The sequence below is a fragment of the Lolium perenne genome, chromosome 5, assembly GCF_019359855.2.
Source record: "Lolium perenne isolate Kyuss_39 chromosome 5, Kyuss_2.0, whole genome shotgun sequence".
NCBI lineage: Eukaryota > Viridiplantae > Streptophyta > Magnoliopsida > Poales > Poaceae > Lolium > Lolium perenne.
In genome coordinates this window covers 140,899,481-140,971,569 of record NC_067248.2, presented here as the reverse complement: position 1 = coordinate 140,971,569, position 72,089 = coordinate 140,899,481, and the positions used below count along the sequence as shown (strand labels likewise).

The 72,089-nt window shown below is 44.5% G+C and overlaps 4 protein-coding genes across 4 annotated transcripts; 2 read left to right on the top strand and 2 right to left on the bottom strand.

The window, feature by feature from the left end:
- Positions 1-38,202: 38,202 nt before the first annotated feature.
- On the top strand, positions 38,203-40,812 carry LOC139831616 (uncharacterized). Its single transcript, XM_071820918.1, has 2 exons — positions 38,203-38,764; positions 40,781-40,812. Exons 1-2 carry the CDS (start codon positions 38,203-38,205, stop codon positions 40,810-40,812), a joined length of 594 nt encoding a protein of 197 aa, XP_071677019.1.
- A 187-nt stretch (positions 40,813-40,999) lies between these two features.
- On the bottom strand, positions 41,000-41,844 carry LOC127304840 (zinc finger A20 and AN1 domain-containing stress-associated protein 7-like). Its single transcript, XM_051335414.2, has one exon. The coding sequence runs from the start codon at positions 41,662-41,664 to the stop codon at positions 41,164-41,166; it is 501 nt and encodes a 166-aa protein (XP_051191374.1). The 5' UTR covers positions 41,665-41,844; the 3' UTR covers positions 41,000-41,163.
- Positions 41,845-45,340: 3,496 nt separating this feature from the next.
- On the bottom strand, positions 45,341-46,033 carry LOC127304839 (zinc finger A20 and AN1 domain-containing stress-associated protein 7-like). The gene has a single exon (XM_051335413.2). The coding sequence runs from the start codon at positions 45,838-45,840 to the stop codon at positions 45,346-45,348; it is 495 nt and encodes a 164-aa protein (XP_051191373.1). The 5' UTR covers positions 45,841-46,033; the 3' UTR covers positions 45,341-45,345.
- Positions 46,034-53,817: 7,784 nt separating this feature from the next.
- Positions 53,818-54,279, top strand: LOC127304838 (RING-H2 finger protein ATL16-like). Its single transcript, XM_051335412.1, has one exon. The coding sequence runs from the start codon at positions 53,818-53,820 to the stop codon at positions 54,277-54,279; it is 462 nt and encodes a 153-aa protein (XP_051191372.1).
- Positions 54,280-72,089: the final 17,810 nt, after the last annotated feature.

Here is a 72,089-nt window from a genome sequence, read left to right as displayed (position 1 = left end):
AAAAATTCAGAAAAATTCAAAAAAAAATGAAAAACCAAAGCACATATATAGCCTTCTTATGTCATATAGTAAGCATTCAAGTTGATAAACAAGGTCTAGACATATTCAAAGCAGAAATATCATGTATCATATCTACCCCTAACCCTAAACTCTGTCTTATGAAGTCAAACATATGAAGAGAACTGGGGTTTTGGGTTTCAAACATAAAATTTTCAAGTACCTTCATTTTAGAGTGAGTAAGGAAGGATTCATGCTTACCGTTTCATTTTCATGTTTTAAACTTGTTTAAACCTAGGATTTGACCAAGATTTAAATAGGCATAAAAAATTCGAAAGAAATCAAAAAATGAAAGACCAAAGCACATATATATAGCCTTCTTATATCATATAGTAAAAAATTCAAGTTGATAAACAAGGTCTAGACATATTCAAACAAGAAAAATCATGTATCTACACCTAACCATAAACTCCGTCTTAAGTGGTTTTGGGTTTCAAACATGGAAATTTCACAAACCTCCCAAAAGCTTCATTTTACAGTGACTAAGGAGGATCCATGCTTACCTTTTGGCTTAAACGTTTGAAACCAAAAACCACTTCTCTTCATGCATGCTTGACTTCATAAGACAGAGTTTAGCTAGGGTACGTTAGGGGGTGTAGATACATGATTTTCCTGGTTTGAATATGTCTAGACCTTGTTTATCAACTTAATTGATTGCTTACTATATGACATAAGAAGACTACGTGCCTTGGTTTTCATTTTTTTGTTTTTTTTTGAATTTTATGCTCATATATTTGAATCTTGGTCAAATCGTAGGTTTGACCAAGTTTTAAACAAGTTTAAAACATGAAAATGAAAAGGGAAGCATGTATCCTTCTAGTCACTCTAAAATGAAGCTTTTGGAATGTTCTTGAAATTTCCATGTTTGAAACCCAAAATGACTTCTCCTTCATGCTAGACTTCATAAGATCAACACGGGGTAGATACATGATTTGTCTGGTTTGGATATACCTAGACCTCGTTTAACTTGAATGCATACGATATGACATAAGAAGACGTACTATACGTGGTTTTGTTTTTCATTATTCTGATTTTTTTGAATTTTGTGCCCACCCATTTGTATCTTGATCAAATCCTAGGCTTGATAATGATTTAAACAAGATTAAAATATGAAAATGCAAAGGTAAGCATGGATCCTTCTTAATTAGTCACTCTAAAATGAAGCTTTTGGGAGCAAAACCACTTCTCTTCATATGCTTGACTTCATAAGACGGAGTTTAGGGGTTAGGGGGTATAGATACATGATTTGTCTAGTTTGAATATGTCTAGACCTTGTTTATCAACTTAATTGGCTTACTATATGACATAAGAAAACTATTTGCTTTGGTTTTTCTTTTCCTGATTTTTTTCAATTTTGATGCCCATTTGAATCTTTGTCAAATCCTAGGTTTGACCGAGATAATTTAAACAAGCTTAAAACATGAATATGAAAAGGGAAGCATGTATCCTTCTTTGTCACTCTAAAATGAAGTTTTTGGGAGGTTTTTCAAATTTCCATGTTTGAAACCCAAAACCACTTCTCTTCATATGCTTGACTTGATAAGACAGAGTTCAGGGGTTAGGGGGTATAGATACATGATTTGTCTAGTTTGAATATGTCTAGACCTTGTTTATCAACTTAATTGGCTTACTATATGACATAAGAAAACTATTTGCTTTGGTTTTTCTTTTTCCTGATTTTTTTCAATTTTGATGCCCATTTGAATCTTTGTCAAATCCTAGGTTTGACCGAGATAATTTAAACAAGCTTAAAACATGAATATGAAAAGGGAAGCATGTATCCTTCTTAGTCACTCTAAAATGTAGTTTTTGGGAGGTTTTTGAAATTTCCATGTTTGAAACCCAAAACCACATCTCTTCATGCTTGACTTAATTTATAAGACATAGTTTAGGGGTTAGGGGGTAGATACATGATTTGTATGGTTTGATATTTCTAGACCTTGTTTATCAACTTTAATGCTTACTATATGACATAAGATGACTATGTGATTTGGTTTTTCATTTTTCTGTTTTTTATTTTATTTTTCTGCCCATTTGAATCTTGGTAAAATCCTAGGTTTGACCAAGATTTAGACAAGTTTAACACGTAAATGAGTTAACTTGAATTTCCTACCCTTGAATCCATAGGAAACTTTGTTCTAATGCACTATTATAATCAATCGAGTTTTTACACCAACAGGTCTGTCACTTACGTGTGGTGCCCACGCTTGAGGTCCCACACTTCAGTGAGCACAAGTCACGTGCAATAGGTACGCAAACTCCCAGCCATCTTCTTTGTCAAGAGAAGACGCATCAGGATGCGTATTGGAAGTCTGTGGGTCCTTCTGGATCCTTCCGTTGTCCCTCTCACACAAAAAAACAAATCTCTCTCTTTCTCGGCCTCGCTCGACTCACTCGCTCGCTCGCACCTCCTGCTCACTGACAAACCCTGCACAAAAGTCAACATCATCACCCGAAAAAGGGGAGACACCATAATGCTCTCCCTTCTTCTCTCCTTCCGAGTGATCCCTCTTCCTCCGAGTTTCACTCGACGGGCAAACACCCATGTGCTGCATAGTGGAGTAATAAAAAGGTAGTACTCGTAGAAAAATCGATATACGAATCTGTAATTAAATAGGTTAAACTAGGGTTTTGCCCAGTTCTACAGATCAAGGGTTCAAAAAAATTCAACTACGGGGTTCGAACAACACGATTCTAATCCAAGAATTTTTTTGACCTAGGTCACCCAAATGGCCTCAAACTATAGGGTTAGCATCTAGTGCAGTATGTGTGAAAATGTATGCACTATGTGTGCTATAACTTGTATGTCTTTCATATTTGAACCAAATTTGAATAAGTTTGAAATATTTGAAAAGGGGCTTTTGGCTTAAACGTTTGAAACCAAAAACCACTTCTCTTCATGCATGCTTGACTTCATAAGACAGAGTTTAGCTAGGGTTAGGGGGTAGATGCATGATTTTCCTGGTTTGAATATGTCTAGACCTTGTTTATCAACTTAATTGAATGCTTACTATATGACATAAGAATACTATGTGCCTTGTTTTTTATTTTTTTATTTTTTTAAAATTTTATGCCCATTTGAATCTTGGTCAAATCCTAGGTTTGAACATGGTTTAAACAAGTTTAAATCATGAATATGAAAAATTAAGCATCTATATATCCTTCTTAGTCACTCCAAAATGTAGCTCGATCTTGGGAGGGTTTTCGAAATTTCCATGTTTGAAACCAAAAACCACATCTCTTCATGCATGCTTGACTTCATAAGACAGAATTTAGGGTTAGGGGTAGATATATACATTATTTTCTGGTTTGAATATGTCTAAACCTTGTTTATCAACTTGAATGCTTACTATATATATATGACATAATAATGTTATGTCCTTTGGTTTTTCATTCTTTTGATTTTTTATGAATTTCCATGCCCATTTGAATCTTTTGGTCAAATCCTAGAGGTTTGACCAAGATTTAAACAAGTTTAAAACATGAAAATGAAAAGGGAAGCTTGTATATCCTTCTTAGTCACTCTAAAATGAAATTTTTGGGAGGTTTTAGAAATTTCCATGTTTGAAACCCAAAACCACTTCTCTTCATGCTAGACTTCATAAGACAATTTAATTAGGGGTTAGGGGGTAGATACATGATTTGTCTGGTTTGAATATGTCCAAACCTTGCTTGTTTATCAACTTGAATGCTTACTATATGACATAAGAATGCTTACCATATGTTTGAATTTTAAAAGCATATAGTCTTCTTATGTCATATAGTAAGCATTCAAAAGTTTTTCTTTGAGAGAGTAGCATGCATTCAAAAGTTGATAAATAAGATTTGGACATATTCAAACCAGACAAATCATGTATCTACACCCCCTAACCCTAAACTCTGTCTTATGAAGTCAAGCATGAAGAGAAGTGCTTTTGGGTTTCAAACATGGAAATTTCACAAACCTCCCAAAAGCTTCATTTTACAGTGACTAAGAAGGATCCAGGCTTACCTTTTCATTTTCATGTTTTAAACTTGTTTAAATCTTGGTCAAACCTAGGATTTGACCAAGATTTAAATGGGCATAAAAAATCAGAAAAAAACAGAAAAAATGAAAAACCAAAGAACATAGCCTTCTTATGTCATATAGTAAGCATTCAAGTTGATAAACAAGGTCTAGACATATTCAAACCAGAAAAAGCATGTATCTACCCCTAACCCTAAACTCTGTCTTACGAAGTCAAGCATGAAGAGAAGTGGTTTTGGGTTTCAAACATGGAAATTTCAAAAACCTCGCGAAAGCTTCATTTTAGAGTGACTAAGAAGGATCCATGCTTACCTATTCATTTTCATGTTTTAAACTTGTTTAAACCTTGATAAAAGCCAGGATTTTACCTATTTAATCATAGATTCATAGGTCGATTTTTTTCTTTTTTATTATTACTATGCAGCACATGTGTGTTTGCCCGTCCAGTGAAACTCGGAGGAAGAGGGATCACACGGAAGGAGAAGAAGGGATAGCAGTCACGGGGCCCCTCTTATTATTTATGGTGTATATCTTTTTCTGGTGATGTTGACTGTTGTGCAGCGTTTGTCAGTGCGCAGGAGGTGCGAGGCTGCGAGCGAGCGAGTCGAGCGAGGCCGAGAATGAGAGAGATGTTTTTTTCTTTTTCTTTTCCGTGAGAGGGACAACAGAAGGATCCAGAGACGACTTCCACTACGCATCCTGGTGCGCGTCTTCTCTTGACAAAGAAGATGGCTGGGAGTTTGCGTACCTACTATAGTACTACTACACAAGAAACATATACATGTCAAACTTTTCAATCATGACCCACATGCATTTTATGTATATATTCACAACTTTTAATGCATGCATGAAAACTCAGCAAAATATGTGCATTTTGGGTTGTCGCACATAAATGTGCTTTTACTTGTCTGCCACCAATCCAATTTTCATGTGAGGGGGAAACATGACACACGATGGACATTTCCAATGTTTCACGAATTAATTATCTCAATTTGCATCCATATATATATGCGCCTGGTTACTGAAAGATCGAACCAAAGGTGAACTTGAAACATTTTCATTTTCATGTTTTAAACTTGTTTAAATCTTGGTCAACCCTTGGATTTGACCAAGATTCATAAAAAATTCAAAAACATAGTCTTCTTATGTCATACAGTCAACATTCAAGTTGATAAAACAAGATCTAAACATATTAAAAGAAGAATCATGTATCTACCCCCTAACCCTAAACTCTGTCTTTTGAAGTCAAACATGAAGATACGTGGTTTTGGGTTCACAAGATGGAAATTTCAAAAACCTCCGAAAAGCTTAATTTTGGAGTGACTAAGAAGGATACATGCTTACTTTTTCATTTTCATGTTTTAAACTTGTTTAAAGCTTGGTCAAACCTAGCTAGCTAGGATTTGACCAAGATTCAAGTGCGCATAAAAAATTCGAAAAAACCCCCAAAAATGAAAAACCATAACACATAGTCTTCTTGCGTCACATATATTGTAAGCATTCAAGTGTTGATAAACAATATCTAGACATATCAAACAAGAAAAATCATGTATCTATACCCCTAACCCTAAATTTGTCTTATGAAGTCAAGCATGAAGAGAAGTGGTTTGGGTTTTCAAACATGGAAATTTCGAAAACCGCCCAAAAGCTTCATTTCGGACTGACTAAGAAGGATCCATGCTTACCTTTTCATTTTCATGTTTTAAACTTGTTTAAATTCTTGTTCAAACCTAGGATTTGACCAAAATTCAAATGGCCATAAAAACAATCGAAAAAATAAAAAATGAAAAACCAAAGCACATAGTCTTCTTATGTCACATAGTAAGCCATTCAACTTGATAACAAGGTCTAGACCTATTCAAACCAGAAAAATCATGTATCTACCCCTAACCCTAAACTCATCTGTCTTATGAAGTCAAGCATGAAGAGAAGTGGTTTTGGGTTTCAAACATAGACATTTCAAAAGCCTCCCAAAAGCTTCATTTTGGAGTGACTAAGAAGGATCCATGCTTAATTTTTCATTTTAATGTTTTAAACTTGTTTAAATCTTGGTTAAACCTATGATTTGACCAAAATTTGATTCGGCATAAAAATTCAAAACAAATCAAATAAATGAAAAACCAATGCACATAGTACATTGATACGTCTCCGACGTATCGATAATTTCTTATGTTCCATGCCACATTATTGATGTTATCTACATGTTTTATGCACACTTTATGTCATATTCGTGCATTTTCTGGAACTAACCTATTAACAAGATGCCAAAGTGCCAGTTGCTGTTTTCTGCTGTTTTTGGTTTCAGAAATCCTAGTAAGGAAATATTCTCGGAATTGGACGAAATCAAAGCCCAGGGGCCTATTTTTCCACGAAGCTTCCAGAAGTCCGAAGACGAAACGAAGAGGGGCCACGGGGTGGCCAAACCCTAGGGCGGCGCGGCCCCACCCCCGGCCGCGCGGCCGTGGTTTGGGCTCCCGTGCCGCCTCTTGACCTACCCTTCCGCCTACTTAAAGCCTCCGTGACGAAACCCCCGCATCGAGAGCCACGATACGGAAAACCTTCCGTGAGACGCCGCCAACGCCGATCCCATCTCGGGGATCCAGAGATCGCCTCCGGCACCTGCTGGAGAGGGAATCATCTCCCCGGAGGACTCTACGCCGCCATGGTCACCTCCGGTGTGATGAGTGAGTAGTCTACCCCTGGACTATGGGTCCATAGCAGTAGCTAGATGGTTGTCTTCTCCCCATTGTGCTATCATTGTCGGATCTTGTGAGCTGCCTAACATGATCAAGATCATCTATCTGTAATTCTATATGTTGCGTTTGTTGGGATCCGATGAATAGAGAATACTTGTTTTGTTGATTATCAAAGTTATATCTATGTGTTGTTTATGATCTTGCATGCTTTCCGTTACTAGTAGATGCTCTGGCCAAGTAGATGCTTGTAACTCCAAGAGGGAGTACTTATGCTCGATAGTGGGTTCATGCCTGCATTGACACAGGACGATGTGAAAGTTCTAAGGTTGTGTTGTGCTGTTGCCACTAGGGATAAAACATTGATGCTATGTCTAAGGATGTAGTTGTTGATTACATTACGCACCATACTTAATGCAATTGTCTGTTGCTTTGCAACTTAATACCGGAGGGTTCGGATGAAAACCTCAAGGTGGACTTTTAAGGCATAGATGCAGTTGGATGGCGGTCTATGTACTTTGTCGTAATGCCCAATTAAATCTCACTATACTCATCATGATATGTATGTGCATGGTCATGCTCTCTTTATTTGTCAATTGCCCAACTGTAATTTGTTCACCCAACATGCTGTTTATCTTATGGGAGAGACACCTCTAGTGAACTGTGGACCCCGGTCCAATTCTCTTTACTGAAATACAATCTACTGCAATACTGTTCTACTGTTTTCTGCAAACAATCATCTTCCACACAATACGGTTAATCCTTTGTTACAGCAAGCCGGTGAGATTGACAACCTCACTGTTTCGTTGGGGCAAAGTACTTTGGTTGTGTTGTGCAGGTTCCACGTTGGCGCCGGAATCCCTGGTGTTGCGCCGCACTACATCCCGCCGCCATCAACCTTCAACGTGCTTCTTGACTCCTACTGGTTCGATAAACCTTGGTTTCTTACTGAGGGAAACTTGCTGCTGTACGCATCACACCTTCCACTTGGGGTTCCCAACGAGCGTGTGCTTTACGCGTCATGAAGCTAAATTTCTGGCGCCGTTGCCGGGGAGATCAAGACACGCTGCAAGGGGAGTCTCCACTTCTCAATCTCTTTACTTTGTTTTTGTCTTGCTTAGTTTTATTTACTACTTTGTTTGCTGCACTAAATCAAAATACAAAAAAATTAGTTGCTAGTTTTACTTTACTTGCTATCTTGTTTGCTATATCCAAAAACACAAAAAAAATTTGTTTACTTGCATTTACTTTACTTATTTCATCATGTTTCCTTTTAATTTTACCACAAAAGACATACCGGTAGGACATGGGTCTATAGTTGGGAGAAATAATATAGAAGAATTTTTCAATCATGTTAGTACCATTGAAAATTTTGAAGATAGACACTTGGTAGACCTTGCGCCTACTTATGAAATTGCTGCTGCGCATTTAGTTCGCCTGTTGGAAACTAAATTTGTTAATCTTAATCCTATAATCCAACACATGTTTCTCACACTTGGTGATATGGAAGAAGGGGAAAACAAAGATTTTGTTTTAGAAACCCTTCTTAGAGAATTTGGTGGTCTAGCAAGAGAAGCTAGAAAGGTCTTTGCTAAATTTAATATGCTTGGTTCTCATACTAATTTTGTTAGTCTCCTTGAAAAGATGGACATGGATAGAATAAGATACACTAATAATATTGATGATGGTGGGGAGATCAAAGCACCAATACCATGTAAACTCTTAGCTATGAATGATGCACTAGAAAATAACTATGCTTGGCTTGTTCCTGAAAATTTGTTTGATGAGAGTAGCACGCCTAAGACTAATGAAAAGGGAGATGCTAAAACTTATGTATCTAATATATTATGCCTGGTTGAGAAAACTCCGCACCCCGCTGAGAATGCACCACCCTTCGATAATACTTGATACACACTTTCTGCGCCTAGCTGAAAGGCGTTAAAGAAAAGCGCTTATGGGAGACAACCCATGTTTTTACCTACAGTACTTTGTTTTTATTTTGTGTCTTGGAAGTTGTTTACTACTGTAGCAACCTCTCCTTATCTTAGTTTTGTGTTTTGTTGTGCCAAGTTAAGCCGTTGATAGAAAAGTAAGTACTAGATTTGGATTACTGCGCAGTTCCAGATTTCTTTGCTGTCACGAATCTGGGTCCACCTCCCTGTAGGTAGCTCAGAAAATTAAGCCAATTTACGTGCATGATTCTCAGATATGTACGCAACTTTCATTCAATTTGAGCATTTTCATTTGAGCAAGTCTGGTGCCATTTTAAAATTCGTCAATACGAACTGTTCTGTTTTGACAGATTCTGCCTTTTATTTCGCATTGCCTCTTTTGCTATGTTGGATGAATTTCTTTGATCCACTAATGTCCAGTAGCATTATGCAATGTCCAGAAGTGTTAAGAATGATTGTGTCACCTCTGAATATGTTAATTTTTATTGTGCACTAACCCTCTAATGAGTTGTTTCGAGTTTGGTGTGGAGGAAGTTTTCAAGGATCAAGAGAGGAGTATGATGCAACATGATCAAGGAGAGTGAAAGCTCTAAGCTTGGGGATGCCCCGGTGGTTCACCCCTGCATATATTAAGAAGACTCAAGCTGTTTAAGCTTGGGGATGCCCAAGGCATCCCCTTCTTCATCGACAACATTATCGAGGTTCCTCCCCCTGAAACTATATTTTTATTCCATCACATCTTATGTGCTTTTTCTTGGAGCGTCGGTTTGTTTTTGTTTTTGTTTTGTTTGAATAAAATGGATCCTAGCATTCACTTTATGGGAGAGAGACACGCTCCGCTGTAGCATATGGACAAGTATGTCCTTGGTTTCTACTCATAGTATTCATGGCGAAGTTTCTCCTTCGTTAAATTGTTATATGGTTGGAATTGGAAAATGATACATGTAGTAATTGCTATAAATGTCTTGGGTAATGTGATACTTGACAATTGTTGTGCTCATGATTAAGCTCTTGCAACATATGCTTTGCACCCATTAATGAAGAAATACATAGAGCATGCTAAAATTTGGTTTGCATATTTGGTATCTCTAAGGTCTAGATAATTTCTAGTATTGAGTTTGAACAACAAGGAAGACGGTGTAGAGTCTTATAATGTTTTCAATATGTCTTTTATGTGAGTTTTGCTGCACCGGTTCATCCTTGTGTTTGTTTCAAATAAGCCTTGCTAGCCTAAACCTTGTATCGAGAGGGAATACTTCTCATGCATCCAAAATACTTGAGCCAACCACTATGCCATTTGTGTCCACCATACCTACCTACTACATGGTATTTTCCGCCATTCCAAAGTAAATTGCTTGAGTGCTACCTTTAAAATTCCATCATTCACCTTTGCAATATATAGCTCATGGGACAAATAGCTTAAAAACTATTGTGGTATTGAATATGTAATTATGCACTTTATCTCTTATTAAGTTGCTTGTTGTGCGATAACCATGTTCACTGGGGACGCCATCAACTATTCATTGTTGAATTTCATGTGAGTTGCTATGCATGTCCGTCTTTTCTGAAGTAAGAGAGATCTACCACCTTATGGTTAAGCATGCATAATGTTAGAGAAGAACATTGGGCCGCTAACTAAAGCCATGATCCATGGTGGAAGTTTCAGTTTTGGACATATATCCTCAATCTCAAATGAGAAAATTATTAATTGTTGTTACATGCTTATGCATAAAAGAGGAGTCCATTATCTGTTGTCTATGTTGTCCCGGTATAGATGTCTAAGTTGAAGAATAATCAATAGCGAGAAATCCAATGCGAGCTTTCTCCTTAGACCTTTGTACAGGCGGCATAGAGGTACCCCTTTGTGACACTTGGTAAAAACATGTGCATTGTGATGATCCGGTAGTCCAAGCTAATTAGGACAAGGTGCGGGCACTATTAGTACACTATGCATGAGGCTTGCAACTTATAAGATATAATTTACATGATGCATATGCTTTATTACTACCGTTGACAAAATTGTTTCATGTTTTCAAAATCAAAGCTCTAGCACAAATATAGCAATCGATGCTTTTCCTCTATGGAGGACCATTCTTTTACTTTCAATGTTGAGTCAGTTCACCTATTTCTCTCCACCTCAAGAAGCAAACACTTGTGTGAACTGTGCATTGATTCCTACATACTTGCTTATTGCACTTATTATATTACTCTATGTTGACAATATCCATGAGATATACATGTTACAAGTTGAAAGCAACCGCTGAAACTTAATCTTCTTTTGTGTTGCTTCAATGCTTTTACTTTGAATTATTGCTTTATGAGTTAACCCTTATGCAAGACTTTATTGATGCTTGTCTTGAAGTGCTATTCATGAAAAGTCTTTGCTATATGATTCACTTGTTTACTCATGTCATATACATTGTTTTGATCGCTGCATTCACTACATATGCTTTTCAAATAGTATGATCAAGATTATGATGGCATGTCACTCCGTAAATTATCTCGTGTTATCGCTTTTACCTTCGGGACGAGCAGAACTAAGCTTGGGGATGCTGATACGTCTCCGACGTATCGATAATTTCTTATGTTCCATGCCACATTATTGATGTTATCTACATGTTTTATGCACACTTTATGTCATATTCGTGCATTTTCTGGAACTAACCTATTAACAAGATGCCGAAGTGCCGATTCTGTTTTCTGCTGTTTTTGGTTTCGTAAATCCTAGTAAGGAAATATTCTCGGAATTGGACGAAATCAAAGCCCAGGGGCCTATTTTTCCACGAAGCTTCCGTGAAGTCCGAAGACGAAACGAAGAGGGGCCACGGGGTGGCCAAACCCTAGGCGGCGCGGCCCCACCCCTGGCCGCGCCGGCACGTGGTTTGGGCCCCGTGCCGCCTCTTGACCTACCCTTCCGCCTACTTAAAGCCTCCGTGACGAAACCCCCTGCACCGAGAGCCACGATACGGAAAACCTTCCGGAGAGATGCCGCCAACGCCGATCCCATCTCGGGGGATCCAGAGATCGCCTCCGGCACCCTGCCGGGAGAGGGGAATCATCTCCCGGAGGACTCTACGCCGCCATGGTCGCCTCCGGTGTGATGAGTGAGTAGTCTACCCCTGGACTATGGGTCCATAGCAGTAGCTAGATGGTTGTCTTCTCCCCATTGTGCTATCATTGTCGGATCTTGTGAGCTGCCTAACATGATCAAGATCATCTATCTGTAATTCTATATGTTGCGTTTGTTGGGATCCGATGAATAGAGAATACTTGTTATGTTGATTATCAAAGTTATATCTACGTGTTGTTTATGATCTTGCATGCTTTCCGTTACTAGTAGATGCTCTGGCCAAGTAGATGCTTGTAACTCCAAGAGGGAGTACTTATGCTCGATAGTGGGTTCATGCCTGCATTGACACACCGGGACAGTGAGAAAGTTCTAAGGTTGTGTTGTGCTGTTGCCACTAGGGATAAAACATTGATGCTATGTCTAAGGATGTAGTTGTTGATTACATTACGCACCATACTTAATGCAATTGTCTGTTGCTTTGCAACTTAATACTGGAGGGGGTTCGGATGATAACCTGAAGGTGGACTTTTTAGGCATAGATGCAGTTGGATGGCGGTCTATGTACTTTGTCGTAATGCCCAATTAAATCTCACTATACTCATCATGATATGTATGTGCATGGTCATGCTCTCTTTATTTGTCAATTGCCCAACTGTAATTTGTTCACCCAACATGCTGTTTATCTTATGGGAGAGACCTCTAGTGAACTGTGGACCCCGGTCCAATTCTCTTTACTGAAATACAATCTACTGCAATACTGTTCTACTGTTTTCTGCAAACAATCATCTTCCACACAATACGGTTAATCCTTTGTTACAGCAAGCCGGTGAGATTGACAACCTCACTGTTTCGTTGGGGCAAAGTACTTTGGTTGTGTTGTGCAGGTTCCACGTTGGCGCCGGAATCCCTGGTGTTGCGCCGCACTACATCCCGCCGCCATCAACCTTCAACGTGCTTCTTGACTCCTACTGGTTCGATAAACCTTGGTTTCTTACTGAGGGAAACTTGCTGCTGTACGCATCACACCTTCCACTTGGGGTTCCCAACGAGCGTGTGCTTTACGCATCATCATACATCTTCTTATGTCATATACTAAGCATTCAAGTTGATAAGCCAGGTCTAGACATATTCAAACTAGAAAAATCATGTATCTACCGCTAACCCTAAACTCGATTTGTCTTATGAAGTCAATCATGAAGAGGTGTTTTGGGTTTCAGACATGGAAATTTCAAAAACCTTCCAAAAGCTTCATTTTGAAGTTACTAATTAAGAAGGATCACTACAAGAAAAGTTTGGCAACTTTTCTTGTAGTGGATCCAGGCTTAATTTTTCATTTTCATGTTTTAAATTTTGGTCAAACCTAGGATTTGACCAAGATACAAATGGGCATAAAAATTCAGGGTAGCATCATACCCCCCTCCTTCCTGCGTAGAAAAAGTGTTAGGCGAGTAGTAGAATGGCATGACCAACAAGTTTCAAGTAAAAATTTTAATATGACCAAAATATACCAATTGATAGATGTGTTAACTTGGCTTCATGGGTGTGTGACCTAAGATTGAGCCATGGTACATTTTGCCAACAAAGTAGCAATTGAGTTGGCTTTCTACCTTAGTAGGCGTGCATTGGAAGGATACATTATGCCGGCAAAGTTTTCAAACGTTCAAACTTTTCCGGTTTCTCATACAGTATTTGGCTCCTTGAGAAGCATTGATGTGATCATATAAGGTTATGCAAAACTTCGCCTTTCCCGTACTTACCCGAGCACTCGACACCCCTCGTCCCATGGCGACTCCTCCAGCCATAGCCCCGTGCACCCAGGCTCCACGACTCAGCCTCGGAGGGGTGTGCGCTAAAAGCTCGCAAATGTCTGTGTGCCATTGGTGTGCGATGAAGCAGGCGGCTCTGTGTCTTGCTGTGGCTAGACTCCTGGCGCCCTTTGATCTAGGAGAGGGAGAGGAGGGAGGGGGTCCCATGAAGCGGCGGTGGCCAGTGTATCGGCGGCAGCCCAGCAAAGCAGCGGCAAAGTGGGCTGGTCGGAGCATAGGCATGCGCCGGGGGCGAACCTCGCCGGGTGAGGATGCTTCCATTGTGAAGAAGCAATTGCCATCCAGGGCTTCGGGTTCGCCAACAAACTCAGCGCCTCGGTCCATGGCGTTGCCGTCGTGGGGACGTCGGGGGCGGCGGCGACGTGCTGCAGCCCCAGTCTTTAGTGGGGACCAAAGTGCGACCGACCACATCACGGCGTCGGCAGCATTGGGGATGCCGATGGGCATCCAATGCCACACACAGATTTGGGAGGTTCTGGCCGGGCCGAGTTCCAAACTTCCATCATCGGAGCCGAGGGCTTGGTACTTCAAATTCCGAATCAGGCAATCCTTCGACCCCAATCAGCTTCTACCTGTGGTCCAAATCCGAGATATCTTGGCGGCAGCTATGCTGGTTAAGCTTAGCCGGACAGCGGCAATCGACGATCTGCAAAACCTAGATGCCTTCCGAGGATTTGCAGCAGCCGTCAATGCACTCGTGGAGGCATCGCATGCTGGTAGCAGCGGCGAATGCGGGTATGTTGTTTTACTCCCTTTGTATGCTTTTGTCATAAAAATCAATTTGCTAATTCTCATTCGATTGAAAATTAGACCCATTCACCATCAACTCTCAAACAGTGGACACTAGTAATATGTAGAACTAGAAATTACACAAGATTTCTGTACTCCTAGTACTATTACTTCGACGCTACATGTTGTTTACACGAGGAAATTGCACAAACTACCCCTTATTGCTGCCTTCGTTGCGTAAAACACTTTTTTAAACTGTAATTTTTTTCCGCACAAACCACCAACTATCGTGTTCTGTTGCAGGGAGGTTCAAATTTAGGATTGAGCTATTTAAGAGCAAATCAGATGATCGGGGACCACCAACTACAATAGTTTTAATTGCAAATAGAATCGATTTTGCAAAATTATGAAACGCACATAACGTTTGAATTACTACAATTTTTTTGAAGGTTTGATATTTTCATCATTTTTGTGTGAATCTTACACCAAGTAACACAACTTTCAGACGGAATACAAAATATTTTCAAACTTCCTAGATTTGATAGCTCAAATATTTTTAATTACTAGTTTTTCAGTATTTTAAAAAGTCGAAACACTATATTTTGGCTGAATGTTAGAAAATATATTTCATGATTATCCCATATTAGTTAAGAAGTACATAAACTAGTAGTAGTAATAAAGAACAGAGGGAGTTTATGGAGATACATCCATTAAGGGCATGTTAGTGTGTGTTGGTGTATTACTTATGCCTTCTTTGGTTAATACACTTCTCAAGTGATCCCCGCAAACCCTCTATTCTTGCCTAGAATACAAAAACACCCATCAAAGTATTAGTGCATTTTTTGGATGAGTATTCGAGAGGATTGGGTGAACACCAAGGATTTGCATAGGAAATTGGTACAATTGAATCCTTGGCTGTTTGATTTGTAGGATTGTTTCCGATAGGAATTTTTCCTAAGGATTTCTTTGCACAGATTCCATAGAAAATTAAACATCTACTCATGCCTCTTTTTAAGAATGCTTTACTTTTCCTATGGTGGAATCAAACAAAGTTTGGATTCTATGAATTCCTATAGGATTGGAGTGGACATGACATTGCAATCCTACATTTCCCTATTCCTACATCTTTCGGTAGGCATTTGCCTAGAATAAATAACCATGTGTATTACGGAGTAGCAATAAAATATAGGTTTATTTCTCTAAAGCATCTTGCAATCGTACTAGTACATGGCTTAAGAGACAATATTTTTACCATTTTTTTGCGAGAAGACAATATTATTACCATAGTTACTAAGTACATTTTATTGGATGATGAAGTGATAGCCCTCATCAATGCATTGTGAATTATTAGGGCATGGGTCGCACGTGATTTACGAGTACACCGCACGATCGAGAGCCGCCGTCCCTCTTTGCTTTCTACCGATGCGGCGGAGCTCCTCCCCACAACCACGAATAATCGAAAGCCACAACTGCTGGGAAAAGTCTTGCGCGAGAAAATCTACAACCGTGGTTGAGTACATGTGTTTCTTAAGATACGAGTGCTCCAATACATTTTTTTCTTTCCTTTTACTAATTTACTTTGAAAATCCCGCACGTCCACTTATTTGTGGACGGAGGGAGTATCACGCCAAGAGGAAGTAGGACAATAGTGGGCGCTTATAGCCCGCCTACGTGGTACTTTTGCCAGCTGTTGGCTCTTCTATTGTTCTTGCTCTAAAGAAACCCCGATTGTGAAAGGCCAAGGCGTACTTCTTTTGGTCACGCAAAATTCAAAATACTGCCATGGACATTGAATTGACATGACAACACATAGCTTGGGATGTCCAAATTTGCACGTTAGACCAGTTGACTTGTTCTTCACCTTTTCGTAGGGAACAAGTGACTTTTTATTATGGGTCTATACACTTTCCAAGAAACAGGAGGAGATGCTGTAGAGTGTAGAGGAGCGAAGTCAAGCGCCCGCCCCACCTGCCCTATTTCGGTTCACCTCCATCGTCTACCTCCGCCCCCGCCCGCACCAATCGACCACCTTCCATAGCACGCGCCCGAAGCCGCCGCCATGCAGCTTTAGAATCAATTCCACCGCCCAGTTTGAGAGCCTCCGTTCTTCATCTTCCCCGCCACCGCCGCCATCGAACCCAAATTAAACTCCAATCAGTTGAACCCAAACCTCATAGACCCACCCCCTGCCCTGCGATGGCGGCATCGAACAAGGAAAATGATGACTCTGAACAGTCTTTTCCGAAGGTCCCCTTGCAGAACTCGTAACAAGATGCGACCTCATCACCGCCGCGAGCCTCGTCGGTTCGTCCAAACTATTTTTCGACTCTGCAAATGATAGTGCAACTCTATCTTTTTCTCTCCCGTTTGGCCTACCATGTGTTCTTCATTCTCACCCGATGAAGGTAGCACGGGATTGCAAGCTGACGCCACTGGACAGGTTCTCCTCCGACGCCGTGATGCCGCATTGCAGGTAAGCGGTGGGTAGGTGCCAATGGAGATTGGGTTGCCATGGTTGACACTCGGCTTTCCCGCTTGCAAATGGAAACTTGTCAACGTCTACACTGCCGTGAAATTCCTCTCCTGTGCCGTTTGAAACCACCCACATTCCAAATATATACCACCACAACCTTCGTGCTATTATATTTCACAAGATATATATTTGCCAAGTTCCCACAGTTGCTGGGGGTACAAAAATTTCTCTCTTGTTGCTGTTTTTGACATCGAGTTGCCCTCCTTTGCGGCGAAGATTCGGATGGACAGTTCTTACAGAGCCCAAGTCCCACATCTTTTACAATTACAGCGATGCAATTCTCCACAATGGGCTTGTGTTTGCCACAACTCATCTGGCACCTTTGTTCACGCATGGAATCCTCAGCAAGCTGGTAATTTTCCTCCGGACGTAGTGTATGATGAGCTTCATTATTGATGGTCAGTAAAGATAATTTTAATGCACAAACTTATTAATTTTCGAACCCGACTGATCTGACTTGGAGGCTTGGGGCATATTTGCTTCGGATGAAATTTCATTGGTATTTAGACTTTTTATTCGAGATGATTACCATAGAAAAATTTGAGGATTGTATAATTAGGAGTTTAATTCTCAGATTGAATTAGGTTGGATTTTGACCTCTACTTGAACTTCTTGAAATGAATCCTTTGGTTTCCCATGTGATGTACTCAAATACACCAATATGCGGTATTATTGAATGTAAATGCCATTATATCATCCCTTCAATCCTAATGCTTTTCCCAATTCTTACGTTTTCAGATTTGTGCAAACCAAACATACCCTTCTTAACAGTAATTTCGTTTTCAAGCAGTCCTCCGCTGATCGTAGAGCCACCGCCCATTGTGTTTGAATGGCGGTGTGCACTTGATGATGCTCTTGGCCATGATCACGAGGTCGATTATGGCATGTGGTGGTTAGCAAGATCTATAGATGGTTCTAGACTTCTTCTGATCCATACACCTTTGGGCATTGCCGATGAAAGGGAATATTCTGTAAAGTTTGCCATATCGCTTCGATCGTCGTGTTCATCATGGTCGCACTGTTGGCAACTATGCTTCTGGGTTTGGTTGCCTGGTGTTCACGAAGGACACTAGTAAGTTAAATGAAGGTATTCCATGGGAAAAGATTGATGACTTTGGAGAATATTCTCTTTTCCTTGGAGTGAACTATCCGATTATGCTGCCATTAGGCGGTGCAGATGTTGTCCCAGGATGTCCTGGATTTGAGAAGAAATTGTGTGTACACCTTGCCGAATGAAGCATGGCTTCGCAATTCGCAGCTGCACTGAAATATGCCGATTCGGTCCTGAATCGTGAAGATTGCGCTCGTTGGTTTCCAAACCAACGCCTTGGAGAAAACATGCAAAACAAAAAAAGATAGGTACCGGTAAAGACACCGCTTTGGTTCATCCCAAACTTCGCCAACGCCCCGGATTGGAACAAGTGTGATGTTTAATTCTGAAACAGGGCCTGCAGCCATTGTAGCTACTGATAGTATGTAATTTCATAGCTAATGAACGAGGCAATTGTGGTCTACTAATTACAACTGTTTTGTAAAGAGGTGGTCTATAAGTATACCCCTCTCTTCATTGATGCATTTATGGTCTACATGATGGTACTCTTAAATATATTGGTGTGGCTCCTCAACACATAATGTGGGGGTATTATTGTGTTAAAGTTGAAGGCTTGATCAACTATAGGTTCACTTCTCTAGTTACATTACTAGGTACTCCGGTTGGCTATGTTGTGATGAACACATTGTGTTCTGTTGTTCGGTGAAGACAAAAGTAGAACTATGGTATGCTTATGTTTAAGAGCAAGCGAGGGTTTAGCTTGAGATGTTAAAATTCAGATTTGAACTATTTTTTGATATGGAAATTTGAAATATATATGGTACTGTATATGATTATGTATAACAACAAGCGACGAAAGGGCTGATGCTCCTATTCCTTGTCGGCGGGAGGACTATGTGTGCGGCGACTTGAGCCAAATTAGAAGGCCATAGCTATGTTGATTGGTCCTTGAAGTTGGAGGGGCTAGGATTTCGGATGAGCGGAGTGGGGGAAGTTGTTGCTCATGGAACAAAAGTCCTTAAAATAGTAATGTTACTAGTATATAGGAGTACAAGGTATATGCCCCAAGTATTTTAGTACTATAATAAGTATATCGGGTTCATCAAAAAGAATTATCTCGGGTTCACAACCACGTGGGGTCAAGGTGAGGGAAAGTTGGTCAATACCTCTTACCGCTATATCCCCGCCCCAAGTTCTAATGCGCAAGTGCTGTTATTTTTTTAAAGGGAAATAGTGGTTCCTCTCCCCCGGAAACATGCCCCGCATCTCCACCTCCTAGTATCGTAGTACTACTACTGCATCTTCTCCAAAAAAAAACCTCTTCTGTCTCTTTCTCCCGTTCACCCCTCTCTCCCTTGCATTAGATTACCAGACTCCAATGAAGCAGAAGCGTAAGGTTGAGGAGATTCCTGATTGCTACCACCAGTCCATGGGGTGGGGCAACCTCCACTACCCACTGGTGGAGAACATAGCCGAGCGGGCGGATATCCTCAGCACTGGTCGCCTCGCTCGAGGCATGATCGGCATGCGGCATGCCATCCGCGGAGCGCATAAGGTTCCGTTCGGTTTACCGAGCCTGCTCCACTGCGACCCCGAGACATGGCCAAACGACCGCGACAATACTGTAAGAGTATTTATTTATTTACTCATCTCGTTTCAGCTTGTGTTTTTTCAATCAACTTTTCTTATTGCCAAACATCATGCATGAATTTAGACTCAACATCATCACCTGATTTGGGAGTACTGTAAGGTTTGCTGCCTTCACTATGCACATGTACTCTTCGGAATTGCTTTATTTATACATTACATCTGTGCTTCAGTTCTGCACAATCCGCTCTTCATTCTGTCGAATACCTTGCATGCATAGACAATTTTGAAACAAATCCTATTTGCAGGGCATTCACGCGTTGCTGATGCCATTAGACAAGCCGACAGTTCCAGCATTTATCCATACCAAGGAGGAACTGGATGGACATGGACCCATGCACTGGTGGGTTGTAACGGCGATCGGGTGGCATTTGTCTAGCAGGACGGGCACTTGACGATCCGCAACATATACATATCAGATACTATTATACCTCTTCCATCTCTGCAAGATGCAGGAATTTCTTTGGGCCCTACTAGTGAATGGTGGCATGGCAGCCCACCATTCCTGTTCAATTACAAAATAGATAAAAGTTTGGAACTGCTCAAAGTACGGATCGTCAAGAGGCCGTACAAAGATGATCTAGCAGGGCCATGGCATTACGAGGTAATCGTTGTATTTGACGAATTGATCGCTATCCTACAAGCGCCCCTAGAAAAGGAGTGGAATATCCTGAGAAACCCTGAATTCTTTGATAGAAACAGCTATGTCGATGCCATGGGCATTCCTGGATATGGTACAAGTTCACACCTACATACGTGTATAATGAGCTACATATCCGTATGGAGATGTTCTGGTTTGGGAACCATATACCTGTGGTGAGTCTTTGTTTTATGTCTTAACTAGTAAATGGCATGCTGCACATGTTGGACCAATTACGATTTGCAATACTGATGTATAAAAGTTGCGTTCTAAATGTTGTTCAAACTTTCAATACAACTAATAATTTGGTTATACCATCAAAATAAGTGTGAGCATACAGTTTATAAATATGAACAAAAATTTGGAACCTTTCTTAATCACTATCAAGTGGGACGTGTGATATCGGTGTGAGACTGCTTGATTTTTCTTCATAATGGAAACATGACGGTTCTAGAAACAGTGGACACTGGTGTGGTATTTTTTTCACGCGAATACCTCTAATCCCAACCGTTAGATTTTGGACACCAACTGTTGGAATTGCTGCTACATGTCTTGTTAAAAACTGGTGCCTTATAGTAGTAGAAAATAGAAGATAGAAGAGAAGAGATAATTTTCAGTGTAGTTCCTACTTGCTGCATTGTGGTTGATCTTTGTGCATTGCAGGGACACATGCAGCCCCGCGTCTCATTGACGCCCCTGTCATTGAAGATGAAGAAGCAGAAGTGGCTGCAATTTTCGCTCAAATCGAGGGAGATGCTGTCATGGAAGATGATGAAGCAAATGTGGCTCAAGGCGATGGAGGTGCCGATGAAGATAATGATGCTGATGAAGAAGAATTAGAAGAAGAAGAATTAGAAGAAGACGAATTCGATGATGAAGAATTAGATGATGATGGTGATAATCATAATTATGAAGATGAAGATGTATTTCTTGGATTTTCTGACCAGCGCACTTGGTTCCTGGCACCAATGAGAGCAGAGTCCATTACTGGTGAATCTGATCTCGCGTGGATTCAGGTTAAAGGTTATCGGCCCATCCTCGGTCCTTCAATATTACATATGGGTAACAAGCTGAGGTCTTATCCTTTGGTACGGTGCTACGTTTTCTTGAGATCTGCCCATACCTTGGACCCTGTAGAAGAGGCAAGGTGGGAAAGATTGAACAATTTGAAGGGGCGTTGGACTCAATCACCCAATTTTCATGCTACCCCCGCCAATCGACGCAGAGGCTGCAGAACCAGATTTCCAATTGTTCAAACCTGACTGTGTCTTTGCTACCCACAATCGCGCCCGTGATACATGGATACGTCCAAGGCCAAATTGGTGCAGAATGCACGTCAATGGAGGTCCTGCCATAGGCTCAAGATTGCAGTACAAAAAAGAGAAGATTGAACATAGAGCCGAAGCACCCATGTGGTTCGTCCCAACACTTCCACCAGTTTTTCCTTGAGAAATAAGAGACAGATGGTGACTTTATTTTATAGAGAAAACATAGTGTTCGCGAACTTAACCTCATGAACATTCGCTGTTCGGTTTTTGCTGAAATCAAAATTTTGTAGAGATGAAGATCTTTGTTTGAATCCCGTGCTGAACATATTTTTCACAAATTAGCTATCCGTATTGTGATGAATACATGCTGGTTTGTTGTTTGGTGCAGTAGCAGACATGAAGATCTTTGTCCTGAATACCACAATGGACATCTTTTTTTTCTTCAAAAATTAGCTAAGCTCACGCTATTAGGCGCAAATGCCTATTAAGAGATTTGGTGCTCTTGGGCACCAGTGCTCCTGCTATTTTAGAAAAAATAAAAAATATATTTATTTGTTCAAAAAATTAGAAAAAAAATCATGGAGTAGCTAATGAATTGTCCCATAAACGTGCAAAATTTCAGTTTCAAATACAAAAAATTCTGGGCTACACAAAAGTAACAAATGTGTGGATCTGGGTATGCATATTTCAAATCTCCAAATTTCAACAGATTTTGTCTTTTTTGTGTAGTCTACAATATAAAGAATGTCATATTAAAATTTTACACGCTTGTAGGTTACTTTATTTATTATGTCTACATTCATTTTCAGATTTTTTTGAAACAAATATGTATGATATTTGATTTTTTTTAAAACAGCAGGAGCACTGGTGCCCATTAGCCAAAGACACTTTTCGCAAATGCCTTCAATAAAGGAACGGATGGTGACCTTATTTTATAGAGAAACCATAGTGTTTGTGAACTTAAAGTCATGAACACACGCTGTTCGGTTTTTTGTGAAATCAAAATTTAGCAGAGATGAAGATCTTTGTTTGAATCCCGTGATGAACACATTTTTCCTAAATTAGCTACCAGTATTGTGATGAATACATGCCGGTCTGTTTTTCGGTGGAGTAGCAGACATGCAGGGGATCGAAAGAAACGGCAAAGTAGCCAGAAATCAGGGGTCAAATATAAATTCGAGAAAGGAAACGTTTATTCAACAGTCAGGCTGACATGTGGGACGTATCTTGCAGCCGCGGCCTCAACATTTATCATTCAGAGAGGATGACATGTGGGACCCACGAACCAGCATCGTTCTCGACGTTTCTCAAAGGGGGCAGGAGATCGAAAGAAAAAGGCAAGTAGCTCGAAATCAGGTGTCCAAAAAATAAGGTTTATCGCACAAAGAGGCTGACATATTGTACCCAGTTTGCAGCAGCGTCATCAACGTTTCAAAGGCGGTGGAGTTCGAAAGAAAAAGGCAAATAGCCAGAAATTAGGGGTCAAAAATAAATCCAGCAAAGGAAACTTTTATCGTACAAAGAGGCTGACATGTGGGACCCAGCCAGCAGCGTCCTCAACGTTTCTAAGGTGGCACGCAATGGAAAAAAGGCAAATAGCCAGAAATTAGGGGTCAAAAATAAATGCAACAATAGAAACTATTATTGTTCATAGAGGCTGACATGTTGGACCCATGAGCCAGCAGGGCCCTCAACGTTTCAAAGGCGTCACGGGATCAAAAGAAAAGAACCAAGTAGTCATTAATTAGGTGTCAAAAATAAATCCAAGAAAGTAAATGTTTTACTTTTCATAGAGGCTGTCATATGGGACCCATGAGCCAGCAGCGTCCTCAACGTTTCTAAGGCGGCTGGGGATCGAAAAAAAGCGAAGTAGCCATTAATTAGGGGTCAACAATAAATCCAAGAAAAGAAATGTTTATTGTTCTTAGAGGCTGACATGTGGGAGCTATGCGCCAAAGCGGCAGTCCTCATCGTTTCAAAGGCGGTCGGGGATACAAAGAAAAAGGCAAATAGCCATAAATCCGGGGTAAAAAAAAATCCACCAAACCAAATATTATTGTTCATAGAGGCTGGCATGTGGGACCCATGAGCCAGCAGCGTCCACAATTTCAAAGGTGGCACAGATCGAAAGAAAAAGGCAAGTGACCAAAAATCAGGTGGTAAAAAATCCAAGAAAAAAACTTTATTGTACATAGAGGATGACATGCGGGTCCCATGAGCCAACAACTTACTCGTCGTTTCAGAGGGCCGAGGCGGCATGAGATCGAAAGAAAAAGGAAAGTGACCAAATATCAGGAGCAAAAAATAATCCATGAAAAGAAACTTTCATTATACATAGAGGATGACATAGGGTCCCATGTTGTAGCAGCGGTCTGAACGTTTCAAAGACGGCATGAGATCGAAAGAAAAAGGCAAGTGGCCAAATATCAGGAGCCAAAAATAATCCAAGAAAAGAAACTTTTATTGTACCTTTGAGAGTCGGCATGAGATTGAAAGAAAAAGGCAAGTGACCAAATATCAGGAGCCAAAAACCTAGAAAAGAAACTTTTATTGTACATAGAGTATGACATGCGGGTCCCATGACGCTGCAGCATCCTCAACGTTTCCAAGGCGGCAGGGGATCAAATGAAAAGGAAATAGCCAAAAAGCGAGAGGGTGAAAAAATCGAAGAAAAGAAACTTTTATTGTTCATAGTGGATGACATGTGGGACCCATGAGGCAGCAGCATCCTCAACGTTTCCAAGCAGCAGGCGAAAGAAAGAAAAAGGAAATAGCCAAAAATCAGAGCGTGAAAAATAATCCAAGAAAAGAAACTTTTATTTTACATAGAGGATGACATGTGGGTCCCATTTTGCAGCAGCGGTCTCAACGTTTCAAATGCGGCTTGAGATCAAAAGAAAACGAAAGTAGCCCGAAATTAGGGGGAATAAAACTCCAAGAAAAGAAAGTTTTTTGTACATAGAGGATGACATACGGGTCCCAAGGCGGCAGGGGAACAAAAGAAAAAGGAAATAGCCAAAAATCAGAGGGTGAAAAAAAAATCCAAGAAAAAAGAAACTTTTAGAGTTCATAGTTCATAGAGGATGACATGCGGGTCCCATGAGGCAGCAGCGTCCTCAACGTTTCCAAGGCGGCACACTGGACCAAAAGAAAAAGGATGTACCTACTGGGCCTTTTGATCAAAAAATAATCCAAGATAAGGAAGATATAAATTGGGGCTGCACGCCATCCTGGGCCTTCTAACCTGCTGGACGTCTTTTGACTCGTACAATTTCAGCCCACTCCAAAACAAGAAAGTCCTATGCTTCGCAAAAACAAAACAAAAACAAGGAGATTCATATTAGTTCGTTTATGTAAAAATAAAGATTTAATTTATCCGTTTGCAATAGCTCAGAGCGAAATACACTTTTTATTGTCTGCAAAATAATCAAGATATCACATGTTTCTTGTACGGGGAGGCTGACATCGGGACCCATGAGCCAGCAGCGTCGTCAAAGTTTTAAAGGCGGCAGGGGATCGAAAGAAAAAATAAATCAAAAATCAGTTGGTAAAAAAACGAAGAAAAGAAACATTTATCGTTCTGAGAGGATGACATGCGGGACCCATGTGGCAGCAGCATCCTCAACGTTTCCAAGGCAGCACGGGATCCAAAAAAGGCAAAATAGCCAGAAATTAGGGGTCAAAATAACTCCAAGAAAAGAAAGGTTTATCGTCCATAGAGGCTGACATGTGGGACCCATTAGCGAGCAGATTCTTCAACGTTCAAAGGCGGCAGGGGATCAAAAGAAAAAGGAAGTAGCCAGAAATTAGGTGTAAAAAATAACTCCAACAATAGAAACTTTTATTGTTCATAGAGGATGACATGCGGGACCCATGAGCCAGCAGCTTCCTCAACGTTTCAAAGGCGGCATGGGATCGAAAGAAAAAGGCAAGTGACCAAATATCAGGAGCCAAAAAAAATCCAAGAAAAGAAAGTTTTATAGTACATAGAGGATGACATGCGGGTCCCATTTTGCAGCAGCTGTATCACCGTTTGAGAGGCGGCAGGGGATCGAAAGAAAAAGGCAAGTGACCAAATATGAGGTGCCAAAAATAATCAAAGAAAAGAAAGTTTTCAACGTTTCAAAGGCGGCAGGGGATCAAAAGAAAAAGGAAGTAGCCAGAAATTAGGGGTCAAAAATAACTCCAAGAAAGGAAACTTTTATTGTTCATAGAGGATGACATGCGGGACCCAAGCGCCAGCAGCTTCCTCAACGTTTCAAAGGCGGCATGAGATCGAAAGAAAAAGGCAGGTGACCAAATATCAGGACCCGAAAATAATCCAAGAAAAGAAATTTATTGTACATAGAGGATGACATGTGGGACCCATTTTGCACAGGACCAAAAGAAAAATGAAGTAGCTAGAAATCAGGGGTGAAAAAAATCCAAGAAAAGAAAGATTTCAATTGGGCTGCATCTGGACATCTGGGCCTTCGAACTATCCTGCTGGGCCTTTTGACTCGTACAATTTCAGCCCACTCCAAAACAGGAAAGTTCGGTTTTTTCTCAAAAAAAAAACAGGAAAGTCCTATGCTTCGCAAAAACAAAAAACAAGGACACTCAACATATAAGTTTGTTTATGTAAAAATGAAGATTTAATTTATCCGTTTGCAATAGCTCAGAGCAAAATACATTGTTTATTGTCTGGAAAATAATCAAGATATCACATGTTTCTTGTACGGGGAGGCTGACATCGGGGACCCATGAGCCAGCAGCGTCGTCAACGTTTCAAAGGCGGCAGGCGATCGAAAATAAAATAAAAAACTAAAAATCAGTTGGTAAAAAAATCCAAGAAAATAAAACATTTATCGTCCTGAGAGGATGACATGCGGGACCCATGAAGCAGCAGCATCATAACGTTTCCAAGGCGGCAGGGGATCAAAAGAAAAAAAAAGAAATAGCCAAAAATTAATTAGGGGTAAAAAATAAATCCACCAAAGGAAACTTTTATTGTTCATAGAGGATGACATGTGGAACCGACCTGCCAACAGCGTCCTCATCGTTTCAAAGGGGGCAGGGGATCAAAAGAAAAAGGCAAATAGCCAGAAATTAGGGGTCAAAAATAACTCCAAGAAAGGAAACTTTTATTGTTCGTAGAGGATGACATGGGGGACCCATGAGCCAGCAGCTTACTCAACGTTTCAAAGGCGGCATGAGATCGAAAGAAAAAAACGCAAGTGACCAAATATGAGGTGCCAAAAATAATCCAAGATTTATTGTACATAGAGGATGACATGCGGGTCCCATTTTGCAGCAGCGGTCTCAATGTTTGAAATGCGGCTTGAGATCAAAAGAAAAAGAAAGTAGCTAGAAATTAGGGGGTCAAAAAAAAATCCAAGAAAAGAAAGTTGATGGACATAGAGGTTGACATGCGGGTCCCATGTGCCAGCAGCTTACTCAACGTTTCAAAGGGGTCAGGGGATCAAAAGTAAAAGGCAAATAGCCAAAAATCAGAGGGTGAAAAAAAATCCAAGAAAATAAACTTTTATAGCACATAGAGGATGACATGCGGGTCCCATGAGCCAGCAGGTTCCTCAACGTTTCAAACGTGGCATGATATCGAAAGAAAAAGGCAAGTGACGAAATATCAGGAGCCAAAAATAATTCAAGAAAAGAAACTTGATTGTACATAGAGGATGACATGCGGGTCCCATGTGTAAGCAGCTTACTCAACGTTTCCAAGGCGGCAGGGCATCAAAAGAAAAAAGGAAATAGACAAAAATCAGAGAGTGAAAAAAAACCATAGAAAATAAACTTTTATAGCACATAGAGGATGACATGCGGGTCCCATGGGCCACGGGTTCCTCAAAGTTTCAAACGTGGCATGAGATCGAAAGAAAAAAACGCAAGTGACCAAATATCAGGAGCCAAAAATAATCCAAGAAAAGAAAGTTTTATAGTACATAGAGGATGACATGCGGGTCCCATTTAGCACCAGGTTCCTCAACGTTTCAAACGTGGCATGAGATCGAAAGAAAAAGGCAAGTGACCAAATATCAGGAGCCAAAAATAATTCAAGAAAAGAAACTTGATTGTACATAGAGGATGACATGCGGGTCCCAATTAGCAGCAGCGGTATCACCGTTTGAGAGGCTGCACGGGATCGAAAGAAAAAGGCAAGTGACCAAATATCAGGAGCAAAAAATAATCCAAGAAAAGAAATTTTATTGTACGTAGAGGATGACATGCGGGTCCCATTTTGCAGCAGCGGTCTCAACGTTTCCAAGGCGGCACAGAACCAAAAGAAAAATGAAGTAGCCAGAAATCAGGGGGTGAAAAAAATCCAAGAAGAAAGATTTCAATTGGGCTGCATCTGGACATCTGGGCTTTCGAACTATCCTGCTTGGCCTTTTGACTCGTACAATTTCAGCCCACTCCAAAACAGGAAAGTTCAGAATTTTCTAAAAAAACAGGAAAGTCCTATGCTTCGCAAAGACAAAAAAACAAGGAGATTCAACATATAAGTTTGTTTATGTAAAAATAAATATTTAATTATCCGTTTGAAATAGTTCGTAGCGCAATACATTGTTTATTGTACGCAAAATAATCAAGATATCATATGTTTCTTGTACGGGGAGGCTGACATCGAGGACCCATGAGCCAACAGCGTCGTCAACGTTTTAAAGGCGGCAGGGGATGGAAAGAAAAAATAAACCAAAAATCTGTTGGTAAAAAATCCAAGAAAAGAAACATTTTCGCTCTGAGAGGATGACATGCGGGACCCATGAGGCAGCAGCATCCTCAGCGTTTATTGTTCATAGAGGTTGACATGTGGGACCCGTGAGCCAGCGGCGTCCTCAACGTTTTAAAGGCTGCAGGTGATTGAAATAAAAAATAAGCCAAAAATCGTTTGGTCAACAAAATCCAAGAAAATAAACATTTACCGTTCTGAGAGGATGACATGCGGGACCCATGAGGCAGCAGCATCCTCAACGATTCCAAGGCGGCAGGGGAAATATCCAGAAATTAATTAGGGGTTCAAAATAAATCCATCAAAGGAAACATTTATTGTTCATAGAGGATGACATGTGGGACCGACCTGTCAACAGCGTCCTCATCGTTTCAGAGGGGGCAGGAGATCAAAAGAAAAAAGGCAAATAGCCAGAAATTAGGGGTAAAAAATAACTCCAAGAAAGGAAACTTTTATTGTTCGTAGAGGATGACATGCGGGACCCATGAGCCAGCAGCTTACTCAACGTTTCAAAGGCGGCATGAGATCGAAAGAAAAAGGCAAGTGACAAAATATCAGGAGCAAAAGATAATCCAAGAAAAGAAACTTTATTGTACATAGAGGATGACATGTGGGTCCCATTTTGCAGCAGCGGTCTCAATGTTTGTAATGCGGCTTGAGATCAAAAGAAAAAGAAAGTAGCTAGTAATTAGGGGGTGAAAAAAAACTCCAAGAAAAGAAAGTTGATTGCTCATAGAGGATGACATGCGGGTCCCACTTAGCTGCAGCGGTCTCACTGTTTGAGAGGCGGCAGGGGATCGAAAGAAAAAGGCAAGTGAACGAATATGAGGTGCCAAAAATAATCCAAGAAAAGAAAGTTTTATAGTACATAGAGGATGACATGCGGGTCCCATTTAGCAGCCGCGGTATCAACGTTTCAAATGCGGCTTGAGATCAAAAGAAAAAGAAAGTTGATTGTACATAGAGGATGACATGTGGGTCCCATGAGTCAGCAGCTTACCCAACGTTTCCAAGGCGGCAGGGGATCAAAAGAAAAAGGAAATAGCCAAAAATCAGAGGGTGAAAAAAAATAAAGAAAATAAACTTTTATAGCACATAGAGGATGACATGTGGGTCCCATGAGCCAGCAGGTTCCTCAACGTTTCAAACATGGCATGAGATCGAAAGAAAAAGGCAAGTGACCAAATATGAGGAGCCAAAAATAATTCAAGAAAAGAAAGTTTTATAGTACATAGTGTTATCACCGGAATTTGACCGAGCCAGAGGTGGGCCGCGATCAAGATGAAATTGAAGAATATACATGGAAGAATTACGTGAATCGGCCTGTTATGCTGAGTTTGGGCTAGTCTGCCTTTGTATCTGTAACATATTAGGATACGTGTCGGTTAGTTGGAATTTTACTCGTGCACGGTTAGGTGCACGTCTAAGTTAGAAAGTCCCCTGGACTATAAATATGTATCTAGGGTTTATGGAATAAACAACAACCAACGTTCAACCAACAAATCAATCTCGGCGCATCGCCAACTCCTTCGTCTCGAGGGTTTCTACCGGTAAGCAACATGCTGCCTAGATCGCATCTTGCGATCTAGGCAGCACAAGCTCCACGTTGTTCATGCGTTGCTCGTACTGAAGCCTTGTTGATGGCGAGCAGCGTAGTTATCATAGATGTGTTAGGGTTAGCATAGTTCTTCGCGTAACATGCTATCGTAGTGCAACCCTTGCATGTCTAGCCGCCCTCACACCTATCTTAGGTGTGGGGGCGGCACCCCGCTTGATCATTATTTAGTAGATCTGATCCGTTACGATTGCTCCTTGTTCTACAAGGATTAGTTTAATATCTGCAATAGTTAGGCCTTACAAAGGGGTGGAGGATCCAGCGGCACGTAGGGTGTCGTTCGCTGGCCCTAAACAGGATGTTCCGGGGATCAACCTTGTGTTGGTTTTTAGGCCTTGTTTAGGATCGGCTTACGATCACCGTGCGTGGCCGCGAGGCCCAACCGTGAGTAGGATGATCCGATTATGCGGTGAAAACCCTAAATCATCGTAGATCTCATTAGCTTTATCTTGATCAAGCAGGACCACCATATATTCGTGTACCTCGTACGAATCATGGGTGGATCGGCTCCCTGAGCCGATTCACAGGATAACCTGAGAGCCGATCGAGGCTCGTATTTAATGTTTACGTGTATGCCATGCAGGAAACTAAGCGAGGCATCTCCATCACCTTCCTGACCAGGTATAGGTCAGGTGGCACGCCCTTGCATCAGCATCGGACGTGTGACCAGAAGGCTTTGCGGGCCGTCGCTCGGAGGGACCTCAGCCAGCCGCAGCTCTAGGTTGTTCCTGGCTCTACGGTGTTGCCCGTCGCTGCCCGCCGATGGGTTTCTGACGACAACACATTCTGGCACGCCCGGTGGGACAAGCTTCTACATCAACCACATCGCCATCTACATCTGAGATGGCGGACGGCACGCCAGTCACGTACGAGGATCTGACGGACGAGCTCAAGAAGAAGTATGACGAGATCAAAGTCATCCTCGAAGCCGACCTCATCGGCTCTTTCCACGTAACCCGTTCACATGGCATCGTGGAAGGGGTTCTCGCCTAATGGTGCACTAGATGGGATAGACCTCTCTGCCCCGTCGGAAGAACGCACCCAGGTCCCTGCGGCAGAGATCAACTACTTGGTGGCTCACTCGCTACACCGCCACTCGAGAACCTGGTCAACACGTTGGAGCGTGTCGCTCTTCGCGTGATCCAGGAGATCATGAGGCACCGGTACTCGCCGTCGGGACCAGCTCTCGGGATGCATCAAGGAGAGTTGCCACTCAGTCCCGTCCACCGCTGCCATATGCGTTGGCAGCACCAGAAGTGCGGCTACACCGGCATTCGTCGTCTACAAGATCGGTGGTGACCCTAGTGACTACCGGTTCTTGCCCGAGGCGCCTAAGGAGATCCCTCACGGGTACACGTGCACGTATGTGCCAGATTGTGGCAACCGGGCACTCACAAACCAGGCCACGACATCGTGGACTTCGGGAAAACAGAGGGACGTCGGCGACAGAGCTTGAGAAGCGTACGTGGCTAACTAAGTACGCCACCCCGACGAACCTCCAGAGCTCAGCTCCTGCAGTTGGCTCGTAGCTGGAAAAGCAAACATGGCTGGCTAAGTACGCCACCCCGGCGAATCTTCAGAATTCAACTCCTGCAGCCAAGACAGCGGATCAGATCGGTACCATACTCGAGAGACCAGTTCGGCATGGTGCCGAAAAGAAGGGCCATCGGCTATTCCAAGCCGTACCCGACGACTACGAGATGATCCCGCTACCACCTAAATATCGGCTCCCGACTTCTCCAAATTCAGTGGATCGATGGTTCCAGCACCAACGAGCACGTGGGCCGATATATCGCGCAACGACGACCGGCTTCGATGTCGGATCAACTACGCGTGAGGCTCTTCTCACAGTCCCTCACGGGATCGGCTTTTGGATGGTACACCTCTTTGCCACCGGACTCCATCCGGACTTGGAAGCGGTTGGAAGAGCAGTTCCATATGCAGGTACCATTCGAAGGCTTCCGAGTCTGGCATTGCCGATCTAGCACAACTACGTCAGAAGCGCGGAGAAACTGTGACAGAATACATCCAGCGCTTCAGGAATCTTAGGAACCGATGTTATTCGGTTCGTATAACTGAAAAAGAAGCAGTCGAGTTGGCAGTAGCAGGCCTTGCAACACAGCTCAAGGACATGGCCTCCCAAGCAGACTACCCCTCACTGGCGCACATGGTTCAGAAACTATCGGCATATGAACAGCGCCACCCGGACCTGTACCAAGACAAGTTCAAGCGTGCAGTAGTCCTGGTCGATGCAGAGGAAGACGAAGTTCCTGCGGGAGACCAAGAGGTAGCAGTGGCTGAATGGACTCGGGGAGGAACCCCCGTATCCTGCAAATGGGTAAAGCCACCAGGCCCGCCCAGGGGATTTGATTTTGACGTGACCAAGACTGAGCAAATCTTCGACCTCCTGCTCAAGGAGAAGCAGTTGACGATTCCTGAAGGTCTCAAATTCCCCACGGTGCAAGAGCTGAACGGAAAGCCATACTGCAAATGGCATAACTCGCTCTCCCATGCCACCAACGACTGCAGGGTATGGCGTCAGCACATCCAAGCGGCGATAGAAAAATGGCGTCTAATTTTCAACCAGTACACTATGAAGGTCGACACCCAGCCCTTCCCCGCCGTTAACATGGTAGAATGCACTTACCCTGAAGGTTGCCAGCCAGGATCCTTGTTCAGCATCAACATGGTAGGACCTGGGCACCACTCTGGCAAAGATGGAGACGAGGGCAGCTGCTCTCGTAGCAAAGACACAGAGGAGGCTGCTCCATGCGATCGGCTCCGTCATGATGGCAAGCGCTACGTCACAGAGGGAGAAGTGAAGAACATGAGATATCAAAGACCCCTCTCTGATCACCTCCTCAACAAGTATGTGAGTCAGTATGACCAACGCCGACGATCCAGCGATGATGATGAGAGAGATCGTCCGGCTAGAGAAGCCAGAAGACATCGTCGGCACGATCGCGATGAGGAGGAGCACGAGCGCCGTGCCACGGAAAAATCAAGGGAGCAAGATGACAACGACAGGCACTGGGACTGCCCCTTCTTCAGACACTGCTGGGATTCAAGAATGAGCCGATTGCCCACAATCGGCAATTGCCCAGAATGCAACCAGAAAAAGAAGGAGGCAGCCAACGTGTCTGTGTTCAAGCGCCTAGGGCCTCTCCCGCCACGAAGCAAACGTGCTGAGTCCCCTCGGTGGGCAGATCTCGAGGATTCAGAAGACGAGGGACAAGAAGAGGAAGAAGACAGGTACCACCGTCCAAGGTGGTGCCCTGATGGACTCAGCCGTTCACAAAAGCGCAGGGTTCAGCGATTGCGCGGCCTGGAGGAAGCCGAAAGGTTATACTTGCATACGTTAAGGAAGGCACGACCTGATCTGGCTGCGAAAGTTCAGCGAACCCTGGACGAAGAGGGTCGTCCACGGAAAATGGAGTGGCGCCCCAAACAAAGGAAAGCCGATGATGACACATCGGCTGGCACAAACATGGTGTTCATCCTCCCTTCGGAGTTCAGTGCTCCAGGATTAGACGAGGCACCTGTTGCACAACTTGACTGCGGCCCGAGGCCGGTTATCTTTGAGAAGCCACGAGAAAGAAGCTACAGACATCTGAAGGCCTTGTATTTGCGAGGTTATATCGATGGGAGGCCTGTAAATAAGATGCTGGTGGACACCGGAGCGGCAGTCAACATCATGCCATACTCTATGCTATGTCGGCTGGGACGCTCTAGCTCAGATCTAATCAAGACCAACGTGACATTGAGCGATTTCAACGGCCAAGCGTCTGACGCACAAGGTGTTCTGAACGTGGATCTGACCGTAGGAAGGAAAACTATCCCTACAACGTTCTTCATCGTCGATAGCACGAGCACTTATGCTGTTCTGCTAGGAAGAGATTGGATCCACGCCAACTGCTGCATTCCCTCCACGATGCACCAATGCATAATACAGTGGGATGGAGATGAGGTAGAAGTCGTCCAGGCCGATGATTCAGCCGAAATTTCAACGGCTGGCATGAACGCATGGGAAGCAGCAGGCCAAGAACCCCTCTCAGGTATCAATTTGGACGACTGCGAGCGCATCGACGTGACGAAGGGAAGGGTTAAGCTGGTTTTATCCACTGGCCTGACCATGTAGCTGAGGCAAAGCAATAAGCAAACGGGGCGAGGCTGATCCTTGTGATCGGCCCCAAAAATTATGAAGGAGCATTACAGAACCTTCAGTCAACACTTCAATAGATATGGAGGCCGATTCCAGCGATCGGCCAAAATTATCCTCACCACATGTTCTGCTTGTGTTCGTCCTTGATCCTATCAGGAGCCGACGTGCGAATTATAGAGCCGATATCTGCCATTCCCTGACAGATTCGGCTCGGGGGGCACCTAAACACGATGAACATGGGAACAGGTGCAGGAGGACATGTGTGCAGCGAAATATTGGGGCCGATAGGAGAAAATCGGCCAGTAAAAAAAAATTTTTTTTTGGACAGCCGATGCAAGGGCCGTCGACTCTAGTGGAATTATGCGAGGTTTACCGAATCTCCACCAAATCCAGGCCAACTGTGGTGCCTTCTGCTTCTTCGCAGGAGTAAAACAATGGAAATTTCTTCAGCTGCTTCGAGCCGATCCGGGTTCCTGAACCTTCTTGTCGAGGATTTCCAATCTTTGGTGCTAGTTCAGCCGTGTTGACAGAAGGGGTTGTCGGATTTCTAAGGAGGAAAGGTGATCGGTTTTGGTACGTCCTCTCTGACATTCTCGCCTCGAGTAAGGCTCGGGGGGCAGCAGGCCTGGTGGATACTCTGTTTAAGAGCCGATTGGGGTACCATCGGCTGGTCTTTCATCGCCACCTTCTTCACAAATGATGAGTATTAAAGAAGACCATTAGGTTTGGTTGGAAGAATTCAAAGGCTTCCCTGAAGATTCTACATTATCCACCAGATTTCAAAATCATCAGTTGAAGGATGGAAGGGTGATTTTTAAAGGACCGATGCGTTGCTATCGGCTCATTACGCATTGGCAAAGGGGACAAATCGGCAAGATCAGTATAAGAAGAAATCGGCTAAATTAAACTCAAAGGAAATCGGCAAGATCAAATTGGGGAAAGTTCTTCATTGATAGATTTCTTACATAAAGAGCTGATTGCTCTCAAAAGGAAGTACTAGGGGATACATTGCCCCATCTACTACTACTGGTCCTATACTAGAGGTCCTATCTACGGGCCGTCGCTGCCCTCGTCGTCGCCGTCGTCGCCGCTGTCGGCGCTGCTCCCGGTGGGCTCGTCGTCGCTCCAGTGGCCGCCGACCGGGCCCTCATTGTCCTCGTCTTCTTCATCAGCGTCGCCGTCGTCGCTGTCGAAGTCGCTGAGGTTCCCCGGCCAGGGGCAGAACCGCTTGGCCGGCGGCTCGTCGGAGGAGGTGTCGTCCTCCTCCTCCTCCTCTTCTTCCTCCTCCACCTCCTCGGGAGAGGTGAAGTCGCAGGAGAAGCGGTCGTCGTCGCTCTCCTCCTCCGTTTCCCCGCTGGCGAGGAAGCGGAGGTCGCTCTCCCCGTCGGTCAGGGACTTGTCGTCCTCTGACCAGATGGAGAAGTCATGGCTAGACTCCTCCCCGGCCTCAATGGCGCGGCGGATGTTGGCTGCGTGGACCTCCGCCGGATTCGGTTCCGGCGTCGGCTCGCGGGAAGAAGAGGACTGGGTGGAAAGATCCGATGAGGCAGAGGAGGAAGAAGACATGGTGGCACAGGAGGGCTTTTGGAGTGCTAATGCGAAGAAGATGCGGAAATAAACTGTGCGGAGCGGTTAAATAAAAGGGGATATAGTGGAAATTCAATGCCACAGCAGTTTCCGAGGAAGTGGTGCCTAAAAGGAAAAAAAACTGCCAGGTCACGCGGAGAAGTTGAGAAGGCAAGGCATCATGATGACGGATACTGCAACGGTTCTGCCACGATATGACCCGACGAAGGAAAAGCAGAGTGATTTTGGAATTACCAATTCCAAAACCAGGGGGGCATGTGTTATCACCGGAATTTGACCGAGCCAGAGGTGGGCCGCGATCAAGATGAAATTGAAGAATATACATGGAAGAATTACGTGAATCGGCCTGTTATGCTGAGTTTGGGCTAGTCTGCCTTTGTATCTGTAACATATTAGGATACGTGTCGGTTAGTTGGAATTTTACTCGTGCACGGTTAGGTGCACGTCTAAGTTAGAAAGTCCCCTGGACTATAAATATGTATCTAGGGTTTATGGAATAAACAACAACCAACGTTCAACCAACAAATCAATCTCGGCGCATCGCCAACTCCTTCGTCTCGAGGGTTTCTACCGGTAAGCAACATGCTGCCTAGATCGCATCTTGCGATCTAGGCAGCACAAGCTCCACGTTGTTCATGCGTTGCTCGTACTGAAGCCTTGTTGATGGCGAGCAGCGTAGTTATCATAGATGTGTTAGGGTTAGCATAGTTCTTCGCGTAACATGCTATCGTAGTGCAACCCTTGCATGTCTAGCCGCCCTCACACCTATCTTAGGTGTGGGGGCGGCACCCCGCTTGATCATTATTTAGTAGATCTGATCCGTTACGATTGCTCCTTGTTCTACAAGGATTAGTTTAATATCTGCAATAGTTAGGCCTTACAAAGGGGTGGAGGATCCAGCGGCACGTAGGGTGTCGTTCGCTGGCCCTAAACAGGATGTTCCGGGGATCAACCTTGTGTTGGTTTTTAGGCCTTGTTTAGGATCGGCTTACGATCACCGTGCGTGGCCGCGAGGCCCAACCGTGAGTAGGATGATCCGATTATGCGGTGAAAACCCTAAATCGTCGTAGATCTCATTAGCTTTATCTTGATCAAGCAGGACCACCATATATTCGTGCACCTCGTACGAATCATGGGTGGATCGGCTCCCTGAGCCGATTCACAGGATAACCTGAGAGCCGATCGAGGCTCGTATTTAATGTTTACGTGTATGCCATGCAGGAAACTAAGCGAGGCATCTCCATCACCTTCCTGACCAGGTATAGGTCAGGTGGCACGCCCTTGCATCAGCATCGGACGTGTGACCAGAAGGCTTTGCGGGCCGTCGCTCGGAGGGACCTCAGCCAGCCGCAGCTCTAGGTTGTTCCCGGCTCTACGGTGTTGCCCGTCGCTGCCCGCCGGTGGGTTTCTGACGACAACACATAGAGGATGACATGCGGGTCCCATTTAGCAGCAGCGGTATCACCGTTTGAGAGGCGGCAGGGGATCGAAAGAAAAAGGTAAGTGACCAAATATGAGGTGCCAAAAATAATTCAAGAAAAGAAAGTTTTATAGTACATAGAGGATGACATGCGGGTCCCAGTTAGCAGCAGCGGTATCACCGTTTGAGAGGCGGCAGGGGATCGAAAGAAAAAGGCAAGTGACCAAATATGAGGTGCCAAAAAAAATCCAAGAAAAGAAAGTTTTATAGTACATAGAGGATGAAATGCGGGTCCCATTTAGCAGCAGCGGTATCACCGTTTGAGAGGCGGCAGGGGATCGAAAAAAAAGGCAAGTGACCAAATATGAGGTGCCAAAAAAAATCCAAGAAAAGAAAGTTTTATAGTACATAGAGGATGACATGCGGGTCCCATTTAGCAGCAGCGGTATCACCGTTTGAGAGGCGGCAGGGGATCGAAAAAAAAAGGCAAGTGACCAAATATAAGGTGCCAAAAAAAACTCCAAGAAAAGAAAGTTGATTGCACATAGAGGATGACATGCGGGTCCCATTTAGCAGCAGCGGTCTCAACGTTTCCAAGGCGGCAAGGGATCAAAAGAAAAAGGAAGTAGCCAGAAATCAGGGGGTCAAAAAAAATCCAAGAATAGAAAGAATTTTGGTTCATAGAGGATGACATGCGGGACCCATGATCCTGCATCGTAAACGGCTCGATCGGAGAACGTTGAACGAGATGGCGCGATCGAGAAAAAAAACAATGCCAGAGAGGCTGCCATCTGGGCCCTACATCCCTCGGCGGTGCGGATTTGCGTTGACTCGGCCGGCGAACCCGAGATTTCGAGATGCACCACGTCCCGGGCCACCATACGCGACGTTTTGGCCGCTTTTGTCGGGCTAGGTGGCCTCAAAAACGAGAAAAAAAAAGTTTTGACATGCACCACGGAGGGACCCAAAATCGTCGGCCATGGTACACCAGCAACCACGGCGCGACTTCAACTTCGTCGGCCATGGCAACTTTTCTTGTAGTGTGGTGGTTGCTGACTTTCGCTTTAGGATCCGTGTCCAGCGGGGTAAGCGCGCCAAAGTCGCTAGAACAAAGTGGTGGAAGCTCAAGGGTGAGGCATCCTAGGCTTTCAGGGAGAGGGTTATTAAGGAGGGCCCTTGGGAGGAAGGAGGCGATGCAAACATGATGTGGACGAGTATGGCGACCTGCTTGCGGAAGGTCGCTGTAGAGGAGTTTGGGGTGACTAAGGGAAGTAGAAGGGAAGCTAAGGATACCTGGTGGTGGAACGATGAGGTCCAGAAGGTTATTAGGGAGAAAAAGGATTGTTTCAGATGCCTATATCTGGACAGGAGTGCAGCTAACATGGCGAAGTACAAGGTGGCGAAGAAGGCTGCAAAGCGGGCGGTGAGTGAAGCAAGGGGTCGGGCGTATGAGGACCTCTACCAACGTTTAAACATGAAGGAAGGCGAAAGGGACTTCTATAAGATGGCCAAGTTTAGGGAGAGGAAGACGAGGGATGTCAACGAAGTCAAGTGCATCAAGGACGAAGATGATCAGCTTCTTGTGAAGAATGAGGCGATCAAGCGTAGATGGCGGGAGTACTTTGACAACCTTTACAATGGAGAGGCTGGGAGCTCTACCATTGAGCTAGACGACTCCTTTGATGATACCAGCATGTGCTTTGTGCGACGTATCCAGGAGTCTGAGGTTAAGGAGGCGTTAAGGGGGATGAAAGGCGGCAAGGCGATGGGTCCTGATGGTATCCCCATCGAGGCGTGGAGAGGCCTTGGAGACGTAGCGATAGTATGGCTAACTAAGCTTTTCAACCTCATTTTTCGGTCAAACAAGATGCCCGAAGAATGGAGGCGGAGTATTTTAGTACCAATCTTCAAGAACAAGGGGGATGTTCAAAGTTGTACTAATTACCGTGGAATCAAGCTGATGAGCCATACTATGAAGCTATGGGAGAGAGTCATTGAGCACCGCTTAAGAAGGTTGACAAGCGTGACCAAAAACCAATTTGGTTTCATGCCTGGGAGGTCTACCATGGAAGCCATCTTCTTGGTACGACAGCTGATGGAGAGATACAGGGAGCAAAAGAAGGACCTTCATATGGTGTTCATTGATTTGGAGAAGGCCTATGATAAGATACCTCAGAATGTCATGTGGTGGGCCTTGGAGAAACACAAAGTCCCAATAAAGTACATTACCCTCATCAAGGATATGTATGATAATGTTGTGACAAGTGTTCGAACAAGCGATGGCGACACTGATGACTTTCCAATTAGAATAGGGCTACACCAAGGGTCAGCTTTGAGCCCTTATCTTTTTGATTTGGTGATGGATGAGGTCACAAGGGATATACAAGGAGACATCCCATGGTGTATGCTCTTTGCGGATGATGTGGTGCTAGTCGATGATAGCCGAACGGGGGTTAATAGAAAGTTAGAGTTGTGGAGGCGAACTCTCGAATCGAAAGGTTTTAGGCTTAGTAGAACTAAAACTGAATACATGAGGTGCAGTTTCGGTTCTACTAGGCACGAGGAGGGAGAGGTTAGCCTTGATGGGCAGGTGGTACCGGAGAGAGACACTTTTCGATATTTGGGGTCCATGTTGCAGAAGGATGGCGATATCGATGAAGATGTGGGCCACCGAATCAAGGCTGGTTAGATGAAGTGGCGCCAAGCTTCTGGCGTACTCTGTGACAAGAGAGTGCCACAAAAGCTAAAAGGCAGGTTTTATAGGACAGCTATCCGACCTGCGATGTTGTATGGCGCTGAGTGTTGGCCAACGAAGAGACGACATATCCAACAGTTAAGTGTAGCAGAGATGCGCATGTTGAGATGGATATGTGGCCACACAAGAAAGGATCGGGTACGGAACGACGATATACGGGAGAGAGTTGGGGTAGCACCGATTGAAGTGAAGCTAGTCCAACATCGTCTCAGATGGTTTGGACATATCCAACGGAGGCCTCCGGAAGCGCCAGTGCATAGCGGACGGATAAAGCGTGATGAGAATGTTAAGAGGGGTCGTGGTAGACCAAACTTGACATGGGAGGAGTCCGTTAAGAGAGACCTGAAGGTTTGGAATATCGACAAAGATTTAGCCATGGATAGGGGTGCGTGGAAGTTAGCTATCCACGTTCCGGAACCATGACTTGGCTTCGAGATCTTATGGGTTTCAACTCTAGCCTATCCCAACTTATTTGGGACTGAAAGGCTTGGTTGTTGTTGTTGTTGTTGTTGTTGTTGTTGTTGTTGTTGTTGTTGTTAGGGGCTGTATATCTGCACCTGCACCTGTACTATATATTGTAGCCTTTAACCCCCTGATAATACACACAGTCTATTACCCTAACAAATCCGACCAATTGCGTGAGGACTTCCCTCTTCATGCTTCTTAGGAGGTAGGCAAGAACGAACTAATCTTGAGCGATCCACCATGCATAATCAGGGTTCCATGGTGTTTTACAAATATGAGAACGAGCATCGTACCCCTCTGTAATGGACAAAGTCCGTTACAGGAACTACATTAGTTTGTATACAATACGTATACTAGGCTAGAGATACAATACAGCATATCCTACCAAACAAAACCATTTTCTGCAGCAAAAATGAAAACACAATAAAAGATCATAACTCACAGAAGTCTCTAGTTGGATTCCTGAATCGGCTGAGATTTGCACCTTTCTGCAACCTATACAGCGTACTGAACTAACAGAATCCTGAATGCCTTCAACCGGAACAGCCTTTTGCTGTCCTCCTTGCCCTTGCAGGATGCTCAATTGACTTGAGCAGCGAAAATTAACAGGTCACTGCAACCACTGCCTGTGTGTGTCTGTTTGGCACCACAACTTACAGCTACCGCGAAAATAATTGTGGGTTCCCAAGTTGTCCCCGTGGAAAGGCAGCACCTGCTAGTTACGTCCAAAAAAGCATTACCAGCTTCAGGCGAAGAAAATACGGAGTACAACGAAAATAGAGATGACATATTATCCTCTGGAACCAGTACAACCTGCTTGTGTTCATCCTGACGGATTCAGATATGGATGGTGGAACTTAATTATAACAGGACGACAGGAAAAATACAGAAACATCAATTCTATTCTCAAGAACCATGCACTAATTACAAGCTGTTCAGCCAGGTCTCCCCTGGGCTTCAGATCCTCGTTGCGATCTTGTCGGCAACGACCTTCGGGTTGTTCTTGGCAATCTTCTCCCTGGCAGCCGTCTTGTAGTCGAAGCCGCAGTCGTGCTTGTCGGAGTAGCGGTGGACGCTGCAGAAGGTGCCCTCGCAGCGGCAGCGGAACCCCAGCATGCCCACCTTCTTGCGGCATGTCGCGCACCGGTTCGTCGTCGCCGGCGTTGGCTGCTTCACGGACGCCACGGCACCGTCAGAGGACGCGACGGAGACGATGGTCTTGGCCTTCTTCTCCGGCGGCGCGGTGGGAGATGCAGGGGCAGGGACGAAGACGCTCGTCTGAGCCGCCGTGGTTTCGGAGGCGGGGACGGCTTTCTCCTTGTAGCACTTGGAGCACATATTGCCGGTGGCGGCGGCGCCGAAGAAGCCGCAGCCGCTGGGGCACATGCCGGTCGGAGACGAGCTGTCGCTGTCGGGATGCTTGCGCTTCAGGGAAGTCGCCGACGGGCTGTGCGCCATTGCTTGTTGTTTTGCTGCTCCTCGAACACGTACGTAGGCGCGTTTCTGCTTGGGCGCCGGGACGTACGTGCGTGATCTGCCTTGAAGTTCTCTCGTGAGGCGGCCAGGCTACGTATCGTTTCGTGATGATCGGTTGGGCGAATTGGAGGCCGGAGACGATCGAGGTGGTTTCGACTGGTACCCGAGTCGGACTTCGCGACGGAAACCGACGGACAGCGTGTGACGGTAACAACCATGTACACGTGTGAGATTGTAAAATCCCTGAATATTAGGCTAAGAGCATCCCAAAACCGTAAACCCCAAATCCCGCTATCCAGTCCACCTCAAACGTGTTTTAAAGGCTAAAAACGGCTACACAGTTCAGACGCGCCAAACGCAGCCGCAAAAACAGCATATTCCCGAGTTTATCCGAATTATTTGATAATTCTCAAATACAGCAGCATAATCATGCAAAATAGATTGTTCAAAGTACTCAATCATACATGAAACACGACACCAAAAGAAGATCGAACATCACATCATGAAAGGGGGAAGTGATCACGCATCACCGTCGCTTGCCGGCTCGCCGTAGCGTCTCCACCTCCGGCAGTCATCACGGCAGTTATGGCACCACGTGCAGCTTCCCTTTTCCGCGCCAAGATCTGCGTCTTCGTGAGCTTCCACCACTCAAGGGTCTCCTCATCTATGGCGGCCGGGTTCATCAACATAGTGGCATTCTCCGCCGCGATGAGCTCCACCATGGCACGGTGCTCTCTTCTCCTCAATGTCGGCCTTGCGCTTTGCATCCTCCCGGAGTGTCGCCCACTTTGCCTCTTTCTCCCTTGCCTTCGCCTCCATCTCCTTCTTGGCCGCCAAAGTCTTGATCATCATCGCCTCTTTGGATTTGAACATCACATCGATCTTGAGAGACAATGAAGCGGCCTCTTCTTGTCTCTTGATCTTCTCCTTGGCCGCCTTACATCCATTCGGCCTCTTGTCCTTGTTCTTCTTTTTCTCAAGCACGTCATCCTCCTGCTCCGCGTCCTCCAACTCGATGAGCTTGTTCTTCGGTGGTGGCGCCTCTTGTTCCCTCAACTTCAATTTCAGATTGTGCTCAAGAAGTGCATAGCAATGAGCGAACTTGAACGGTACATGCTTCAAACCCGGCATCTCATGAGCGGAATCGGGCACGGCGGGTGGAGCTAAAACTTCCTTCGCGCCAAGGGGGGAAAATGGATGGAGGCCGGCCTCGCACAGCCCCTCCAACCCGAAAACTTAGGGGTCGCGCGGCGCGAATCGGAGCGGTAGAAACCCGGTTGAAAAAAAATCTTGCCAATGCCGCCTGCCACCCGCTGAAGTTTTTGCGGAGAGGTGGAGCGGTTAAAAAGTGTGCACAGGTCAGCGGTAAAACATGAGTATTAAGCTTGTGTGCGGAGGGGTTACTTTTTTCGATAATAGACGCTTTATTACTTTAACAAGCATAACACCCAGACTCCGCATAGGTAGGATCCACACATCCGTACAAGTTCACAAAAAAACATCCAAAAAAAAACTGAAGTGTTCAGCAAGTAAATAACTAAAACACGCCTACGGCAAAAGGGGGGCAAAAGGGGCCCAATCTGTAGATCACGTTGTCACCGGGAAAAAATACCGCTTGACTTATCCTCCAACCGTGTAGTCACCTTCGTAAATAGGTCACGATGGTCCACACGTCGTAGAGGTGACCACGAATAAAGTGTAGCTGACCAGCATAATTGAAGAAGATCTATTGTTAAATTTTTTGTCATTTCTACATAGCCAGAGAGCGACCAAGTAACGGATATCACTTCCACCCTAATAAGTAGTCTAAACCTAGTATCAACACCATTGAGCCAGCCAAATATATTCGCAACACTATGTGGCGGGTATAAGGTAGAACCTATCTAGAAATTCATATGAGAAAACATAAGGAAACGGGCTTCCGCCTGAGCTTAACGTAGTTGACCAACGATTTGATCCCCATGAAAGTCCGCATTGATCATATAGATCTAGCAAAATTACACTAGAAGAATAAGTGCTTAATACTCACGCCGTGATGATAGAAAGCACACTTTTTTTACTTCCCTACAAATTACGTTTTGCAGGGTAAGAATGATCCTATGACGAAGATACACCGCAAGCACCTTTGTTTTAACCGGTATCTTCATCTTCCAAATTTTTATATTATTATTGATAAGAATAACAGGTTGGATTAAAGCATTGTATATGAGAGCTACCGAAAATGAACCACTTCCGGTCGGATTCGAATGCAACACATCAGATCCATGCGTCAGATCTACTGAATCTAGACGTTGTAACAAGTCATTCCATTTAGTTGTCTAGGCCCAATAAGAGTTCTTCTGAACGACATATTCGGTGAAAAAGTTTTCAACACCTTAATGATATTATCACTTTTGTTCTGCACAACATTGTACAGTGTGGGGTATAACTTCTTCGTCGCCATAAGACCAACCAAAAAATGAGAGTCTCCGTGTTTACAAAACAACTAAGACATCGCATTTGATCTGATGCACTTTCTCCTTGGAAGAGTTTGCCAAATTCCTTCCTCGCTAATTAACTTGAACAACCATTTACCTAGGAGGGGTCCTGTTCTTGACCTCAAGGTCTTGGATTCCAAGTCCTCCTTGCTCTTTGGGGCGGCAAATCATATTTTACATAAAGCCAGTCGGTATTGCGCTTCTTATTATCCCATTGCCAAAAGAATCTTGATCAGAACTAATCCGATGCTTTTAAGACTCCTCTAGAAAAGTTGGAAAGAAGGTATCATATACTGTACCATATTACTTACTACTGAATCGATCGGAACTAATATTTCTCCTAAGAATGGTAATTTGTCCTTTCAGCTACTTAATCTAATTTTTGGTCGTTTCTCCCCCATCTTCCATTCGATACAACACACCGGTCGGCGCGGTGTGCTTGAGCAGCCTATCAGGACAGATGCAGTATAGAGATCGCTTAGGATCCATGGCGATCTAGCTAAGGCGGCATTACCTTTTGCCGGGCTTGCTTGCCGCCAACCACGACACTAATATGTGCCAATATCTAGCGTGACATGGTGCATAATTGTCCTCCTCCTTGATAGCCGCTAAGAAATAGCTTCCCCGGCTAAAAAACTTTTGCTGCAGAAGCCTCTAGTTGGATACTGAATGGCCTCAGATTTGCACCTTTCTGCAACCCACACAGCGTGCTCAACTAGCAAAATTCTGAATGCTTTCAACCACAATATCTTTTTGCTGTCCTCCTTGCAGGACGCTCAAATGACTTGAGCAGCGACAACTAACAGCTCACTGCAAGCACTGCCGGGCTTGCATCTGTTGGGGCACCACCGTTTACAGCTACAGCGAACATAATTCTGCGTTTCCAAGATCTTCCTGTGGAAAGGCAGCACCTGTGCCAGTTATGTCCAAAACCAAATTATACACGTTTCAAAATACTACAACGAATAGGCATGATATTGTCCTCTCGAAACAGTACAAGCTGTTCGAGTTCATCCTGAGGGATACAGATGATCATGACGGATTCAGATATGGATGTTGGAATTTAATTATAAGTGGACGACAGGCAAAATACAGAAAACATAAACTCTATTTGCTCCTGGAGAACCATGCATTCATTACAAGCTGTTCAGCTAGGTCTAACTATCCTTGAGCGATCTCCTGGGCTTCAGATCCTCGTGGCTATCTTGTCGGCAACGACCGTTGGGTTGTTCTTGGCAATCTTCTCCCTGGCAGCCGTCTTGTAGTCGAAGCCGCATTCGTGCTTGTCGGAGTAGCGGTGGACGCTGCAGAAGGTACCCTCGCAGCGGCAGCGGAACCCCAGCATGCCCACCTTCTTGCGGCATGCCGCGCACCGGTTCGTCGTCGCCGGTGTCGGCTGCTTCATGGACGCCACGGCACCGTCAGAGGACGCGACGGAGACGATCGTCTTGGCCTTCTTCTCCGGCGGCGCGGTGGGAGATGCAGGGACGAAGACGCTCGCCTGAGCCGCCGTGGTTTCAGAGGCGGGGACGGCTTTCTCCTTGTAGCACTTGGAGCACATGTTGCCGGTGGCGGCGGCGCCGAAGAAGCCGCAGCCGCTGGGGCACATGCCGGTCGGAGACGAGCTGTCGCTGTCGGGATGCTTGCGCTTCAGGGAAGTCGCCGACGCGTCGTGCGCCATTGCTTGTTCTTTGCTGCTCCTCGAACTCGTACGTGTGCGTGATCTGCGTTGAAGTTGTCTCGTGAGGCGGCGAGCGAGGCTACGTCTGCGTTTGGTGAGGATCCAGTCTGCGGGCGGGCGAATCACCTTTTATCGATTGGCTGGGCGAAGGACGGAAACGAGGTGGTTTCGAGTCCAACCAGAGCCGGACTGCGCGACGGAAACCTACAGATGGCATGTGCAGGAACGGCTCGTCGATCGTACGCTAGACATATAGCAAGGTGCAAGTGGGATCGAGCTGCAGAAGGTTTTATTGATCCGAGTGGTACACTGGTACTGCAAGCAGAACCAGTTTAAGCGTCGATCCGATCCGACGCAAACTCTAACGCGCTTTCCCATACAAGTGTGTTCTTTTCGGTTTCCAGTAGTCTTTCCTGAGAAGTGCCTAGCTTCTTGTAGAAGTAAACCGACTCTAGAAGCTTGCATCAAAATTTGGTCATGAAACATGTCGAATCTAGAGACTATTTAGTGCTTAGATACGTCCAAATTTAGATAAATATTCGACATATTTCATGGGGCGAAGGGAGTAGATTTTTTCCTCGTTCTCAATTTTGCGTTATGAGGAAAGAATTACCACAATTATACCTCCAAAACTACAGAGAGACATACGGCACATTTGGTAGGTCGTGGGCCATCTGGCCTGCCCATAGGGAGACGGAAACGCATCACCTCATGTTGTGGCAAGCATGAGAATTATAACATCTCCAGGTCATTATACCTCCAAAACTACAGAGAGACATACGGCACATTTGGTAGGTCGTGGGCCATCTGGCCTGCCCATAGGGAGACGGAAACGCATCACCTCATGTTGTGGCAAGCATGAGAATTATAACATCTCCAGGCCAGCCACAACGGTTCGGGAACAGTGACATAAATCCCCTCACCCCCCACTCCCTCCTCTCAATATACCCGTTTCACTCTCACCCCCAAACGGTCGCATTGCACGTTGACGCTTGCACTACCGTCGGTGGATCGACTGCTTCGCCGCGATGAGGAATAGTGGGATGGGACGAGACAAGGGTGACATCAACCTCGATTAGGACCACCACCTACACTGCCACCACGACCGCCATATGCAACACAACCTCAACCTCTACGAGGGCCAGGCGGCTCCAATGGCGGTAACCATACTTCCTAGTTTAGAAACCGAAATAAATTTGGGGGCCGCGCCTTTTCCACAATGTAGGCGACAATAGCATCCTAGAGAACATGGCTTAGGCCAGTTCTTTTTGGTGTTCTATTGAACGCAAATTCCGTCCTTGTTCTCAATTTGGTAGTATGTCCGAGGGCAGAATTACCACAATTATACCTCGAAAACTATGGGTGACATAGAGGATGATGACGATGATGGCCTCCCATCTTCACTGCCGCGTCACATATCGCATGGATCGCTGATCGTTGACGTCAACGAAGTACAAGTTGTTAGGCAGAAATGTATCGTTATGGCGGGATTTTCGTCAATTTCTTCTCCCGCGGAAGAACAAACGGCGCTTTTCTTTGCCGCGGGCAGAGTCTGCCTTGGAGTGTACTGGTACGAGAGATCTGATGTTCTGTCGCCGCGTTCGTCAACCGTATCACCTTGTGCATCAACCGGATAGGAGGTCAATGATGATGTCATCGCCTCAATGGGCGAACAATATGCACACTAGCGAGCATGATGACTCAATGCAGGCTAAACCCGATCAGCTCGCCGCCTTGTGGCCCTGCGGACAATGGCTCGCCTACGACCCACCTTATGCAATTCCTCACAGGCAGCATGCAGAATTTTAATGGTTCATATAAAATATAAAAATAACGTTTACTCAATATAATTGGTATTGTAGACCGTAAGGCCGAAACTGCAACACTAAATGAGGACGAAAGAAAACTATGTGCAATGCTGATGATTTAACGAGTGGGCTCAACGGTCTAAGGTCATACACATCCAGGGGGTGGCGATAACACCAAATGGCGAACATAGGAGGAAAATAATTTTCAGCTTGAGCATGATGAAGGGACTATTATTGGCAAGAGAATCTAAAACCATATATCTCTAAGTATTACAAAAAAAAAAGATGTCTCGGTACGCCCCCAAGCAATAATTGTGTGATGATTGAGTCAGTAACACATGATATAAAGTAAATTTTGCTGGATGAAAATGTGATCTTAACAACGGATTTTACAAAAAAGAGGTGTCTGATGTGGTAATGCAAATGGAAAAGAATTAGGGACCGAAAGTCCGAAACCAAACATATTTTCTGCTAAGCTCTATCAGAAATTTTGGGGCATTATAAAAGAGGATCTAATGTCAATGTTCGTTAGCTTCCATATATAAGGGAGAGCTACCGTTATTTCGTGTAAGTTTTTGCACAATAATTTTAATCCCTAAAAATTAAATGATATTCAAATACATGAATACCGTCTCATTTTTGTACTTAATTTCAGGTTAAATTTTTCACTAACTTGGAAAAATCACATTTCTGATATTGCAGATGTTGTGCAACCGACACAAACAACTTTTATGTTGAATGGACACATTCTACAGGGATTTTTATTCTTCATGAATCTATTCATGAACTTCAAAGGAAGAAAATGGATAATGGTTTTTAGATATATATTTTCAAAAGGCGTATGACAAAGTAAATTGTTCCTTTTTTCAGCAAACCTTGCCTTTGAAGAGCGTTGACCCAAAGTGGTGCACCAGGGTTCATAATTGTATCTCCTATTCTTTTTTTAATTTAGTGGAAGATATATTATAAATTCTTATTTCTTGGGCTAAAGAACAAGGTAAAATTAGTGGATGTCCACATCTAGTTGGACAATTGTTGAACCTCAAAATTATTTTTTACAAGAGTGATATTTTCTTCTTTGGCAATGCAAAAGAAGTAGAAGAAGAATACAAAATTCTATTTGGTGTGACATAAGATCTTTTCCATTTAGATAATTGCTAACCCCGATAAATTCTTATAAATTAAAAAGATGGTGAGTAGAAACCCATTTAGGATCGCTTTGAGAAAATTGATTTGTAGGATCGGACAGATGCTATCTTATGGGAATCATTTAGTCCTTATTAGTTATTTCCTGATGAGATTTTCAATATGCATGCTCTCTTTTCTTGAAATACCAAAAGGTGTACCAATGAGACTCAGATAGTTTTAGATCTCTTTTTTTTGGGCAAAGTGATGGTCATAAAGAACAAATATATATATATGACTAAGTGGAATATTATTTGCAGAACCAATGACCAAGAAGAGTTATGCGTGGGGGTTTTAGAGTTAAAAAGCAAGATTTTACTCAGAAAATGAATTTTTAAACTTATGGATGAGGATGGAGTGCGGCAACAGCTCCTTCGTAATAAGCTAGACCATAGTAGCGCCCATTGCCTCACCCATCCATTTTAAAAGAACAAATGATACAATTTAAATGAGAAACTTGGAAATGTATTAACATATGATAAAATATGGACAATTATTCATATTTTCTTACAAATTTTAAACATCGTCATGAAATGGGGAAACAATACGACCGATTGACCACAATAATTACAGGGCAAGTAAATCAAAACTATGAAGGTCACAATTAAAAAAATGCACATCACAATAAGTACTTGATGGAGCTTTAATACTGGAAATGCACATCACGATTTATTCATCAATCAAAATCTATGACTTGAAAACTCCAACAATTAAATCTATGCTTCTCTTTTATCAACTTGTCTTCATTTCTCAGCACAAAAGATATTACCTTGCAACTGTACATGAAGAGCAATCCGGTGCTTTGTCATATGAAGGCTTGGAGTTTCTTATCCGAAAAAAGATAATAATAGTTCATCTATAATAATGCGTATTGTGTTGAAATTTCTTACCATAATATGTTAGCTAACAAAGATAAGAAAAATCCACGACCCCAAAAACTAACAAGGGCCACTCAAGATAGCACAATATAGAAGTATGCTCTTTATGTGAGAGAAATTTCTGAAAACCGACAAATTTGTTGCTATCTCCTCTGAACTCTTAAAAACCCTCATTACGTTTTCTTGCATTCATATGATGAAGTCATTGATGTATGCACTATCGAGTTAGTGTTATACCCATAGTCCATCACAAAAATCATCAATATTACAAATAAGGAGATCCTCCGTGAGTGATCTAATTCACCTCTAAAGTCACCAATTTAAGAAATTTTAAAATTCAATCACAGAATCTGGTGACATCCCGTATAATTACTTTCAGCAAAACAGAGAAATGGTGAAAACAGAAATAAAACCTAGCATGCAGAATATAATGTAAACAATAATAATCTATACTATGTTTATGTACTGAAACTACCAGTAGCAGGCGTGTTTTCCGGACTGCTGACGGTAGAGGTGAATGTCACCAGTATGCAACCACCGGTAATGTGCACCAGTGATGGGTGTCAGATGCGTCGCTGGTAGGATGCAATGCTGAAGATGAAACCGGGTTTCATACATCTTTGTTACTTGCTCCATCTGACGACAAGGGCACAATGGCGACATTCAAGTGTCGATCAATTTTTTTTCTTGCCCCGGCTCCAAAGCCATGCCCTCGCTCTAGGTAGTTCTATTTGATTCAGGATTTGTTGACATGCATGCTACTGCTTGGATCACATCTTCGTTTGCTAGAAGGTGAGGTGATTCCAACTTTGGCCCAAGTTGCTCCCCCCCCCCCCCCGGCAAAATTTGATTCTATGTAGATGGCTAGGATCTTTCGATACCCATTCTAGGCTAATTTATCCCTTTAACTTTAGTGGTAGTGGCTTATTATATATAGGGTTCACAAGTTAGTGATGTTTTAGCACATGGGAGCATATGCTCCCTTTATTTTAAAATGCATGTTACACACATTTCGAAAAAAAAATTAAAATATGGAAGAAAAAAATTGTACGTACATCTTCACGTGCTACAAAATTATTTTATGAAAAATCGACTTCTCGTATGGTGTCTGGAAAATAAACAAAATTTAATGCTAAAAATAAGGCTTTTCAGAAGATAAAATTTCTCCTTTTTACATAGACTACAAAAAATATTGGTTTCCCACGAAACTTGATGAATGCACATATAGATATGAAGATGTACATGTAGAATTTTTCGTCATTATTCAGCATTTCAAAATATAAGTTTTTGGTTGAGGGAGCATATCACCCGGGAGCCGAATTGAATTTCTGTCACAAGTAATCTGTTCAAGTAGAATACAAAACTCAATTTATGAGACGGTGATTACATCTTCAATGTTCTGCATATGTATTATTCACTACACAGTTCTAGTTTATTTCTGGATTAATTGCAGGTTCAATGATTAATTCAAGTATTTTGCAACCCCTGTATTATAGTCAGCGTATGTGGCTGTGATACTCATGTTCGAGCATCATCACCGCATCGTGTAGCCACATTCATCGTAACCTATTGATTTATTTCTTCAACAATCGTTGAGTTACATACATGTTGACTTTCTGACAAACCTGTTGCTGCAACTACATATATACGAATAACGAATTATTTCACTCGAGAAGCAAGCTTGGCGGTGGAGCACACTCGACTTTGCAGGATGAAAGTCTACTTTGGAAACGACTTTGGGCAATCAAGGCACCAGGCAAGATGAAGATTAACCTTTGGCGCTTTGTCCACGACTGTCTTCCATCTGGAGTTCAGCTCCACAGAAGACATATTCCCACCTCGATGGAGTGTGTTTTCTGTGCCCAAGAGGAGACTGCTGCACACACATTTCTTTTCTGTCCGTATGCTAGAGAGGTCTGGCGTGAGATGAAAAAGGTTGTTGGCCTTCACCTACGTCGGAAGCTTTTTACGAGCCCTAAATCATGGGTTTTTGACTTCCTGGCCGGATCAACAGAGAAGGAGTGTACGGTGCTTACTGTAACTATTTGGCACATTTGGCTGGCTCGGAACGGTGCTCGCAATGGTGAACCTCTGAAGCCACCGCAAACTATTGCCGAGCAATGCAAGGAGTATGTCGAGATGATTGAAGAGCACTTATTTAAACCGAACCCTTCAAATAGACGTGAGACCAGACCCTCTGCTTCTAGATGGTCTCCGCCGCCAGAAGGTACGGTCTATGTGACTGTTGATGTTGCTCTCTTTCATGCTTCTCGTCAGATGGGAGTTGGTGTTGTAATCGAAACCACAAGGGTGATTGCTTGTTGTCCTGCAGCGAGCTTCTGAAGGAGGTTACAACACCGGAAATGGCTGAAGCGATGGCAATGCGCCGCGCGATCTCCCTAGCTGGCGAGGAGGGCTTTGACAAATTGATGGTGGCCTCGGACTGTCTCTCGGTGATTCAGCGTTTGAATTCTTCAGTAAAGGACCTGAGTCTGGTTGGTGTGGTCGTACAGGACATCAAAATCCTGGCGTCCAGTTTTGCAGATGTTTCTTTTACTCATTTTTTCCGTGAGTTTAATGTTGCAGCACATACTTTAGCCCGCTCCGCGGAGCAGTTTGTTTCTTCCATTGTTAGGAATTCGATCCCGGAATGCATCCGGGGAACTATTTGTAACGATTTGCTTTGATCAATATAAAGTGCTGTGATTCTCAAAAAAAAAAAAAACGAATTATTTCACAAATTGGATTGTTTAGTTAATGGTAGTCAGCAACTATCCTCCGTAAAAGTGGATCGATCTTAAAGTAGGGTGAGTCACTGTCTTGTGAATCTCACAAAGACAGAGGAGCAAACAATGGCATGGCATGTCGCGTAACCTGAATGTTTAATTGGGGAGCTTTTCTTTTAGCAATGTAATTGGGGAGCAAGTCCATGACCTCATTGCAATCCCTATTGATTAACATAATGCTCTTTTACCCGCAAAAAGAAACTACATGCATACGAATTATATTTCACAATCATCCTTTTAGGAAACAATTTACACTAACTATACATGACTAAAATGTAAGTTAAGTGAAAATACATCTCTAGAGTGAGCCTAGACTCTAGACCATATCAGCAAGAGGCGGCGTTTCCGGCAATACGTCTGGCCACACCAGTGCTCTGCATGTGGGGCAGCTGCTCTTCTTCTGCAGGATCCACTTGGCCATGCACTTCCGGTGAAACTCGTGCCTGCACGTCTTGAGGACAATCCACTCCTCGGCGTTCTCTTCATCCTCCAGCTCCCCAAGGCAAAACACGCACTCCGGCCTTTCTGTTGCCGTCCTCGACCCGTCGCCCGCGGCAGCAGCAGCAGCGCCGCCCGGCTGGTGCTGCCGTGGCAACGACACGTAGTCCAGTATCTCGCGCACTATCGCCGCAGCGCCGTCCGCCCGGGCCATCTCCGTCGCCACCGCAGCCCCGATCGCGGCTTCATCCTCCAGTCGTCTTTGTCGCCTCTCGATGCAGTCCATGATGGCCAGTACGAGGATACTGAAAAGGAAGGTCGCGAGAACCCATATGAGGAACTCCCAACCATCGTCCATAGGTTAATTATTAGCTCTTACACCGGCGAGAGCAATTAAGCGAATCCTGCGACCGAGCTTCGACGAGGGAAGAAGCTTTGAAGGAAGGAACGTGAGTATTCGATGGTGTCCTACTAATCGATCGTGGGCAAACACGAATTCCGTGTCGGGAAAGAAGAGACGTGCTACTCTTTTGAAACAGATTCCGATTAGCTAGGTTGTTACGGATCAGATTAAAGTTCGGTTTAATTAGATTGAGATAATGTCAGCTAGCTAACCTGCACGTGCGGAGATTGCGTTGGGAACGTAGGTATATACCCGAGTCAGATCGAAATTGCGGTGTCGAATCCATGTCAAACTCGAGAACAGGCATCTCCGTACGTCCCGTCCCGCTATCTAGCTACACGTAACACGCCTTACCTAATTCGATCAACTGCATTACGTATCTCACCCCGTATCGCCGATCGTAAACCCTTCGAGGAAGGAACCTAAAAAAGGTTCAGAAAGTCACCGCGTCGAGAGGATCGATCACCGCCGTCGTCATCATGGACGCGGACGACGTGCTGGACTGGTTCCTATGGGGGTTTCTGATGGCCCTCCTCGTCCTGCTGGCGCTCAGCGCCGCCCTGGTGCTCGTCGTCGTGATCGCGGAGCTGGTCCGTTACGTGCGCAAGCGCTGCCAGCTGCTCTCCGTCGAGAGGCTGCTGAAGAGCATACCGGATGTCGCGTACAGGCAGATACCCGACCGAGACGGCGGCGCTGCGTCGGCGGCGGCGGAGGAGGAGGACAAGGAGCTGCGCCGGAGCCAGAGCTCGTGCGTGATCTGCATGGCGCAGTACGAGGCCGGCGAGCGGTGCAGCGTCCTGCCGGCGTGCGGCCACGTCTTCCACCGGGGCTGCGTCGCGACCTGGCTGCACACCACGCGCACCACCTGCCCGCTCTGCAGGGCCACGATAGGGGCCGACGCCGTGCCGCGGAAGGGTAACGCCGCCGAGAACATGGTGTAGCTAGCTAAGAAAGAGGCCTAGATGTATATCCTCGCTTTATTGTTCCCTTCAATTTTTCATGCAGCTAAGAATCTCAGATTACGCCAGGAACATGTTGTAATTATTAAGGTTATAGATCAAGGGGGTTTAATTAGATAGATCAAGGGGGTTTAGATAGATGTTTCTAACGCCATATAGAATGGATTGACATCAGCATTCCCTTAGAGCTGCCACGTATAATATTTGCTAAGTTGAAGAAAAGAGAATAGAGAAACAGAATGTTAATTACCTTTCATTAGCTAAGGAAATATTCTCTTAGGAAAATATGAGAAGATTATTTGCTCCATTGTTTCACATATGATTGCCCTTTACCAACATAAATTTTCTACTCTATGTGATCCATGAGATGTAACTGTTGAAACTTATGACTTTGTAATAAAACAAGCTTTGTGCATCGATTGAGGCAGAGGCTCGGGAAAACCACATTTTCAATTAAAATGTAAAGAATAACAATAAGAGATAATTCATTATACACGTTATAGTTATAGGCTTCTTTAGATAAGGTGGCAGGCCAAGAGAAGTCTTGTACATGCTCTAAATTCCTGCGAAACTCCAACAGCCCGTTTCGATTTCATGTCATGAATGCAAAATTATGCCCAACCAAAATTTAAAGGATTGTTTCCATCACCCCCTTTAGAACAACAATGTGCACGCTCCCTCGCTCGGGACAACACTCCATGCCTGTTGGACTTAGTTCATCCTGATTAAGATTCTCAGTGTGGCAGACTCAGGCGGTAAATAACGAGGAGGTTGGTTGACTCTGTATATGCATGTCTGCATAAGGTTCATATCATGAAAGTATGGATGGTTGTGGGGGTTTACATGTGTGAAGAGATCTTTTGCATAGAGGGGTGTGGCTCAAGCCTCTAGGGTATGTTTTTGATGTCATACACTACAAATTTTGTGTCAGGTTAGTAGGCAAATAATCTTTTGATTTGCACTTGTTTTATGAATAATTGTATATTGATAGGTAGATCTATTACTACCTCATAAACTGCTATTTGTGGGGTCTTTTACAAATTTATGTGAAAATTAGATATATTACAATTCTTGTTGACACACTTATGTTTTTTGTGCATTGGTGAACAGCGTGCATTGCATGTACAAGAGTGAAGATCCAAATCATACATGTGCATTGCACGATTTGTTCAATTAAGAAATATTCTTATCAACTCCAAATGTCGCACCTGGCCAAACAAGGACCACATGAATTTTTTTGGAAAAGTATATGTGTACGAGAGTTCTCTTTTAGCACGTGGGATCATATGATTCCTCTATTTTGAAATGCATGTTACACATATTTTGAATTTAAAAAAAAATAAAATGAAAAATTTGCGCGTACACATATTCACAAAGTCGTTTCATAAAAAAATGACTTGTCGTGTGTAAAAAAGACAAAATTCAATGCTACAATAAGATTTTTCAGAAGATAAATTTTCTCTTTTTTAAATAGACCATAGAAAATATTTGTTCCTCGATCACGAAAACTTGACGAAACATACATATATTATGGAGATGTATATGTAGAGTATTTCGTTAAAAAAGTTTGATATTTCGAAATATAATTTTTTGGTAGAGGGTGCGTAAGCTCCTGGGAGCCAAATTGAATTTCAGTATGTGTAAAATTGCTAGTTCATAAACACCGAAAGAACTTCTATGCTAAGAAATTGAAGGTCTAATAATCTTGTAGACAATCTCCCCTGCCGAAAAAAGAATTTTGTTGCCAATCTAAAAAGTCTATACGTATCAACACAGCTTGCATTGTGGCGCAGGAAACGTGGAGTCAGGATTCAGGACTCAAGAGACCTGACGTGGCACCCTATTGCAGCGATCTAGTCCAGCTCCGACTCTTGAAGAATAAACCGGGACGGTTAATTCCCACACATAACCTAAGTCAAGACAAGAACTTTACCAGTTAACCTAGGAAACAGTTGACAGCCAAAAGTTTCGAAGCCCAGCCGATTCCGTCTACGGGTACACGAGCGCGCGCTCGTCGAGGGATCGCCGCCGGCATCACCGGGGCCGAGAAACATCCTGTCCGCCGTGGCGGACATGGATGGTCTGATGGGCTGGATCGTACGAGCATGCGTCACGGTCATAGCCGCCTGCGACAACGTTGCGGCCACCACGGCGTTCGTCAGGGAGACCGCGGAGGCGATGAGACTGGCCGCGGTGGCGGTCCGCAACCAGCATCACGTGGACGAGCCGATCCCGGACGACTGGGAGCAAGTGCCTGGTCCTGGTGGCGCCGCGCAGGCGCAGCGGCAGCCACCAGCTGCTGATCACGGCGGCTCTGACGATGCGGACGACACGAACTCGTGCGTGATCTGCATGGAGCCGTACGAGGCCGGCGGCGACGGGCGCAGCGTCTTGACGGCGTGCGGCCACAGGTTCCACAGAGGGTGCTTCGCGGCTTGGCTGCGCAGGAACCGCACCTGCCCGCTCTGCAGGGCTCCGATTGATGAGTCGGCGCCACCGCCGGCCGCCGCACGCACGGCCGGTGTTGCGGTGTAGATTGGTTATTTTTTTCTTCAATAGTTGTTTCCTTTTAGAGTAAAGTCTATTTTAAACCTTGAATTTATAGTGGCAGTCCAAATCCAACCTTGAACTCACAATCCCTGAAATTAGCACCCTGTACTTACTAATCCCGGTCGATACTAACCTTGCTTAGTATTATATTGTTTGCTGCACCGAGAAAATGACAATCCCGGTCGGGATAAATATCTACTCTCGCTGACTGTGTGGGTCCACCCTTCATATCCCACCCTTTTTGGGATCTCTGTGTTCCCAATTATTTTCCTCTTTTTTTCTCCTTCTTCCCGTAGCTTTCTTCCCCGAACCGTCCTTCTCATTGTGCAGGACGCTGCACCTCATCCCCACCCCCGTCGACATGGTTTCCGCCTCCATCCGGAGCTCAGGTCGGCCCTCTACTCGGTGGGTAACGAGCACCACGACCAGGGGCGGCGCGCCTCGTCCTCAGCCCTGCCGTACAGCTTTGCTTCGGCCTCCTCCAAGAAAACCATGGCCAGCCCATCATCCATCTCTCTCTTTTGCTCGTCCAGTGACGACGAGCTCATCGGAACTGCTCTGCTCGCACTGCTCCAGCTCTGGTGAACACCGTGCTGAGCCGGTAGTGTTCGCAGGTCTCTACATGTACGGGGCCGGATGTCCAAGATCCATCCACGCCTGGACTAGTTCTGATTTGTAATTCCCTTCATCTATTCGTTTACTTGTACAATTAATCTCTAAATTGATCTCCGTGCAAAAGAAAATCTCTCCATTGTTCACCATCTGCACGACATGTTGAGATTGATTGGTCTGTAGAGGGAATGATCTAGAGGAGAGAGAGGGCAGGGAGAGATTGTGTTTGTCTGTGTGAGGACCGAGGAAGAAGATGGTTATGACATGTGGGGCCGTGTAGTCAGTGAGAGACGTGAGTGATCCTAGTCGGGATGTGCATTTCCTGGCGTGACAAACAAATCTAAGGTAGAGATTGACCGGGATTGGTAAGTACAGGGTGCCAACTTCCAGGATTGTGAGTTCAAGGTTGGATTCCGACTACCACTATAAATTCAAGGTTTAAAATAGACTTTACTCTTCCTTTTAATCTGGTTGTGAGGTGTAACCAATTGGTGTGTATACATGCACAATACATCTTTCTTTTTTGAGAACGAACCACAAGTTGGATGGTTATAGAATGACAATGCTATACGCAATTCACCAAGCATCAAACCCCAAATTTAACATTTTGATGTGTTTTAAAGACGCAATATTTTACCAAAGCCCTCTCAGCCGCCCGCCTCCAAAGAAAAAACCCTAGCCGCCTCCACTTCGGCCTCCTCCATAGATCGGTTCCCCCTCCTCCGGTCGGCTTCGCCGGCGTCGGGAGGAGCGGGGAACCCGATCTATGCGTGGAGGTTTCAATAAAAGTAGTCTTTTCATTAGTCTATGGTTTTGGTCGCTGTTTTCTTGTTGGTTTCCCCGCAATGGAGATGGCATCGTCTGCAATAAGTGATATTCGGCCTTTCGTTCGACGACGAGATCTTCTTCCCGACGTCAATGGTGGTGTTGAAAGATTACAATTATCTAGGTATGGGTGTTCAGATCTTGCTTCGCCAGATCGATCTTGGATCTTTTCTCATGGTTGCCGCGAGGAGGATTATCCTCGCAGTTTTTGTCCCGATTGCTACGTCCTCGACAATGGTGATTCGTACTCTTGGCTCTCCATCAACGTCGACAAGGCAGATCGGTTTTTATTCCCTGACATACTGGTGTTGGTACTCTTGCCGACGTTGATTGACTACTTTAATGGTTGCGCGCGTGCACGCAGCCTTGGCATTGCGGCTCAAATTAAAATTATGGGAGAACCTTCGTTGGTATTTACAGGTCTATGGTTTGTTATCTATCTTTGGCTGCCTTCAGGAAAGTACAAGATTATGTCTTGGAAGAAGAAAGAGTTTGAAGACCTCGAAGATTTGCTAGTATCTTTTAGATTTTATTTTGTAATTGCTGGAGACAGCTCGTGTATCTCTACCATGTACTATTTGTTATTATGAATATATGTGGTATTGATTGTCAAAAAAAAAAGACGCAATATTTTTCTAGTGATAGCCGGGGCTAGCTCAGCTTCTCAGACTAAGTCTCGCGGATGTGCTGGTTGTGCTAGGGTGTGCATGCATGTGTTCATAGAGACAAGTATGTACATATTTAATCTTGTGTTTCAAAAAAAAAGTATATCTTTTGGAAGATCGATATGAGCAACAATGTCATTCCATTATACTAGATATCGAGGGTACTTCTCGGTAATGTCCATCTTTTCAGGCTTAGGGTTGACAGAATCCTGCAGGCTAACACGAGATATCGGATATCAAACAAACAAGGAGAGAGATTTACCGAGGTTTGGGGCCCTCGATGAGGTAACCCTTACTTCCTGCTTGTTTGATCTTAATTATCAAGAATATCGGGTTACAATGGGGTAGCCGAAGGCTTCGACTATGAACTCGTCGAGAAGCTAAGATTTCGTATGACCTAGCGCAAGACTTACGGTAGTTATCGATAAGTTACAAAGAATTCTATTTCTAAACTTTCCTTGTTTTTTTCGTCTTCTTGCCTTGTTCTTCAAGAGTCCTTCTTTAGAACCGACATATCAGCCCACCTTGGTCGGTGAATAATCTTCATGGGCCCCTGGCTGGGCCGTACGAGGTAGCATAATACTAGTTACCCGAAGGGTAATGCCCACATCAGTAGCCCCCCGAGTAACTGGCCGAAGAAGCTTCGGGCAGGGACTAAAATTGTCTTCTGTCGAACATTCACAATTGCCGGAAGATCTTGAGTTCTTTAAAACATAAACATCTTTTTTACGGGTGTGCGTTCAGCGCTCCTAATGGGAGTAGCCCCCGATTCTATGGACGGGTGCTTGCAACCGCGCATAGACTCAAGTTGTACTACTCGAATGCTTCTTACGCTGCCGATATTTTCTGTAAACTGTCGTGGTCATCCGATAACTTTTGTATATCGGGTTTTCAATATCTTCGAATTAGGCTATGCCTGTTGATAGTACGTAAAGGATTCTGAGTAACGTGCCCGGTTTTACTCGATAAATCAATACTGGTTAACTGCCAATGGCAAAACAACGTTACTCTACTCAGAATCAAGTCCCCAGGCATGATTCTGGAAATAATTTGAAATCTTCGAGTCCTTAGCCTTTCATCGGGTGCGCGTCCAGCGCTCCCGATGGGAGTAGCCCCCGAGTCTAGGGACGGATGTTTGCAACCGTGCGTAGACTCAAGTCAAGCAACTCGACTTTTTAATTTTATTCGGGTGCTTCATGACGAGTCGACACTTTCTGTGACATCATCAATGACGTCACTACTGTGGCGGTTCGATTGACAGGACGTGACCTGAGGGCCCACCATACTTCTGCGCGGTCAGTTAGAAAGTGACTAGTCCTTGCGCATTGACCGAGGCGCCTCCTCGATTTTCGCTCGTGATGGAAAACGTATCCTTTTTTATGATAGATGTAATGACACGCGGTGACCTAACCGCGGATTTCCTTTGATAACCTTTGTTTTATGAACAAGAAGGAGGAAACTTATTTTTCCACTCTCCCCCTTTCACAGTCTTCCTTCCTCGTGTGCCCTTCTTCCTCAAAGCTACCGTGCCGCCGCCATTCCTTGACTTTCTTTCGATTACCAAGCACTCTCGGAGAAGGTGAAGAAGAAGAACCCTATGATCATCGCCGCTGCCGCATCCAGTGGCGTCAATGCCAAGGTCACATCTGGTGCGCAAAAGAGGGGCGCATCGGAAGTCTCTACCGCGGCGCTCGTGCCGGAGGTTTCCACCGCAGCGCCTGCGCCCGATGATTGGCCTGCTTCTACAACGACCAAGAGTGACGAGCAGAAAGCTCGTAGCCTTGGCCTGATCTCTACCGACGAGGGGAACTTCATTCTTCCAGGTTTGGCTTCACGCCTCAATCCTCCCGCCGGTTTTACTGTGATGTTCATGTCATTCTTGTACCGTGGACTGTCTCTCCCTGCCCATGAGTTTCTCCGGCGTCTTCTTCATGTGTATGAGATCCAATTATGGCAAATGACTCCCAATTCGATTCTTCATCTCGCTATTTTCATTACCCTTTGTGAGGTCTTTCTGGGCATTGAGCCTCACTGGGGTTTGTGAAAGAAGATCTTTTTTGTAAAACGCTATAACAATAGTGGCGGTTCCTTCGTCACTGGTGGAGTTGGGTTTGTCGTTCGCAAAGAAGCAAATTACTTCAATTTCCCAATGAGAGAGTCAGTTCAAGGATGGAGGCTAAAGTGGTTCTACATCAAAGACTCATCAGTAGCCGAAATGCGTCTGCCGAAGTATATCGATGTTCTCGAAGCTGTAGCGAAGAAATCTTGGAAGAATATATTGTCACCCGAAGAAAAGCCTGCAGTCGATAGATTGTTTGACAGAGTTCTTCGGATCAAAGAATCCGATGGTCACACTATGATGGGTACCGAAATAGCGGCTATCTTCTTAAGACGCTGAATCCAACCAATCATGTCTAGAGCCCACCCAATGTGGTTATATTCGGGCCCATGGATGAGACTAGAGTAAATGTTGCCGAGTTATCTAAGAAGGAATTATTAGATGAAGTTAGGCGTCTAACTCAATTCAGCCAAAAGGACTCGATCCCACCTCTAGCTCCTCAAGCTCCCTTTGATTCTGACCACCAACCGAATGAGGTAACTCCCTTCTCGTACTTATAATAACTTCTGTATTCCGGATGTGCTCTTTTTCTTTTCACTACAAGAAAAGTTGCCATGGCCGACGAAGTTGAAGTCGCGCCGTGGTTGCTGGTGCACCATGGCCGACAATTTTTGGTCTCTCCGTTGTGCATGTCAAACCATTTTTTTCTCGTTTTTGAGGCCACCTAGCCCGACGAAAACGGCCAAAACGTCGCGTATGGTGGCCCGGGACGTGGTGCATCTCGAATTCTCGGGTTCGCCGGCCGAGTCAACGCAAATCCGCACAGCCCAGGGATGTAGGGCCCAGATGGCAGCCTCTCTGGCATTGTTTTTTTTCTCGATCGCGCCATCTCGTTCAACGCTCTCCGATCGAGCCGTTTACGATGCAGGATCATGGGTCCCGCATGTCATCCTCTATGAACCAAAATTCTTTCTATTCTTGGATTTTTTTTGACCCCCTGATTTCTGGCTACTTCCTTTTTCTTTTGATCCCTTGCCGCCTTGGAAACGTTGAGACCGCTGCTGCTAATTGGGACCCGCATGTCATCCTCTATGTGCAATCAACTTTCTTTTCTTGGAGTTTGTTTGGCACCTCATATTTGGTCACTTGCCTTTTTCTTTCGATCCCCTGCCGCCTCTCAAACGGTGATACCGCTGCTGCTAAATGGGACCCGCATGTCATCCTCTATGTACTATAAAACTTTCTTTTCTTGGATTTTTTTTGGCACCTGATATTTGGTCACTTGCCTTTTTCTTCCGATCCCCTGCCGCCTCTCAAACGGTGATACCGCTGCTGCTAAATGGGACCCGCATGTCATCCTCTATGTACTATAAAACTTTCTTTTATTGAATTATTTTTGGCTCCTGATATTTGGTCACTTGCCTTTTTCTTTCGATCACGTGCAGCCTCTCAAACGGTGATACCGCTGCTGCTAAATGGGACCCGCATGTCATCCTCTATGTACAATCAAGTTTCTTTTCTTGAATTATTTTTGGCTCCTGATATTCGGTCACTTGCCTTTTTTCCTTCGATCCCGTGCAGCCTCTTAAACGGTGATACCGCTGCTGCTAAATGGGACCCGCATGTCATCCTCTATGTACAATCAAGTTTCTTTTCTTGAATTATTTTTGGATCCTGATATTTGGTCACTTGCCTTTTTCTTTTGATCTCATGCCACGTTTGAAACGTTGAGGAACCTGCTGGCTCATGGGACCCTGATACGTATCAATAATTTCTTATGTTCCATGCCACATTATTGATGATACCTACATGTTTTATGCATACTTTATGTCATATTTATGCATTTTCCGGCACTAACCTATTAACGAGATGCCGAAGAGCCGATTCTTTGTTTTTTGCTTTTGGTTTCAGAAATCCTAGTAAGGAAATATTCTCGGAATTGGACGAAATCAACGACCAGGGGCCTATTTTGCCACGAAGCTTCCAGAAGACCGAAGAGGAGACGAAGTGGGGCCACGGGGCGCCGCCACACTAGGGCGGCGCGGCCCAAGGGGGCCCACGCGGCCCTAGCGTGTGGGGCCCCCGTGCGGCCCCCTGACCTGCCCTTCCGCCTACATATAGTCTTCGTCGCGAAACCCCCAGTACCGAGAGCCACGATACGGAAAACCTTCCAGAGACGCCGCCGCCGCCAATCCCATCTCGGGGGATTCAGGAGATCGCCTCCGGCACCCTGCCGGAGAGGGGAATCATCTCCCGGAGGACTCTTCACCGCCATGGTCGCCTCCGGAGTGATGAGTGAGTAGTTCACCCCTGGACTATGGGTCCATAGCAGTAGCTAGATGGTCGTCTTCTCCTTATGTGCTTCATTGTCGGGTCTTGTGAGCTGCCTAACATGATCAAGATCATCTATCTGTAATGCTACATGTTGTGTTTGTTGGGATCCGATGGATAGAGAATACTATGTTATGTTGATTATCAATTTATATCTATGTGTTGTTTATGATCTTGCATGCTCTCCGTTATTAGTAGGGGCTCTGGCCAAGTTTTTACTCTTAACTCCAAGAGGGAGTATTTATGCTCGATAGTGGGTTCATGCCTCCATTAAATCTGGGACAGTGACACAAAGTTCTAAGGTTGTGGATGTGTTGTTGCCATTAGGGATAAAACATTGATGCTATGTCCGAGGATGTAGTTATTGATTACATTACGCACCATACTTAATGCAATTGTCTATTGTTTGCAACTTAATACTGGAAGGGGTTCGGATGATAACCTGAAGGTGGACTTTTTAGGCATAGATGCATGCTGGATAGCGGTCTATGTACTTTGTCGTAATGCCCAATTAAATCTCACTATACTCATCATATCATGTATATGCATGGTCATGCCCTCTCTATTTGTCAATTGCCCAACTGTAATTTGTTCACCCAACATGATATTTATCTTATGGGAGAGACACTACTAGTGAATTGTGGACCCCGGTCCATTCTTTTATATCGAATACAATCTACTACAATACTTGTTTTACTGTTTTCTGCAAACAATCATCATCCACAATATACATCTAATCCTTTGTTACAGCAAGCCGGTGAGATTGACAACCTCACTGTTTCGTTGGGGCAAAGTACTTTGTTTGTGTTGTGCAGGTTCCACGTTGGCGCCGGAATCCCTGGTGTTGCGCCGCACTACATCCCGCCGCCATTAACCTTCAACGTGCTTCTTGGCTCCTACTGGTTCGATAAACCTTGGTTTCTTACTGAGGGAAAACTTACTGCTGTACGCTTCACACCTTCCACTTGGGGTTCCCAACGGACGCGTGTTGAACGGAAAAGACATACGTCAACCACGCGCAGCAGACCCGCATGTCATCCTCTATGTACTATAAAAGTTTATTTTCTTGGATTTTTTTTCACCCTCTGATTTTTGGCTATTTCCTTTTTCTTTTGATCCCCTGCCGCCTTGGAAACGTTGAGAAAGCTGCTGACTCATGGGACCCGCATGTCATCCTCTATGTACAATCAAGTTTCTTTTCTTGAATTATTTTTGGATCCTGATTTTTGGTCACTTGCCTTTTTCTTTCGTTCTCATGCCTTGAAACGTTGAGGAACCTGGTGGCTCATGGGACCCGCATGTCATCCTCTATGTGCTATAAAAGTTTATTTTCTTGGATTTTTTTCACCCTCTGAATTTTGGCTATTTCCTTTTTCTTTTGATCCCCTGCCGCCTTAGAAACGTTGAGTAAGCTGCTGACTCATGGGACTCGCATGTCATCCTCTATGTACAATCAACTTTCTTTTTCTTTTGATCTCAAGCCGCATTTGAAACGTTGAGACCGCTGCTGCTAAATGGGACCCGCATGTCATCTTCTATGTAAAAAAAGTTTCTTTTCTTGGATTATCTTTGGCTCCTGATATTATGTCACTTGCCTTTTTCTTTCGATCTCATGCCGCCTTTGAAACGTTGAGTAAGCTGCTAGCTCATGGGTCCCGCATGTCATCCTCTACGAACAATAAAAGTTTTCTTTCTTGGAGTTATTTTTTGACCCCTAATTTCTGGCTATTTTCCTTTTTCTTTTGATCTCCTGCCCCCTTTGAAACGATGAGGACGCTGTTGGCAGGTCGGTCCCACATGTCATCCTCTGTGAACAATAAAAGTTTCCTTTGATGGATTTATTTTGAACCCCTAATTAATTTCTGGATATTTCCTTTTTTTCCTTAGATCCCCTGCCGCCTTGTAATCGTTGAGGATGCTGCTGCCTCATGGGTCCCGCATGTCATCCTCTCAGAACGGTAAATGTTTCTTTTCTTGGATTTTGTTTACCAAATGATTTTTGGCTTATTTTTCTTTCGATCTCCTGCCGCCTTTAAAACGTTGACGACGCTGCTGGCTCACGGGTCCCACATGTCAGCCTCTATGAACAATAAACGCTGAGGATGCTGCTGCCTCATGGGTCCCGCATGTCATCCTCTTAGAACGAAAATGTTTCTTTTCTTGGATTTTTTACCAACAGATTTTTGGTTTATTTTTTCTTTGCATCCCCTGCCGCCTTTAAAACGTTGACGACACTGCTGGCTCATGGGTCCCCGATGCCAGCCTCCCCGTACAAGAAACATGTGATATCTTGATTATTTTGCAGACAATAAACAGTGTATTGCGCTCTGAGCTATTTCAAACGGATAAATTAAATTTTTATTTTTACATAAACAAACTTATATGTTGAATCTACTTGTTTTTTGTTTTTGCGAAGCATAGGACTTTCCTGTTTTTTTTAGAAAATTCCGAACTTTCCTGTTTTGGAGTGGGCTGAAATTGTACGAGTCAAAAGGCCAAGCAGGATAGTTCGAAGACCCAGATGTCCAGATGCAGCCCAATTGAAATCTTTCTTCTTGGATTTTTTTCACCCTCAGATTTCTGGCTACTTCATTTTTCTTTTGGTCATGTACCGCCTTGGAAACGTTGAGACCGATGCTGCGAAATGGGACCCGCATGTCATCCTCTATGTACAATAAAATTTCTTTTCTTGGATTATTTTTGGCTCCTGATATTTGGTCACTTGCCTTTTTCTTTCGATCCCGTGCAGCCTCTCAAACGGTGATACCGCTGCTGCTAAATGGGACCCGCATGTCATCCTCTATGTACAATCAAGTTTCTTTTCTTGAATTATTTTTGGCTCCTGATATTTGGTCACTTGCATTTTTCTTTCAATCTCATGCCACGTTTGAAACGTTGAGGAACCTGCAGGATCATGGGACCCGCATGTCATCCTCTATGTACTATAAAACTTTCTTTTCTTGAATTATTTTTGGCTCCTCATATTCGGTCACTTGCCTTTTTCTTTCGATCTCATGCCACGTTTGAAACGTTGAGGAACCTGCTGGCTCATGGGACCCGCATGTCATCCTCTATGTGCTATAAAAGATTATTTTCTTGTATTTTTTTTACCCTCTGATTTTTGGCTATTTCCTTTTTCTTTTGATCCCCTGCCGCCTTGGAAACGTTGGGTAAGCTGCTGACTCATGGGTCCCGCATGTCATCCTCTATGTACAATCAACTTTCTTTTTCTTTTGATCTCAAGCCGCATTTGAAACGTTGAGACCGCTACTGCTAATTGGGACCCGCATGTCATCTCTCTTCGAGGCTCTCCATACACAAGGGTGGCTCGCCATTGAACACCGTTCTCTTCTGTGATGACTACGTCAATACAGTTTGGATTACTGCCCCGCGGTGTTACGGTGTGTGGCTGCCTCCAAAACAAAACGAGACCACCACTCTGTCCTTCGCTGCTAATGCCCAGGCAGTTTGTGTATCCCAGGGACCACATGAAATTCTGGGCTTTCTTGTCCTTCATCTTCGTTTCCGACAGAAAAAGGAACGCGAGTCGGTAGGATTTGACGAGCCAACGTAACTCCCCTACTGTCAAGTCCGACCCTAGGCCTCGATAGTTTCAACCGATCATACTCATTGCGAAAGGTGGGGCTGATCCACAGCCACCGCCTGATCCGCCGATCGAGAAGAAACATCTATAGACTCACTGTTTTCCGCTTCTTGTTTGAGTCATCACTTGGAGCATCTTGTTTAGCTCCACCAGATAAAAATTCAGTCCCACCATCTCCTTCATGAGAAACATTGTCCCGGTTGGCAGGGTGGTTCATGATCGCAAGAGCTAGCTGGGCCTTAGGCTTATAGACCTGTTTCCGCTTCTGACCCGCGGTCTTTCCCCCGCCAACCCCAGGGGTAGGTGCCTTCGCAGCCAGGCTAGTCTTCCTCACACGGGGTTTACGAGATTTGACTGGTGAGGTAACTTCAGTGTTCTTCTTCTCAGTAGCCTGCTGCGTACTAGACCCATGTCCCGATTGCGAGCCCTGACCTGACGATGATCTATAATCCTTCTTCCGCATCTCCGGAACATAAACCCGCTCACTATTCCATGGTAGGTTACCATCCTCATTTCTGCTAGCAGGAGTAGGACATACCAGCGAGGAATGTACAATAAGTCCACAAGCGAAACAAAACATTGGCAGCTTCTCATACCTAGCATCATAGTAGATAGTTTTCTTCAGGCTAGAAGACTCCACAGCCACCCACCTCATCAGTGGCTCAGTGATATCAACATCGACACGAGCCCGAAGAAAATTTCCTCAAGCACGACCATTCTCATCAACATCCAATTTCTCCACTCTGCCAGTCATACTGGCCAGAGGAGTTCCCCTCTCCAAGTTCATCAGGGTAAACATCACGTATATTCTCAGCCACACCAGCAGTTCATCAAACACAACATCAACGGGCTGCACTCTAGGGTCAAATTCCTTCAACAAGATGGCATTCTTTCCCATGACCCGAGGTGAACCATTGATTACTCGCAACATGTCTGCCTTTGATTCAAACTCTACAAGAAAGAGGTTTGGTCCCAGCGGCCTCACCTTCATGCCTTTGGGATTCCCCCATGCCGGCTTGATGACCGCCTTGATCGTTTCCACATGCAGGGTGTTGGGCGCCAAGACCTTGCCCACGATTGCCCACTCCGGGCCTCCACAGATCGTTTCATCCGCAGCATCTAGGACGAACGTTTTTGCCTCTTTCGAGGTGAGTTTGAGTCGGCCCATCATTGCTGTAACGTCATCGTCGGCGTCAGCATCTGATCTCGCCGCTCCCAGGGTCGTCTTGCCCTTCAGTGCTTTAGTCGCCACCACATTATGTTGCTCCAGATCGGATTCAAATCTTGCAGCCACCTTGTCCTTCACTGGTGGTGCAGTCCTTTTGTCCGCCATCCTTGCCCAACTCAGATCGGATCCCGCACGCCGCGGTGGGCAGTAAACTAGGTTTACCCCTTAATCACCCCGAACGAGTACAAGGAAGCAGAACCAGGAAGGGACAAAGTGAGGACGATCGGGAAAGCACGTCGCAGTAAGGGACAAACTCCGAGATGCGCCGCCAAGAGATCCAGGGGCGTCAAAATTAGTCGTGAGTCCCTAGCTAGAGTCGCCAGAGAGTTAGGAAACCCTAGGAAAACAAGCACCCCTTCGACGTACAACTAGGATAAGTACTACTGATTTCTGCAAACTCGAGTAGCACAAGTACTAAATGCTCTCAGCCTAAAAATGCAGTACCAGCATCAATACATAGACAGAAGTATTTACGTGGCAATCCCCAAGTATATCAACGAAAGCCGCTAAGGTTCATGCACTAGACAACGCATTGGTCTATTTTCTCAGCCCAATTATTTTCTTCGTATACTAGCACTAGTGGAAAACAGGCCATTTGATCCGGGTGGTAAGCGCCTTTTGTCGCGGGCGGCCAGCCGCGACAAGAGAGGCGCGACAAAAGGGTCAACCTTTTGTCCCGGGTCGCTTGCGACCCGCGACATAAGGTCCACCACGTGGCAGCTGCGGGGCGCGCAGGGCACAGGCCCTTTTGTCGCGGGCGGTATTACCACCCGCGACGAAAGGCCCTCTACGTGGCGCGCGCACAACGCTGCTGCTTTAGGGTTTGAGGGGTGCAGCACCCCTCCCCCCCGCCACCGACCGCCTGTTATTTCATTTTTTTTGTTCGAAAATAAAAGTTGCATATATTTGTACGCTACTAGAAGTTGTACACGTTCATTCATTATATATATATATAGATCGATCAAACAAATATTGGAAGCAAAAGTCGATTCCCCTTACACATATTCGTAGATTCCCTACATATATACATGGAGCTCACGATCGACAAGCGGTACTAACGACCGTCTATTTGGAGGTAGAGCATCTATTTGGACTAAACAAGCCTTTGTTGTTTATTACTTCTCTAACCAAAAGTCCCGCCAGTTCCTCCGCGATTCCTATTGCGTGTTCCTTTGGTTGGAGTCTGTCCCGCATGAAGTCGACCTATATACGAAAATGAGATGAGTATGACTATATCAGTCTTGATAACGAAATATTGATGATAATAAATAAAGTTGTGAATGTTATTGCTTACCTCGAATTTATTTTTGTTCTGCTTCTCAGTGGTTAACATGCGAATGGACTCGCAAACGTAGTATCCACATAGATTCGTCCCTTGTGGCTGCTGGGGCCACGGTACAGGAGTAAATGTTAGCTTCTTTGCAAAGGTAATCTCCTTATGATGATTCTTCAAAGCTTGCCAAGCCCTGCCAGGCAAAAGAATGATTGAATGAGTGGAAAATTAATTGATATCTCACGAAAGATAAAGCGCGGCGATGAAGGAAATTACACTTGGAGCAACTTCTGCAAGTCCTGGAACCCGTCCACGCCTCTACTCAGTGGGTCTTTTACTTCAACTATTCCCTTATCAGGTTGAATGTCTAGTAGAATCCAGTGGAAGCTGCACATGTTATGCATATACGTCAGGAATTACACTTAACATCGAGTAAGAAAAATTGAATGTGCATAAAAGATCATTAAGACTCTCACTCGTAGTTGTAAGGAAACAATATTGAATCACAGAAATATTGCTCCCCCAAAAACCTTAGTAGGTTTCCCCCCGTTTCTTCGTGTTTATGCTTCACCGTTTCAACATGTATTTTATCTGGGTCAATAAACCCAACATTGATAATATTATTACTTTTGCATTCACTGATCTTCAGTCTGCATAAGAGAACACATAAGATATAATGAGTATATATATGCAATGAAAACGAACATGAACTGAATGAAAATGAACTTATATGTAGTTAACAACTTACAAGCAATAGCAACTCATGAGAGATTTGTCGAGGGCATCTAGATTGAATAACTGCGTAGTTCATTCATCTCAATATGGATCTCCTCCTTTCGGTAGTAATATTCCCATGGTATACTCGCCACGATGTACATTATGTTCTCCTTGCATGCATCAAGGTACCACTGATGCAAATTCCGCATATGTGTTGGCAGTTTATGCAGCTGCTCTCTGCTGACCAAGTCGGCCCCGTAGACAAATTTAGGAGCTATATCAGCAATGGGTAGTGCAGCATCTGCTGCAAGTAGCAATTCCTCCACGGTAACTGAACATGAAGCCGCTAGCCTTGCAGCTTCTTCCATATCGATACCACCATGTTCCTGGTACACCTTGGGAACATTAAGCACTTTGAGTGCTTTGGGATCGATTGTTTGGGCTGAGCACCGAGGAGGGGAACTTCCTTTCTCTTTTTGCCTTTTGTCGTTTGCTTGGCCTTGAGGGGTGCACTTGTTGAACTTGACTTTTTCTCAGCTGCACTTCTAGCTGATGATTTGCTCGTGCCAGCAATGTCCTTCTCCTTAGCCTTTTCATCCTTCTTTTGGTCAATTACCTTCGCAAGAGTGCGTGTATAGTCATCCTTCTTCTCGTGTAACTCATACTGCGATGGTGTGTTCAGAAAACTAGTAGCATATTCTATTTGCTTCTCTGTGTATGGCTCTCGCGCAGGAGGTTTTGGCTTATGAAAAAATCATAATTGTATTTCTTAACAATGGCATCATTTTCCTCCTCAGTACGATCGTAAGGACGGGGGGAGGAACCTTTGGTACTTTTGGGAGGGGCGACATCTTGCGGACAGGACTCTTGAAACGCTTCCGGCTGGGTGCATTCCGAGTCTTAGTGGGCGGAGGCGGCGGCGCTGGAGATGGAGATGGACTACCGATGTCGTGGTCGACGTCGTACCCACGGGGTGATGGTGGCGACATGTGATCAGTAGGAGGAGGTGATGGTGGCCTGCGATCACCTGGAGGAGGTGATGGTGACCTGCTGGGACGACTGGTACTAGGTGCTACCCAGCCTGGCAGCCTGATGTTCTTCTTTTCCCAGAGAATGATTTCTCCCAAAGCACCTCTCCGAGTGTAAGCCCCCATCACCTCCAGGAATATCGAGCTCCAATGTCTCCCACGACGGGACAACTGAATCCACCCCGACACGAGCATAGCCAGCTGGAATCGGATTGCCATGCCATGTTGCCGGCTCACCTTCAGGTCCAAATGCCGGTAAGACATAGCCGACCGCCACCTTAACAGAAACCTTCCTGAACACCTCATGGAGATCACAAGGTGTTTGCTCCTTGATTCCATCCAAGGGGTCGCCAGGACCGGCATCTATCATCATCCGTGTAGGAGGGGCCTCCGAGTCGGCCACGCTGCTGTCTCGTCGCTGAGATATGTCAGCGGTATTATCTGGCGGGCGCTGTCCTTTTAGTTCATTTATCTCCCGCTGCTGCTGCTGAAGCTCCCGCTGCTGCTGGTCAAGTCGGCGTTGGAACTCGGCCATCCGGTCATTCTGCACCTCCAGCTGGCGTTGTTTAGCTCTCGCTCGGCTTCTATAAGTCTCCGCGTCGGCCGGAAACCCAAGCGACCACGGAACACTAGGGCCGAAGCCTCTTGTTCGTCCTCCCTTCTCAGGATTACCGAGGACAAGCGTCAGCAAGTCTTTCTCTCTATCGGGAGCAAACTTTAGTTTTCCCGCCTTTATATCTGTCGTCACTTCAATCCATTTTTGCCTGGGTACCCTAACCCTGGTGTCACTTTCAACAATGTTCCCTGTCTTCATGTCATACTCACAGCCATGCGCGAGGAACCAATTTCGAGCCCTAGTGTCCCATCCTTCTCGCGTGGGTTCTGGAGTGATCCCGTTCA

What these genes read in the sequence shown, in the direction of transcription:
- LOC139831616 (XM_071820918.1), top strand. Translation starts at nt 38,203, where the DNA reads ATGGCGACCTGCTTGCGGAAGGTCGCTGTAGAGGAGTTTGGGGTGACT. An exon ending in CAAGGCGATGGGTCCTGATG is followed by an intron (nt 38,765 to 40,780) that starts GTATCCCCATCG and finishes TTGCCCTTGCAG; the next exon opens with GATGCTCAATTGACTTGAGC.
- LOC127304840 (XM_051335414.2), bottom strand. Translation starts at nt 41,664, where the DNA reads ATGGCGCACAGCCCGTCGGCGACTTCCCTGAAGCGCAAGCATCCCGAC.
- LOC127304839 (XM_051335413.2), bottom strand. Translation starts at nt 45,840, where the DNA reads ATGGCGCACGACGCGTCGGCGACTTCCCTGAAGCGCAAGCATCCCGAC.
- LOC127304838 (XM_051335412.1), top strand. Translation starts at nt 53,818, where the DNA reads ATGGACGCGGACGACGTGCTGGACTGGTTCCTATGGGGGTTTCTGATG.